Source organism: Giraffa tippelskirchi, chromosome 2 (assembly GCF_054371585.1).
Source record: "Giraffa tippelskirchi isolate mGirTip1 chromosome 2, T2T-mGirTip1v1.2.pri, whole genome shotgun sequence".
NCBI lineage: Eukaryota > Metazoa > Chordata > Mammalia > Artiodactyla > Giraffidae > Giraffa > Giraffa tippelskirchi.
The window spans coordinates 226,744,932-226,816,556 of record NC_137276.1 but is presented as its reverse complement, the minus strand read 5'-3'; the positions used below and the strand labels follow the sequence as shown (position 1 = coordinate 226,816,556).

General features: G+C 43.5%; 1 protein-coding gene and 3 long non-coding RNA genes across 12 annotated transcripts; 2 read left to right on the top strand and 2 right to left on the bottom strand.

The window, feature by feature from the left end:
* Positions 1 to 17,113: 17,113 nt before the first annotated feature.
* On the bottom strand, positions 17,114 to 22,319 carry LOC145539675 (uncharacterized). The gene is made up of 4 exons (XR_014077896.1): positions 22,258 to 22,319; positions 20,132 to 20,175; positions 19,940 to 20,026; positions 17,114 to 18,045 (listed from the first exon to the last, which is right to left on the bottom strand). It is a non-coding gene; the product is annotated as an uncharacterized LOC145539675 (long non-coding RNA).
* A 19,173-nt stretch (positions 22,320 to 41,492) lies between these two features.
* IFNAR1 (interferon alpha and beta receptor subunit 1) lies at positions 41,493 to 68,588 on the bottom strand. 9 transcript variants are annotated; one of them, XM_081572926.1, is made up of 12 exons: positions 68,367 to 68,588; positions 62,589 to 62,707; positions 61,928 to 61,934; positions 56,852 to 57,028; positions 53,847 to 54,004; positions 53,597 to 53,738; positions 51,917 to 52,037; positions 49,040 to 49,239; positions 48,773 to 48,930; positions 45,849 to 45,999; positions 45,219 to 45,364; positions 41,493 to 43,962 (listed from the first exon to the last, which is right to left on the bottom strand). In XM_081572926.1, exons 1-12 carry the CDS (start codon positions 68,434 to 68,436, stop codon positions 43,723 to 43,725), a joined length of 1,689 nt encoding a protein of 562 aa, XP_081429052.1. In that variant the 5' UTR covers positions 68,437 to 68,588; the 3' UTR covers positions 41,493 to 43,722. The 9 variants fall into 9 exon arrangements, with proteins under 9 accessions (XP_081429052.1, XP_081429049.1, XP_081429051.1 ...); XM_081572923.1 differs by lacking the exon at positions 61,928 to 61,934 and having other exon boundaries at positions 56,852 to 57,033; positions 62,587 to 62,707; XM_081572925.1 differs by lacking the exon at positions 61,928 to 61,934 and having other exon boundaries at positions 41,493 to 43,947; positions 56,852 to 57,033; positions 62,587 to 62,707.
* Positions 52,305 to 56,142, top strand: LOC145539243 (uncharacterized). The gene is made up of 2 exons (XR_014077664.1): positions 52,305 to 54,257; positions 55,054 to 56,142. It is a non-coding gene; the product is annotated as an uncharacterized LOC145539243 (long non-coding RNA).
* On the top strand, positions 57,868 to 69,933 carry LOC145539244 (uncharacterized). The gene is made up of 3 exons (XR_014077665.1): positions 57,868 to 58,006; positions 67,950 to 69,407; positions 69,860 to 69,933. It is a non-coding gene; the product is annotated as an uncharacterized LOC145539244 (long non-coding RNA).
* Positions 69,934 to 71,625: the final 1,692 nt, after the last annotated feature.

Sequence of the window (71,625 nt, the reverse complement as noted above, 5' to 3'; positions counted from 1 at the left end):
CTTAGTGCTTCCCCAGTGGCTCAGTGGTAAGGAATCAGCCTGCAATGCAGGAGACGCAGGAGAGGTGGGTTCGATCTCTGGATCAGGAAGGTCCCCTGGAGAAGGAAATGGCAACCCACTCCAGTATTCTTGCCTGGAAAATCCCACGGACAGAGGAGCCTGGCGGGCTACGTTCCATGGGGTTGCCAAAGAGTTGGACATGACTGAGCATGCATGCAGCACACATGCATGGGCCCTTAGTTTAGCGAACTTACCCTGGAACTTTAATTGATTCGGAACTTTTAAATTTAACAAATACACACAAGCTCTTTTCACTGTTTTTCCCTTTTATAATATTATTTAATCACTCTCATGAATCTATAAAATACTAAAAAATAATAAAGAAGAGAAAAAAAAATTCCCCTGTAGTCTTACAACCCAGAAATAACCACAGTTTACGTCTTGAAATGTCTAAATTCTTGAGCACCATTAAAAAGCAAGGCAGAAACATTATTTCATCATTTTTGAGAAGACTGGAGAAACCACATCAGGATGGAATAGAAAGAAATCTTTTGTTTCTTACATGCTTGTTTTTTGTGACTGTGCAAAAATCAGGCTGCTTATGGTTTTAGGAGATTATAGAGATAGTTCTGACTCTGCAAAGTTCCACCCAAGTCTTGGGCTGTGTGAACCACGTCTCCTGTGAACCACGTCTCCTGTACTGGCAGGCGGATACTTGACCACTGAGCCGCCAGGGAAGCCCTTCAAGGTATCGTTCACCCTTCAGCAGCCTTCGAACTTAAGCCTTTGTTTGGCTGACCCCTTTCGGGTATGGCCATGCAAAGTCATGGGCATTTGTGCTGCAAGCCGAGACCTGGGAGTTATCCTACATTTCATGGTGTTACATGTCTGTGAACTTCCCTTCTGTGGTGGACTCAAAATATTTTCATCATTTTTATTTTTTCTTAAAACATTTTTGTTGGCGTATAGTTGGTTTACAGTGTTGTGTTAGTTTCTGCTGTATAGCAAAGTGAATCAGTTACATAGATATTTATATCCACTTTTTTTAAGGATGCTATTCACATATAGGCCACTACAGAGTATTGAGTAGAGTTCCCTGTGCCATAGAGTAGGTCCTCATCAGTTATCTATTTTATATCTAGTAGTGTGTATGTGCCAGTCTCTCAGTTTATCTCTTCCCCTGCCTCCTTTCCCCCTTGGTAACCATAAGTTTGTTTTCTACATCTGTGACTCTATCTATTTTGTAAGTTTATTTGTACCATTTCTTTAGAGTTTATATATAAGCGATATCGTAAAAAAAGAAAGATTGTCACTGCGAGATTTCCTTTCCTTTTCCCCTTGAAACCTCGAACACCATACTTAGGTGATCTACGTAGAAAACAATCAGAACAAAGCAAGCACAAACTCACTTCGCTACATTTGTTAGTGACGGTAAGACCAGAAAGGGTCCAGGAGGTGATGCGCAGAAAGCACAAGGTTTTCAGTCCTGTCTTTCCTCCTTCCCACGCTCCTTCTTTCCTCATGCTGCTGCTGCTGCTGCTGCTGCTAAGTCTGTGCGACCCCGGAGACGGCAGCCCACCAGGCTCCCCCATCCCTGGGATTCTCCAGGCAAGAACACTGGAGTGGGTTGCCATTTCCTTCACCACTTTCCTCATGCTACTCCTTCCTTCTCTTATTCATTTAACAAACATTTATTAAGCGCCTACTCCACGCACGCCCTGTTCTGAACACAGCAAGCAAACACTCTGTGTTGGTGGAGTTTACATTTTAGCAGAGGTGACAGAGGGCACCTGGGTCAACCCCCAAACACAGCGCCTCGTGTCTCAGATGACGGGAGACCTGGGATCCAGAGGATGGTGGGTCCGACTGGACTCTGTCCCAGGTGACCTCGGGGTCTGCAGAGCAGATGCTGCAGGAATCCCTTCCCTCCCTCTGTTCCAGCACTGGCAGCCGGTCCCCAGTTGTCTGGACCCTCTGTGTGTGTGGGGAGGGGTGGGGAATCCCAGGTAGGAACTGAGGTACCCCTTAAGCTGTGCCAGAGAGGTACCACCCCACACAGCTTTTCATAGTCGCCTACTATAGCTTGAAGGGCTTCCCAGGTGGCTCAGCGATGCAGAATCCACCTGCCAGTGCAGGAGATGCAGGTTCAATCCCTGGGTCAGGATGATGCCCTGGAGGAGGATATGGCAACCCACTCCAGTATTCTTGCCTGGAGAATTCCACGGATGGAGGAGCCTGGTGGGCTACAGTCCATGGGGGTGCAAAAGAATTGGACAAGACTGAGCAACTGAACAACAACTGGAGCTTGACGGAAATACTAACTCAGGCGCTTGGGAGGTGTTCCCCAAAGGTCAGTTCAAAGGGTCTCACCATGAGCTCACATTCCCACTACCTTCGCTGACTTGGAGGAAGACCCCTTGCCTGACAGCCTTGGCTTTTCCAGGGTATGTGGTCAGAAGGTGGGGGGCCACCCTTCTCTGCTGTCATTGTCCCAGCCTAATACCCAGGGACCCAGGTACAGCCGTAAACTCCTCTGTACTGCCTCCCCTAGATGGCACGGGGGCACCTTATGCAGATGAAGCCTCAGAACCTTCCTGGTTGACATTACGCAAGACCAAGGGAAGCTCTTGTCGTTTCAGATGGACATTACACTGCCCCAGGAAGCAAACAGTCCTAAAGAACTTTGATTCCGACGAAGCCAACTAACCCTGAAGTGTTGACTTACTCAAGTTTCCATAGAGAGGAATCTGTTTACCTTTTAATTTCTCAGTAAATATTTATCAGCACTCCCTGTGGGACAGGCATTATTCCAGAGAGTTGAGAGCAGACCCTGTAGCTAAATGGAAACGTCAACATAGCCTCTGACCTGCATACTTTAATAACTGTCTACAAGAAGACGTGTCATTTAAACAGGAAGAAGACTAGCGGGCAAAACAAATTACTGAAAATATTCTGCACTTCCTGACCTAGATAAATCTCTCCATCAGCCGAAAGCATGCATCTGTTAGAAAAGTGGGCACTGCCAGGTGCTGGTTCCGCCACACCCAGAAACAGAACCATCGCATCACTTTTGCTATGTCAGTCCAATCCAGTCCATGTCCAACTTTCCAGGGCCCTAGAGTTGGGCAAGAAGTCAAAAGGAGAAGGGTGCAGCAGAGGATGAGATGGTTAGTTAGATCACCTCACTGACTCAATGGACACAAATCTGAGCAAAGGCCAGGGGGACAGTGACGGACAGGAGAGCCTGGCAGGCTACAGTCCACAGAGTCACAAAGAGTCGGACATGACTTGGGGCCTGAGCAACAACAAAAGAGTTGGACAAAGCCCAGGAAACGTGAGGAGAGGGGGCTGGCATTCAGTCTGCTGGGTACACCGGTACGTTCAGAGCGGGTGAATCCTCATCCGCTGTGCTCCCTCTGAACATCCCTAGCAAACCCGGGCATCCACATCCGGGTCCTCCCTCCCTTCTCTTGACCTTCAGGGACCCACCCCCCCACCCCCCCACATGCTCATCACCAGCGGGAAGGGAGGGCCCCTGGCTTATCTACAGACAGTCCTTTCACAAACATTTCCTACGCCCCGTCTTCACCCCAAACCACAGCAATGTCAACATCAGAGCAAACGCAAAGCAGAAGAGATCGTTCCTAGTCCATGAATTAAACTCCTCTTTAGTGCCCTTGCTGTGAAACAGTTTAGTCTTATTTCTGAGAATTAAAATGCCAGCCTTCTACTCAACCTTGTGTTTAGAAATCGCCATGATGGAAAAGGAAAGGACCCCACAGGAGACAATGGAAAGACTGAGGAGAGAGGATAAAACCCATGATAGGGGAAGGCAGCGCTAGAATGTGGTATGTGTTTTGTTGTTACTCTTGAAAAAACAACATAGATGTACTTGCTTGCCCATTATTTAGAGGGATAATAAAGTTTTTTTGTATTTAAAACACAGCACCTGTGATAAAATGTGGTTTTCCTTGAGTAACTGTCATTGGGTCCTTTCTTAAGTGTGAAGTGTATATTTTGGAAAATTTTAGATTTACAGAAAAGGTGCACAGACAGTCCAGAGGGTTTCGTATACCCCTCAGCCAGTTTTCAGTTTCTCTCTAAGTTAACATCTTAGGTTTGTCAAAACCGGGAAACCAAACTGACACGATTACTAACTGAACTTCACACTTTAGTTGGATTTCATCTGTTTTCATATTAACATCCTTTTTCTGTTCCAGGAGTCAGTTCAGGGTACCATATTACATTACACCGGATTCTTTTTGAAGTGGCAGATATAGGATTACAAAAAAGGTAGGATTAATGATATGTTTTCTTGTTGGTATTGAAATTTGGACATATTTCTTTTTGACTATGGTTTGGTTTTTGAAAAGAAAACAGGTCAAAAAGACAAACATCTGGATTTGTCCCTTACAAGCAAGCTATTTCACAGAGGGGAAACTTTATTTATTTTTATTTTTTAATATTTAGTGCCTTTCCTGGGGGCTCAGAGGGTAAAGAATCTGCCTGCAATTTGGGAGACCTGAGTTCAATCCCTGGGTTGGGATGATCCTCTGGAGAAGGATGGCAATCTGCTCCAATATTCTTGCCCAGAGAATCCTCATGGACAGAGGAGCCTGGCAGGCTACAGTCCATGGGCCCACAAGGAGTTGGATAGGACTGAGTGACTAAGCACTAAGCACAGTTTTATTTTTTAATATTTGGTTTATTTATTTATTTGGCTGTGCCAGGTCTTAGTTGGGACGTTCAAACTGTTAGTTGAGGCATGTGGGATCTAGTTCCTTGACTGGGAATCGAACCCGGGCCCCCTGCATTGGGAGTGCAGAGTCCCAGCCACTAGACCACCAGGGAAGTCCCACAGTTTTATTTTTTAATATTTAGTTTTATTTATTTATTTGGCTGTGCCAGGTCTTAGTTGGGACATTCAAACTCTTAGTTGCGGCATGTGGGATCTAGTTTGTTTACCAGGGATCGAACCTGGGCCTTCTGCATTGGGAGCTTGGAGTCTTAGCCATTGGACCACCAGGGAAGTACCTAAGGGGAGAAACTAAATTTCCTTATAATCTCAACAGCTTTACTTTAAAATTGTGCGCAATGAAGGAAGTTTGGGGGTGAGGACACTCATTATTTTGATTGTGGGGATGTTTTCACATGTGTAAAAACACATCCAGGGGCTTCCTTGGTGGCTCAGTGATAAAGAATCCTCCTGCCAATGCGGAAGACATGAGTTCGATCCTTGGTCTGAGAAGATCCCTCATGCTGTGGATCAACTAAGCCAGTGTGTCACACGACTGAGCCTGTGCTCTAGAGGAGCCGCAACGACGGAGCCCATGTGCTGTAACTGCTGAATCCTGAGCACCCTAGAATCCATGCTCTACAATGAGAGAAGCCACTGCAATAAGAAGCCCGAGGACCCCAACTAGAGAGCAGCCCCCGGTTGCTGCAACAAGACAAAAAGCCCTCACAGCAGTGAAGACCCAGCACAGCCAAAAATAAATACATTTTAAAACTTAAAAACAAAACTCATTCGAAGATACATTTCAAATGTGCACTGCTGCTGCTGCTGCTAAGTCACTTTAGTTGTGTCCAACTGTGCGACCCCATAGACGGCAGCACATCAGGCTCCCCCGTCCCTGGGATTCTTCAGGCAAGAACACTGGAGTGGGTTCCCATTTCCTTCTCCAATGCATGAAAGTGAAAAGTGAAAGTGAAATCGCTCAGTTGTGTCCAACTCTTTGTGACTCCATGGACTGCAGCCTACCAGGTTCCTCCATCCATGGGATTTTCCAGGCAAGAGTACCGGAGTGGGTTGCCATCGCCTTGTATACCAGTTATACTGCAATCAAACTGCAAATAAAGAAACAAAAAAAATTGTGTGTCATGTTTAAGATCTTAAGATAGGGTTGCAAAATGCTTTGTGAATGATTACCAAGGCATCAGATCAATATACATCTTCCAGAGGTCAAATTCTACGTTTTAGAAAACCTCAGTGAGAGGACATTTTAACTCTAAAGATATTCTACCCTTGATGTGAATTAGGAGTTTCTCCCTTGGAAATCAGACCTGGACTCATATGAAAAATTATCCCAATTTAACTCTAGTGGCTCTGATCTTTTAAGGTGTTTCCAAGACCTGGGGAAATTCCATCGTCTCTTTGGGTTTGGCAATACCAACAACCCAGTGATGTCATATGCAAACTGGGGCTCACCCTACCTGCCTGGCCAAAGGTCACTGGGACTGATAAGAAGTGACAATGTGCCAAGAAGCCGAAGCCATCTCCACTGAGAATTGGATATGTCACATTTCAGGCTCATGTTGAAGGATTTTATGTATACATGTATACAGAATAAAATACTTAGGTCATGGGAAAATACAGTAAAAATAACGTGTGTGTGTGTGTGTGTGTGTGCTTAGTCACTCCGTCATGTCCAACTCTTTGTGACCCTGTGGACTGTAGCCCACCAGACTCCTCTGTTCATGGGATTCTCCAGGCAAGAATATTGGAGTGGGTTGCCATTTCCTTCTCCAGGGCTTCTTCCTGACTCAGGCAGGGATCAAACCTGTGTATTTTATGTCTCTTGAATTGGCAAGTGGGTTTTTTACTGTCTGAGCCACCAAGGAAGCCTCAAAATACAGGTGTGCAATTCTAATACACAAATCCAAAGAGCTTTGAAGATTGCAGACTTTCATAACTCAAGACCTGAGTTAACACAAGGCTATATAGCTTTTAATTATGCCATTCAGTGTGAAAGGCATGCATTTCCCTTGAGAATGATAAATGGTATGACTATCATTGATGTAGGTATGTGTACCCTACATTACTGTAGATACTACATGGTATCACCTGCAGCAGGTCACTTTTTTTTTTTTCCTTAATTAGGTTTTCTAAAAAACTTTTTATTTTTATATTGGACTATAACCAATTAACAATATTGTGATAGTTTCAGATGAACATCCAAGGGACTCAGCCATACATAAACATGTATCCATTCTCCTCCAAACTCCCCTTCCATCCAGGCTGCCATATATCATTGAGCAGAGTTCCCAGTGCTATATATATAAAGGTTAGGTTGCATCTCTAAAACCCCAGATCACAAAACATGACTGGCCTGAGGTTTCCAGGTAAAAGGTTGTGCATCTGTGCTGGTCACCACTCCCATTGATTACACACCTGTATGTGATTTATCTTGGGCAATCTTCTCAGCCACCTTGTAAAAATGAACTTGGCTTCCCCTTCTTACTTGAGGCTCTCCATCAGAAGTCAGGGTCTAAACTGGAAACAACAGAACCCATCCTAGCTAGATCAGATGGAAAACAAGTGTCTGAAAGGGTGTTAGGAAGCAGAAACCTTGAAGAGACAGAAACCAGATCTGGGATACTTATGGTCAATGGTCTTCATATCACTTCTGGGCATTCTACTAGACACATTCTTTTCTTACAGCCTTGCAAACACCGGGCTGGTAAGCTGGGTGCTTTTTGCTCTTGTGGTAGGAAAAAAAAAAACTTGTCAGATTTGTATCTTTAACCATGAATGAAGTTGACTATCTTTTGTTTAGGAACGTTTGAGTTTCCTTTTCTACGAACTCTCTGATCACATCTTTAACCTCTGTTTGGAAAAACTCCAAAAAGGAAGCTCAAATGTTCTTAAAATTTAGTCAATCTCATACATGGTCAAAAGATACAAATCTGACAAGTTTTTTGATTTGTATTAGTGATATTAGCCCTTTCAGTCATATGTGTTCTAAATACGTCCCCCAGATCGTATTTTGTCTTTTGAATTGGTTTGTGACAATTTTTCCCATATAGAAATGAGTAATTTTTAAAATTAATAATTTTAGAACAATAAAATACTATATGCTACTGCTAAGTCACCTCAGTCGTGTCCAACTCTGTGTCACCCCACAGATGGCAGCCCAGCAGGCTCCACCGTCCCTGGGATTCTCCAGGCAAGAACACTGGAGTGGGTTGCCGTTTCCTTCTCCAGTGCATGAAAGTGAAAAGTGAAAGTGAAGTCGCTCAGTCGTGTCCGACTCTTAGCGCCCCCATGGACTGCAGCCTACCAGGCTCCTCCATCCATGGGATTTTCCAGGCAAGAGTACTGGAGTGGGGTGCCATTGCCTTCTCCAAAATACTATATAACTGGAAATAAATGAGTCAGAGCCAAACTGGCAGATATAGAATGATGTCTTGGTTGGAGCAAGTGAAAAATCTCAGGGGCAGGAGGGTGTGTATAGCACACTTCCGTTCATAGATAAAAAAGTATGGTTGTGCATGTACTGTATATCCCTGTAAAGACATACAAGAAAATACTAATGCTGGTTCAGTGAATTGTTTCTGTGTGCTTATATACCCTTTAGACAAATATTTTTTGAATTTCATGATCTGTGGATATGTTACCTTCTAAAAAAAGATCAATCAATTATTTAATGCAGTTAAATTAAAGTGATAACACCTTCCCTTTCTGCTTCTGAATTTTTTGTTTCCTTAGAAAGAAAGGGATTCTGTAGCTTAACATTGTTAGCAGATCCATTCATGTTTTCTTCTAAGACTTTCACTATTTTGTGTTTATTTAATTGTAATTCATAGTTATGTAAAGAATAAAGTTAGGATCTCAGTCCTGCTTTTCCTTTTGGCATTTTAATTGAGATACTTCTGCATATAGAAAATCATTTGGTGAGAATTGGTGTATATTAGAAGAACCAAGAGGATCTTTCTGTTTACTCAAGTCTTCTTTTGTTTTCCTCAAAATAATCCCTTATAGTTAGTTCTTGCTAAGTTTATGCCTCAGCATTTCATCTTTTGATGTGCTGTTAAAATGACTGTAGAAGAGATCTTTTCTTCAATTATGTTTGCTTGTTTTTCTAACAGAGAGTGCTTTTTAATGTTTTTGTCCTTCTGAAAGAAGGTGTAGATATTGGAAGTAATACATGTACAGCTTTTTAAAAACCGAGAGGTACTTGACATATAACATAGTGTTAGTTTTAGGTGCATAACACAATGACTTGATATATGTATTTATTATAAAATGATCACCACAAGAGGTTTAGTTAGCACTTATCACCACAACTTCTTGTTTGTGTGTATGATGAAAAACTTTAAGAGCAACTCTGTTAGTACTTTCCAAATGTACAGTGTTGTTAACTCCTAGTCACACGTTGTATATTATATCCCAGGACTTACTCATCTCTTCACTAAGTGTGGCCCTTTGGACCGCCTTTCACCCATTTTGCTCCCAACCTTACTCTCTGTCTCTGACAACCACCAGTCTCCTTTCAGTATCTAGGAGGTGGTTCCTTTGTTTTGTTTTAGATTCCATGGTGAGTAAGATTAGACAGTATTTGTCTTTCTCCATCTGACTTATCTCATGATTCATCTGACTTAGCATGATGCCCTCAAAGTTCATCTATGTTGTTGTAATTGGCAGGCTCGCCTTTTTTTATGGATGAACAATATTCCATTGCAGCCATGATATCAGTTTGATCTGGTTTTTGTTTCTCTGACAAAAATGTGCTTGTTATAGATGACTTTCGTAATTCGTTCTGTGATTAAATGTCCTGATTGTTTCTAATTCTTTTCTCACTGATTGTCTTCAGTTCCTCTCCTTCACTCTCACATCGTCTTCAGCGGGAATGACTTGGCCTCCTCTTTCACCTTCCATCACGTGCCATTCGGATGAAGCCCATGTTCTTATGTGATGTTTCCAGAGACCTAAAAACGCAGAGACCTGAATGACACTTTGGTGTTTCTAAACAGCGGTATGGCCTCAGCTGGCGGGTGGTCCAGGCATGAGGCTTCAGATAGTTGGCATTTGTGATTTTGCCCTCTTGCCCAGACCACTTGTGAACAAATAGATAGCTGCTCCTCTGTCTCCAAGCTCTGGACAGGACTTAGACTGGGTGGCTTGGCGGCCAGTTAACAGCACTGGTTATTTAATGCATCTCTCCTTAGTGCGCTGGCAGGGCCACCCCAAAGGAAAGTGGTATGTGAGCAGTAGGATTCTTTTTTTAAAAAATATTTATTTATTTGTTTGGCTGTGCCAAGTCTTAGTTGTGGCACTTGGAATCTTCGATCTTTGTTCTGGCCCGGGAGATCTTTAGTTGCAACACGTGGGATCTAGTTCCCTGACCAGGGATTGAACCCTGGCCCCTCTGCATTGGGAGTGCAAAGTCTCAGCTACTGTACCACCAGGGAAGTCTGGAGTAGTAGGATTCTGAAGAGTCTCACTCTTGCCTGGAAGGAGGTGGGCCCTGAAAAGGTGCTCAGGGCTGGAGGATGGGGGACCCCTAGGACAGACTTCACAGTTTAACTCTGGGGTCAGTTTCACCATCCAAAATGGCAGAGCAAGGACTGGAAATTCTTGAGGATTTCAGCAACTCCCCTAGGAGTCGCGGGTGAGAGATGACTCACTAAGGAGGGGACTTGCGTTTCTCAGTTGGTGGTTCCCTCAGAGGCATCCCCTCCCAACCTTTGGGGCCAGAGAATTAGGAGAGCAAGTTTCCCAGAGAGGGCACTGTGGTGCAGTGAAGGGGCCCGAACTGGTGGGTCCCCTGGGGAAGGTAGACTTTTAGGACAGGGAGTGTCTGAGCTCCTCCTTGGAGAGGAGAGAGGGGAACCATGGCCAGGAGGTGGGCCCAGACCTTTGATACTGGTGGCTGGTCCCTGCCCCACTCACCCACTTGGCAGGACCTGCCCTCCTGGGAGCACGTTCCAGTAAAGCTGGAGAAAGGTCAGATGGCAAAGGAAGGAGGCACGACGGCAGCTGAAGGGCCCTGAACACGCTTAGCTGAACAGAGTTTGGACTCTCCTGATGGCAGTATCAAATAGACCTTGGAACGTGTCATCAGTCAGCCCAGAGCTGGCGAAGAGCTAACAGGAAAAAGAACGCAGAGGAGATTTGTCTCTCCCAAGGAATGTGTTTTGCCAAGCCCACACTGCGCGGAGCCCAGGCAGTTATGCCATTGCCTTGTCATTTGTGCTAACCTGCTTCATGAAAACAGCCATCTGGTGCTGGAGTCCTGCTCCAGCTGGTCCAGGGGTTCCCTCAGGATGGACGGCGTCGGCAAAGGGAAGAGAAGACACAGTGAGACTAGGCAGGTGTGAAGCAGCGTCTGAGCTTTATTTTTCAAAGGGAGCTTTTATATCTTAAGTTGTACATAGAGGAAAATGTAAAATGTAGAGTCATGCCAAATCAGCTCAACGGGTCAGCAGTTTTTGACCCCTATTGAAACCAGGATACTTTTTGTATATCTTAATTACAAAAGTCTCATGTTGTTTACATCATCATCTGGCCTGGAGGCCTGCTAACATCTTATGACTCTTTATTGATAAGGGTTGATCGGCCAGAACACCTTTTCTAAAAGTATTTTTGTGTCAGGCACAGAACGTACCAGCTAGATTAACAATTGTCTTATTATTTTTATATTAGTGCTAAACCTTTATTTACATAAGTCTCTAACTATTATACTTTTATTATACAGGTTCAACATGTTAAGAGCAAAAACATAGCAAGTAAATATAGATCGAATAACAGTTTTACAGAATAATATTTCTTACGTTTTTCTAATAGACTTTCTCCCCCTCAAAGGGTTCTGTGCCCTTTGGGACTTTTTATGCGTTCAGGCTCTCAATGCTGTTTATTGTTAAGGAGCAGTCATGCACATTAGCTCTAAAGGCACAGGCACATTTATCAAACAAACTAAGATGCTAACAAAAGGAGTTTACATTAAAATACTCTCTTTTATGGATAATCTTATAGAGTGCTGCCATTCAGGGGGCATGTCAATTAGAGTTTTAAATCGACCTGGTTAGGAAAGGATTAGGGAAGGCCTTCTGCCTAAGTCACAGAAATTAGGGAGCAGTCTATTATAGCAAGCATCAGAAAGATAGATATCATCTTCAAGGTGAGCACCGAGGCAGCTTATCGAGATCCCTGAGGCCTGAGTTGCCTTGCTTGTCAGGTCTTCCCCTCACCCATATTTACTGTCTCCATAAATCATTGTTGTCCTTCAGAGTTCCCTCTTAAGTGTCCTTGTGATTACATTGTAACTCAAGTTTGTCTCTGGGCTGTATACCACATTCCTCAGTTTATTTCTTATCTTTCTAAATCCTGCTAGCCCCTAGTAACTTAAGCTCATCATCTCCTAAACAGGCTTTTGGCTATTAGTATCTCTAAAATACCTAGTTTCCATAAGCTATAGTAAAATATGCCAACACTACAACATACCTTAAACTTTTAGCTTCTAACTATTCTTAATTATTCCTAACCCCTAAACTCAGCAAACTTCTTTTGCCATAAACATTCCCCTTACAGGCAGGCTTCAGATAACAATGTTTCCCATGGCCTCAAGCTGCAGCCTATGTGCTCACCCTGGAGCATTCTTTGTAAAGATCCTTGAACAAATGTCAATAGTTAACGTTATGGATTATAACATTCTTTCCAGCCAACTCAACCGGAGGAAGGAAAGGACAAGTCAGAATCACAAGACCTAACGCCTTCATCCCGGGACCGTACCTGCGGGATGAGGAGAGGGGGTTGGGGCTGTGCCTCCATCTTGTCGGTAATGCCTATCGCAGCTCCCGACAATCTGGCTCACATCGCACTGTCTGCTGCTATGCGGTTGATGTGAGAAGACACTTTTACCAGTGGTTAAAGCCCTTCGGATTTTTCACTGTTGAAGACAAAGCGATATGTGGTTATTATGTTATAACCACACAGTATCAAAGGGTGCTTAGCTAAGTGTGAAAGTCATCGTAAGCACTGCAAACATCAAGAAACTCAGGAAACTATTCCTCGAAGCCTTCTGAATACATCCAGTATCGGGTAGAAATCAAATAGGTTCTTCTCAGGTCAAGATCAGGTGCTATAAAGCCCCCTCCCAGGGTGCTGAGAAATCAGACTTTGGTGAAACAGTCTCCTTTGTACATTTAAAAAAAAATTTTTTTTAGTTGAAGTGTAGTTGATTTATAATGTTGTGTTAATTTCTGCTGTACAGCAAAGTGACTCAGTGATACACATATATACGTTCTTTTTTAGATTCTTTTCCATTATGGTTTATCTCAGGAGACTAGATATAGTTCCCTGTGCTACCCAGTAGGACCTTGTTGTTTATCCAGTCTATATGCAATAGTTTGCAACTATTAATCCCAAACTCCCATCTCCCCATCTCCCCCTTGGCAACCATCAGTCTGTTCTCTATGTCTGTGAGTCTGTGTCTGTTTTGCAGGTTGGTTCATTTGTGCAATATCTTAGATTCCACATAGAAGTGATATCACATGGTATTTATCTCTTTCTTTCCGCTTACTTCACTTAGTCTGATAATCTCTAGGTCCATATGTGTTGCTGCAAAAGGCGTTATTTCTCTGTTTTATGGCTGAGTAGTATTCCATTGTATATGTGTAAAATGTACTTTCTAATGTCCCAGAGAAAAGCAACTGAGAGGTTCTTGATCATTTTCTTGAGACACAGGGGAGTTTAGAGTGGGAGAGGTGGACCTGGTTTCCTTCTGGAAGTAAATGTAAGCAAAGAACTCAAGTGACATCAAGTCAACCAATATGGAAGAACTGATTAGGCACGTGATATTTCAAAGGGTGTAAAATGATAACATAGACTGTGCCTCCAGGATCCTGCAGTCGCATAGGAGAATCAGATGGGAACACAAAGAAGGCAGAGGAGGAAGAAGGCAAAGGGGCTTCTTAGAACGAGGGGGCTGGTCACTGCTGAAGAGCGAAAAGATGGGAGAGTTTGGACCAAAGCATGGGGTGTGGTTGCCGGAGACAGCAGTGGCTTTCAGAGAGCCGCAGACAAAGAAGCCAAATTGAGAGGGACTCATCAGTGAGTGGGTGTGAGGACGCTGAGAAAAATGAAAAATGTGGTGATGGGGCACGGTGGTGAACCCAGGAAGTGGTAGGGCCCAAGGAAATTTGTGTCTTTTTTTTTTTTAAATAGAAGGAGACCTGGGGATGTTTCCAGATGGGGTGGAGGCACCAGTGGAGGAGGGATTAAAGATACAGAACACGTGACAATGATCACCAAGCCCTCTCCACCCACCGTGTGCAGACCAGCCGTGCTTCTTAACTGCTGGAACACATTCAGAGCACCAGTGTTTCATCACTTGATGAGCATTGTTTTGAGTTTTGTTTGTCTTACAACGGGAACCTATTAATATTTTATTTGTGAGGTTAGAGACAACAGCCAGAAGAGGTGTTTGCTGAGGTCTACCTTGTTTCATAGGCCAGCAAATTTGGAAAACTCAGCAGTGGCCACAGGACTGGAAAAGGTCAGTTTTCATTCCAATCCCAAAGAAAGGCAATGCCAAAGAATGCTCAAACTACCGCACAATTGCACTCATCTCACACGCTAGTAACACAATTGCACTCATCTCACACGCTAGTAAAGTAACGGTCAAAATTCTCCAAGCCAGGCTTAAACAGTATGTGAACTGTTGATGTTCCAGATGTTCAAACTAGTTTTAGAAAAGGCAGAGGAACTAGAGATCAAATTGCCAACATCCATTGGATCATTGAAAAACCAAGAGAGTTCCAGAAAAACATCTATTTCTGCTTTATTGACTATGCCAAAGCCTTTGACTGTGTGGATCACAATAAACTGTGGAAAATTCTGAAACAGATGGGAATAGCAGACCACCTGACCTGCCTCCTGAGAAACCTGTATGCTGGTCAGGAAGCAACAGTTAGAAGTGGACATGGAACAACAGAATGGTTCCAAATAGGAAAAGGAGTATGTCAAGGATGTATACTGTCACCCTGCTTATTTAACTTATATGCAGAGTACATCATGAGAAACACTGGGCTGGAAGAAACACAAGCTGGAATCAAGATTGCTGGGAAAAATATCAATAACCTCAGATATGCAGATGACACCACCCTTATGGCAGAAAGTGAAGAAAAACTAAAGGGCCTCTTGATGAAAGTGAAAGAGGAGAGTGAAAAAGTTGGCCTAAAGCTCAACATTTAGAAAACTAGGATCATAGCATCTGGTCCCATCACTTCATGGCAAATAGATGGGCAAACAATGGAAACAGTGTCAGACTTTATTTTTTTGGGCTCCAAAATCACTGCAGATGGTGACTGCAGCTGTGAAATTAAAAGACACTCCTTGGAAGAGTAAGTGAGTAAGTTGGTCTAGCTATGACCAACCTAGACAGCATATTAAAAAAGCAGAAATGTTACTTTGCCAACAAAGACTGTCTAGTCAAGGCTATGGTTTTTCCAGTAGTCATGTATGGATGTGAGAATTGGACTATAAAGAAAGCTAAGCATCGAAGAATTGATGCTTTTGATCTGCGGTATTGGAGAAGACTCTTGAGAGTCCCTTGGACTGCAAGGAGATCCAACCAGTCCATCCTAAAGGAAATCAGTCCTGAATACTCATTGGAAGGACTGATATTGAAGCTGAAACTCCAATAATTTGGTCACCTGATGTGAAGAACTGAGTCATTTGAAAAGACCCTGATGCTGGGAAAGATTGAGGGCAGGAGGAGAAGGGGATGACAGAGGATGAGATGGTTGGATGGCATCACCGACTCGATGGACATGAATTTGGGTAAACTCCAGGAGTTGGTGATGGACAGGGAAGCCTGGTGTGCTGCAGTCCATGGGGTTGCAAAGAGTTGGCCATGACTTAGGGATTAAACAACAGCCTTGCTATGTGGACAAGTCACCCCAGCCCACAGTTTGCTGATCTCTGAAATGAGGATCCTCACAGTGATTGGGCTGGTTAACCACCTGGCCCCGCCACGACCCCAGCTGATTTCCTGCTGTCCTCCCCTCAGCGTGGATGGGTGCATCTTCCTAGAGCTTAACTGCACCTCAGTCTTTAGCTGACATTGTGACTGAAATGTACCAGGCTCTGCAGGGGGACCCATGGTCCTGGCTAAGCTGGGATGGAGCGTTTCCTCGGATGAGGGACTTCCAGCTCTGAAACTGGGGTGAGGAGGTTTGCCCTATCTTGCGCTCTGCTCCATGCTTTGCAGAAGTCAAGGGTATAATCGCTCCAATTTTGGGGGACAGTCCCAACTTCTCTCACCCTGAAATGGCCTTCTCCCAAGTCATGATGGTCACATTACAGAGACATATTACAGGGCTCCCATGGACCAGGGCAGGATTTTTTCTTTTTTTTGGCTGTGTTGCTGGTGGGGTCTTAGTTCCCTGACCAGAGACTGAACCTGGGCCTTCGGCAGTGAGAGCACAGAGTCCTTACCACTGAACCACTGGGGAATTCCCGGAAGTCTGCATCTCAAAGCTAGTGAACCTCGACCAGCACTAGATTATAGGCTGGACTAACTTCTCCTTTCATAATGGAAACTGGAATTTTTTTCTGAGGTCCACTTTGGAACCAGGATGAAAGGGGGGACAGAGAGGCAAGGCAACCTCCCATGGATTATGCTGATGGTAGTGGGGGGGTGGGGAGCCTGATGGGACCCTTCAGGCTGGACAAGGATCTGGGACTTAGATGCAGTCAGTGGGGGAAATTCAGAGGTGCCTCAACCCGGGAGATGCAAATTTATAAGCGATGCCGAGGAGACTCTGAGATAGAGTGACTGGGACTCTCTACTGTTTTGCTTTGAAGTCCAGTGTTATTGGAGCCTCTCTGATGCGTGGAGGCTGGACTGAGGCTGATGGAAGAAACAACATTGGGGGCCCTGATTCACCATAAGGGCCAGGGGTCTGAAGAGGTCAGGACTCAGGCGATCTGAATGGTGGTTCCAGAGCCTAAGTCCTTTGGGAGGAGCATCCGTCTGGGTCAGCCTGTGAGGGACATGGGCCACTGGTGCATTGTGTGTCTGGGAAGTGGCTGCGTGTGAATAGAGAGTGGGCACTAACATACTCTTTGTCACAGCCCCAAAGTGGGAACAGCTCAAATATCCATCAGCTTATGAGTGGATAAACAAATTCTGGTCTATCCACGTAGGGAAAACTTTTCAGCAATTAAAAAAAAAAAAAAAGGACTTTCCTAGTGGTCCAGTGGTTAAAACTCTACACCCCCAGTACAGGGGACACACGTTTGATCCCTGGTCAGGGAAGATCCCAAGGGCTCATATATTACAACGTGTATGGGCCTTGACAACCTTGCGTTAAATGAAAGAGACTAGTCACAGGTCACATGTATGATTCTCTTCGTATGAAACGTACAAGCTAGGGAAATCCATGCACAAAGCAGAGAGGCCAGGGGATGGGAGGAAAGCAGATGGGAAGGGACGTCGTGGGGGTTCAGAAGATCAACTTGGGGTTCACACATCCCCCTGGTTTGCCCTCTAGGGCCATGCTGTTTACCCCCTGTGGTGACATCATCTCTGGTCTCTGTTTATGCTTCAAGACCAGCTCTTAGTTACTGTTGCTTCTTTATAGATTGAAGTCCTTATTTTTATTTTTTGTCTGTGCTGGGTCTTCCTTACTGGAGGCAGACTTTTTCCAGCTGCACCAAGCAGGGGCTACTCTTCATGGAAGTGTGTGGGCTTCTCACTGTTGCAGACCACAGGCCCTAGGCACGCGGGCTTCCGTAAGCGCAGCGTGCGGATTCTGTGGTCGTGGCTTGTGGGCTCTGGAGCCCGTGTCCCCTGCACGGCAAGGCAGTGTCTTCATCACTGGGCCAGCAGGAAAGCCAAGAGCAGCGCTTCGTGAGGGAGTCTCTGAGGTCTGGGGATGGTGAGGAGGGTGAGTTCAGGCAGACCCAGCCAGAGCGAGGACAACATGGCCCACGTGCTCTCAGTACCCTTAGTCTCTTTTGCTCAAATGTGGGCTTCCTGGGTCACGGAGCTGCTGGTGGCCCTGAGGTTTCAGTTTCCTGTCTCTCGCCAAGCTTCTGTTTGCCATCCTGTTGTGTGAGTTAGAGCGAGTTATCACTGGGGGCGTGGGAGGCCTAGAGGCAGCCCGGCTCAGGGTTCTGAGTTCTGCCCATGCCTTAGAGATCTCTGGGACTGTTTCAACACTGGCCACACCCAGGCTTGTCCCCCAAGTCTGAGTCAATTGAGGTGAGTGGTGGGGACCCACACCTTTGACTCTTCAGCCAGGAAAAGAACCCTTTTTCTGCAGAAAATATTACATAATATATCAAAGAGCATGCAGGCAAAAACAGAGGGGAAAAGTAAATATTACAGAGATGTCTCCAGCAGTTGATTAATACAAATTTGGTATTATTTTCTGGGGTTTTGTGATATCCAGGATATTTGATTCCTTTTTGAGATCTGTAACTTGTAATTTTATTTTCTCATTGTACACAAACATTCACTTTTGCATCTAATTTTGTTTTCTTTTTCTTAAAAACAGACTCTCAGGATTCTATGAGTTTTATGCCCCCAAACATTTGGGATCTGCCTCTTGTCTAAGGGCTTCCCTGGTGGCTCAGCTGGTAAAGAATCTGCCCGTAATGCAGGAGACCTGGGTTCGATCCCTGGATTGGGAAGATCCCCTGGAGAAGGAAAGGGCTACCCACTCCAGTATTCTTGCCTGGAGAACCCCATGGACAGAGGAGTCTGGCAGGCTACAGTCCATAGGGTTGCAAAGAGTCAGGCACAACTGAAGTGACTTAGCATGTATCTTGTGTAAAGGTTCACGTAGGTTCAAGTTCAACATTTGGGAAAGAATATTTCATACTTACAGTGAAAGTGAAACTCGCTCAGTTGTGTCTGACCATTTACAACCCCATGGACTATATAGTCCATGGAATTCTCCAGGCCAGAATACTGGAGTGGGTAGCCCTTTCCTTCTCCAGGGGATCTTCCCAACCCAGGGATCAAACCCAGGTCTCCTGCATTGCAGGCAGATTCTTTACCAGCTGAGCTACCAGGGAAGCCCTCATACTTATACATCACATCAGTTCTCCCAGGATGTTTGTGTATCTCAATTCGAGTGACCACTCAGTTCAGGCAGTGACTTGACAGCTAGATCTGTCCACTGTAAAGATCCATTTGCCACATTGCAATTACTAAGCAGTCAGTGGAGTAGTATGTTGTCACTGTGCAAATACTACAGTCCCTGACTTATCACTGAATGGTTTTAACAAACATTGATGAGCCTTTCCTGAGTCAGTTATATCACTGGGAGTTGCAATAATGCTAATTGTCTGATTCCTTCACTCATTCTGCTTTTGTTGGCTGGAATTCTTCTATGAAGAAAGCTTTCCTTCATTGATTTCACAGAAAATTTTAATGTCAACCAACTATGACTTGGAAGCACTGATATAATCTATTCATTTATAGAGGAGAAAAACTGAGGTTCATGGAAGTATAAAGATTTGCTGAAAATCACACAAGAACTAGCAATCAAAGGCTGTTTGTTTTTTTTTTTTGATACCAAAAGAAAAATCTTTCCCTTGAGAAAATTTCAGAACACCAGAGCAGTGCATCCCAAGCTGTTGTCTTTTTAGAACTCCTGTCAACACTTCCCAGAACAGGGCTTGGCTTACAAAATACAACCAGATTTTCAGAAACATTAGAAGCCTTTTTGTTTCATCCAGGAATGAAATTGGCTCTCCACTCTCTCATGGCCACTGCCCCGGCATGTGTACATGCTTGCTAACTCACTTCAGTCATGTCCAGCCCTTTGTGACCCTGTGGATTGTAGCCCACCAGGCTCCTCTGTCCATGGGGGTTTTCCAGGCAAGAATACTGGAGTGGGTTGCCATGCCCTCCTCCAGGGGATCTTCCCAACCCAGGAATCGAACCCGCGTCTCTTATGTCTCCTGCATTGACAGACGGGGTTTTTGGTTTTTTTACCACTAGCACCACTTGGGAAGCCTCATCATGCTCTGGAGGTTCTGGTTAACAATGACAAAAACTAAAAAAGAAGTGTAATTGCTAGAAATAAGAATATTAAATCACCATTATTTGCATACAGTATAATACCTTTTCTAGAATATGATGGTTATTTATTATATTAGAAATTAAGACTGGGAAAAAACAACTTCAAAATATTTACTTACCGGGACTTCCCTGGCAGTCCAGCAGTTAAGAATCTGCCTGCCAATGTGGGGGACACAGGTTCAATCACTGGTCCGGGAAGGTCGCACCTGAGGCAGAGCAACTAAGCCTACGAGTTGCAACTACTGAAGCCCCTGGGCCTAGAGCCTGTGCTTCTCAACAGCAGGAGGCACCGCAATGAGAAGTCTACATACCATGAGGAAGAGTAGCCCCTGCTCACCGCAACTGGAGGAAAACCCTTACTCGGCAACAAAGACCCAGCGCAGCCAAAAATAAATAAATAACAAAAATTACTTATCAAGTCACTCAGAAGTAGGAAAAAACCAATTACATGTGAATGCAACAAATTCTTATGAAAAATTATTATATTTTCCCAAACAAAAAGCATTTGGTAAGAATAGTGCTACTCTTTCGTAGCTTCACAGATCTCTTTAACTTCAGGCCTGGTGGACGTAGCTGGGTCCTTATGGTAGCCCTGCACACAGCAGGTCGGCTGTCACACGTAACGCAGTTGGTGGGAAATTCCACTTCACACTCATGAGGGAATGAAAGTGAAAGAGGCAAATAACCTCTTGGTTATTATTTTGAAAATACCTTTGACTTTGCCGATCTCCTGAAAGGGTTTCTGGGGCTATACTTTGAGAGCCACTGTTCTGGAACACTCAGGAGACTCAGCTCAAAGTTTTGCTAGCGTCTGTTAGCTTGCCAAAGTGACTGGATAAAAGATAAATGTTTGTTTGTTTGTTCAGTCACCAAGTCGTGTCTGACTCATTGTGACCCCATGGACTGCTGCACGCCAGGCTTCCCTGTCCCTTGCCATCTCCCGGAGTTTGCCCGAGTTCATGTCCATTGAATCAGTGATAGTGATAAATATATGAAGACAAGTCACTTTCCCATTTACCAGCATCTCTAGAATGTCCTAGGCTCCACACTGTGTGTATGTGTGTTTGTGTCTACTGTGTCCCCTTTATTTTTCCAGCAGTCATGTATGGATGTGAGAGTTGGACTATAAAGGAAGCTGAGCACCAAAGCATTGATGCTTTCAAGCTGTGGTATTGGAGAAGACTCTTGAGAATCCCTTGGACTGCAAGGAGATCCAACCAGTCCATCCTAAAGGAAATCAGTCCTGAATATTCATTGGAAGGACTGATGTTGAAGCTGAAACTCCAATACTTTGGCCACCTGATATGAAGAGCTGACTCGTTTGAAAAGACCCTGATGCTGGGAAAGATTGAAGGCGGGAGGAGAAGGGGACGACAGAGGATGAGATGGTTGGATGGCATCACCAACTCAATGGACACGAGTTTGAGTAAACTCTGGGAGTTGGTGATGGATGGGGAGGCCTGGCGTGCTACAGTCCATGGGATCTCGAAGAGTTGGACACGACTGAGCAACTGAACTGAACTGTGTCACCTTTATAGAAAATCTGGAATCTCAACAATCCATGGCTCATGCTGCTGGGAGTTGAAGTTTTCAGAGGTTCCTTTTTCGTAGTCATTGCTTCTAGGGCTCCCAGATGGGATTAAAGGGGGCAGACAGGATGGTCCCTAGCCATTTCCAGGAGACCCATGACTTCTTGTGGTTAAATCTAAAAGATGCTTGTTAGTCTCTTTATCCTAAAGCAGTGGACATTTTCAGTGTCATTCAAATTTATAACAAAAAAAGTTTTTCTTCTGTAAACAGAAAAAAAGCTTTTTTAAATTATTATTTGCTGTGCCTGTCAGAATTTTGTTCATGGTACTAATTTTCAAGTATCCCCAAGATTTTATCCTAATTATGTTGAAATACTGTGGAGTCTAGTTTTGTCTCAGCCCTGGAATTCTCTTGTTTGGATGTTTTTCTTGAAACAGAAATGCTTTTACATGACTAACAGTTCTTTTCTTATTAAACATCCATTACAGTTCAATAATTCTTTATAATTTTATAGAGTTGGGCAACCACTACCACAGTCCAAAATATTTGCTTGTTTTTGGTTGAATCTTTAAAATATCTTAAGTACAATTAGCATTAGAGAAAATATGGATGTCTACTTTAAAAAAAAAACAACCCTGAAATTTGAAAGTATTTTAAAGTAGTATTTTTTCTTTCAGTGACTATGCCTTAAACTAAGCCAACTGAACTCATTTAATGAGTCAGTCAACTATTAAATAATTTATTAAGGACTTCCTTGGTGATCCAGTGGTTAAGAATCCACTTGCCAATGCAGGGGACACAGGTTTGATCCCTGTACTGGGAAGATTCCACATACTGCCGGGCAACTGAGAAAGAGAAAGTTACGTGCCTCAATAAGAGAATCCACCACAATGAGAAGCCCACTTACCACAACTAGAGAGAAGCCAGTGAGAGAAAGCCCGCCTGCAGTAATGAAGATGCACTGCAGCCAAAAATAAATCTGAAAAAATTCATCAAGCATCACGTTGTTACCGGAAGTTACATGTGTGGTGGGTCTGCCTGCTCACTGCTCAAAAGCCAATAAACAGGCCAGGTTGGTGGAAAGGAAGGTTTGCTTTGTTTCAGATGCTGGCAATGGTGAGGGGGGAACATCTGTTCAAACGCTCACTCCCCCATCCTGACAGGCAGGAAGCGAGAGCTCTTATAGACAGAAGGGGCAGGGGCTACGTGCAGAAACAGCACAGTCGTCTCTAACAGTCATCTTTAAATTGGTCATCAGCGGTCTCGCCAGCATCTGCTTGTTTTAGGTAGAGTTAATCTTCAGTTCCAGGGTGCACTTGTTCCCATTTCTTTGTGGTCAGTTCTCAGAATTGTGGCAGCTCGTATCCTGGGCACAGTCTGGTCGTCATGCAGTTAGCTTCTCCACCTGGTGTTTTGGTATCTATAAGGCAGCTCACAGGATATGGCTCAGAATATTGTCTACAGTCATTGAGAAGGAACTAAAGGTCCTCGAGTATGCTTAATGACTATATTATTATTATTTAGTCTCCTTTGACTGTTTTTCTTTGATTCTGCAGTTCTCATTTCTCTGACCAAACTTTTTCGTTGACTCAAGTTTTCCACAGACAAAAGGCAGGCAGAGGACACGGTGGGGGCGGTGGTGTGGGGGAGGGCAAGGACTATAACGTTCTTCTGCTCTGTTGCAACTGAACGGTTCATTTTGTGTGTCAACCTAGCTCGGCTGTGGCACCCAGATATTTGGTCACTGTTCTAGATGTTTCTGTGAAAGTATTTTCTAGATGTGTCCCAGTCTTTCTTTTCTCATGAAGACAGTAGTTGTGTGAGATTAGGGCCTACCCTAATGACTTGACTTTACCTCAATTACCTCTTCAAAGGCTCTGTCTCCAAAGAGAGTCATTCTGAGCTGCTGGGTGTTACGGCTTCAACATCTAAATTCACAGGAGATGAGGAGAAACACAGTTAAGCCCATGGAAAGCTAGTCTATTTGACTAACTTCCTTTAAACTTTTAAAAATTGTTTTTCCTCTTAAGACATTCAATTGAAAATAAGAAATTCACCCAGTGTCTTTGTCAGTTTGGGCTGATACAGCACACCACCACAGACGGGTGGCTAATAGACAAAATTTACTTCTCACGGTTTTGGAGGCTGGAAGTCAGATCAGGGTGTAGGCAGGGTTGGTTTTTGGTGGAAGCCCTCTTTCGGGTTGCAGATTGGTGACTTCCTCTTTTGTCCTCACTCTGATGAGAGCACAGACGTGAAGCGAGCTCTCTGATGACCTTTACAGGGGCACCGATCCTACTCGTGAGAGCTCCACCCTCGAGACCGCATCTAATCCTAATCACCTCCCCAAAGCTCCCCCTTCTAAAAGCACTGTGGCGGGTAGGGTTTCAACAGATGAATTTTCAGGAGACATAAAGACTCCAGTCCACAACATCCAAACTGGAAAGTCAGATTTTAATTTTCAATCCTCTGAGCTCATTAAGGGTTTAACTTAACATTCTTGTCAGAGTGATGATGTCTGGAGAATGACAGCAGCCGTGGCTGCTTGCGTTTGCTCAAGTTTTCAAAGGTGTAGGGTAAAGTGAAATCTATAAAGAAGGCTGAGCTCCTCTGCCTGATTTCCCCTCTTACAAGTCACTTCAGGTTAAGTCAACGAATAGGGCTTAACACTTTCAGTTTTTCTTAACACTTAGTAATTTAGTGAATAAATCATTTATCTGTTCATTCATCATTTACCTGTAAGTGATTCTTGAGCATCTACTGGGTAGATGTGCCAAATATTTTCTAATCTCTTTTGCAGTGATCAAGATTAAAAGAAAAAAAAAAAGCACAAAAGTTCTCCCCTACTAGAACTTACATTCTAGTGGAGAGACAGAAAATATTCAAGAGATAAAAAATGATTTTTTTTTTTCCTAAAGAGAAAAAATAAGTCAGGGAAGGGGATTAAGGAGATATGTGGTATGTATGTGTGTGTGCAGGGTCAGGGGGGCACAATTTAAGGACAGTGAGCAGAACAGGCCTCTCTGAAAACATAATACTTAAGTCAAAACTTATTGAACATATGAGTCATGGAGCTAAGTATGGTAGAAGAGAAGAACTAGGTAGAGCAGTTGGCAAGTGCAAAGGCCCCGAGGCAGGGGCAGGCCTACGGTACCGGAGGAGCAGCAGAAGGCTGATGTGTCTGGAGTGGAGGGTCAAGGGGAGGTGATGTCAGAGTGCTGATGAAGTGCCCTGGAGATCACTGAAGGCTTTGAGATTTTACAGTAAGAAGGAAGCCACAGGAGGGCGTGGAGACAGTGAGCAGCGTGATTGGCTGACAATGCTGAATAGTTACCTAAAATGATGGAAAAGGGGAAAGGGCTGAAGGAGGAAGGAAGATCAGCCAGGAAGCAATGCAATCATTTTCCAGGAGATGATGGTGGCTAAGATAAGGCAGTAGTCACGGAGTGGGTGAAAGTAGTCAGATTCGAGATGTTTTAGTGGAATCTCCCAACAGATAGGATGTAAGCCAGGAGTCAAGAGCAGCACAAATTCTTTGACCTCGAAAAATGGGAGAAGGGAGTTGCTATTTATTGTGATGGGGAAGCCTGAGGGGGTGGGAAGGTTGATCTGGTTTTAAGTCAGCATCAGTATCTTTCATTTCATTACAGACAACTTCTGAAAAAAAAAGGTACTGTATCTGAGGCACACAACTCTAGAATCTTCTAGATAATCTGCAACCATGAATTGTCCAAAGAACCGTACTTGCATCACTCCTTAGCTCAGTAACTGCTTATCTCAGTAACTGCTTATCTTAGCTCATCCATGTGACATGGTGCGACTTGCCAAATTTTGTTAAGTACTGTATGACATGTTTTGTTATACCTGTGTTGTAATTAATGCTCACTCATGCTTAGCAAGCATTTCTTGGGCTTCAGGCAGAGGTTTACCCAAGCTTATCTAGTCGGTTGGTGGCAGATCTGGGACCAGTTTGCTGGACCTTGAAGCTCCTGCTCCTCTGACACACAGATTGGTGCCTAATTGCAAAACTGAATGTTGTGCCCCATCGGAAAGGAGGGCTTGATAATATTCTGAATTATCCATCCTCATGCTTGAGAACAGTGAATTCAGTGGGTTATTTGTTCTTATGGCAGTTGAGTTTTTGCTTAAGTCCCACCCTTGAAAAAAATGAGCTTCCCTGCTTTACAGGAAGTGTAACTAGATAACTGCAAGCTTAGTCAAGGGGAAATTTTTGAAATAAAAGACAGTATACATTTGAGGAAGTGGGTTAACATGCCAACAAGAGGTCAAGAGGCCTGGTCAAGAGACCAACAAAGAATCAGAGAAATCCACACTTCTCCATGATAATTGTTGAAGACTGAATGGACAATGCAGAAGCAGTAAACGTCCTGAATTTGTAAGCAGTTCGAGCTGATGATCCTTGAACACGGTAATGAAGAGACCAGCATGGTGTGGGGCGTAATACAGTACACAATCAAGGTTTATAGGGTGAATGAATGCTCTCAGCCTTTTTTTTTTTTTTCCAACTTCCTTTCCCTGAAATGACAGACAGCAATGGAACTAGGAAGACCCAGGCTTCAGTTGACTTATTTACTCTTGATGGTTATCATCATCAAATGTGAACTACAGGAAGCAGATACCAGCTGGTACAGGTCCAAGTACGGAAGAAAGCTTTTGAGTAAAACTTCAGTATAGTTTCCGAGGAAAACATATATGCAAGACAAATGTTTCATTTTGCCAAATCTTTTCTTTAAAAAAAAAATCTACACGCATCTATTATTTTCCATACAGTTATGATTTTAATAAAATCAAATGAACACTTCTCATTCTGGGTAAATATGTATTCAAATCCTGTAAGTCAGTGGTCATTTAAGATGAATTCTCCCAGTTCCTAGGCCTGCAGGTTTGTTAACCACACCACGTAGGCACAGCGAGGTGCTCTGCTCAACACATCATAAGGTAGAAAAATCAGAGCGTTGGCTGGACTGAATGCTTGTCGGGAGGCTCTGTGGAAAAAAACCCTCCTTGAAGGTTGTTCTTGTTGGCCAAATCCCATTCCTTGAGCTATAGGACGGAGGACTTGCACCTTATTTCCATGCTGAATGTCAGCCAGTGGCTACAGGCCACCTGAATTCCCAGCCATGGGGCTCCCACCCTTTAGCAGCAGTGTGTCAAATCTTAGTGCTTCAAATATCTGACTTCCTCTTCTGTGATGAACCAAAGAAAATGCTCAGCTTTTAAAGGGCTCCTAAGTCACACCCATCAGGATAATCTCCCTCTCTCAAAGTCAACTGAGTTCTATACTCTAACTTCTTAATCACGAGTGTAAAACCCATTATACTCACAGCCCTGGGGATCATGTAGGATCTTTATACCAGGGGTGGGGATCTTGGGCACCCTCTTTGAATTCTGCCACCGCACCCAGCTTCAAGGACTCAAGGTCAAAGTTGTTTCCTCTTGTAGAATCAGCTCCCCTAGATGAAGGTTAGCTTGTTGTTGTTGTCCAGTTGATCAGTCATGTCCGATTCTTTGTGACCCCATGGACTGCAGCACACCAGGCTTCCCTGTCCTTCACTATCTCCGGGAGTTTGCTCAAATTCATGTTCATTGAGAATCAGTGATGCTCTCTAACCGTCTCATTTGCTGCTGCCCTCTTCTCCTTTGCCTTCAGTCTTTCCCATCATCAGGGTCTTTTCCAATTAGTCAGCTCTTCGCATCAAGTGGCCAAAGTATTGAAGGGTCTGCTTCAGCTTCAGTTCTTCCAGTGAATATTCAGGGTTGATTTCCTTTAGGATTGACTGGTTTGATCTCCTTGCTGTCTGAGGGACTCTCAAGAACTTCTCCAGTACCACAAATTAAAAGCATCAATTCTTCGGCTCTCAGCCTTCTTTATGGTTCAGTTCACAACTGTACATGACTACTGGAAAAACCACAGCTTTGATTATACGGACCTTTGTTGCCAAAGTGATGTCTTTGCTTTTTAATATGCTGCCTAGGAGCTTTTCTTCCAAGGAGCAAGCATGTTTTAATTTCACAGCTGTAATCACCATCCACAGCGATTTTGGAGCCCAAGAGAACAAAACCCGTCACTGCTTCTACCTATTCCCCTTCTATTTGCCAAGAAGTAATGGGACTGTTTTTTGAATGTTGAGTTTTAAGCCAGCTTTTTCACTCTCCTCTTTCACCTTCACCAAGAGGCTCTTTAGTTCCTCTTTGCTTTCTGCCACTAGGGTGGTATCATTGGCATATCTGAAATTGTTGATATTTCTCCTAGCAATCTTAATTCCAGTTTGTGATTCATCCAGCCCAGGATTTTGCATGATGTACTCTGTGGAGGACAGGAAAGCCCGGCGTGCTGCAGTCCATGAGGTTGCAAAGAGTTGGACCTGACTTAATGACTAAACACCAACAACACTGCAAATAAGTTAAATACACAAGGAGACAATATACAACCTTCTTGTACTCCTTTCGCAATTTGGAACCAGTCCATTGTTCCATGTAAGATACTAACTCTTGCTTCTTGACCTGCATACAGGTTTCTCAGGAGATAGGTAAGGTGGTCTGGTATTCTCATCTCTTGAAGAATTTTCCACAATTTGTTATGATCCATACAGTCAAAGGCTGTCCCATAGTCAATGAAGCAGAAGTAGATGCTTTTCTGGAATTCTCTTGCTTTTTCAATGATCCAACAAATGTTGGTAATTTGATCTCTTGTTCCTCTGCCTTTTTAAACCTAATGTGTACATCTGAAAGTTCTTAGTTCACATACTGTTGAAGACTAACTTGAAGGATTTTGAGCATAACCTTACTAGCATGTGAAATGAGTGCAATTGTCTGGTAGTCTGAACATTCTTTGGCACTGCCCTTCTTTGGGATTGGAGTGAAAACTTACATTTTCCAGTCCTGTGGCCACTGCTGAGTTTTCCAAATTTGCTGGCATATTGAGTGCAGGACTTTAACCCTATCATCTTTCAAAATTTGAAATAGCTCAGCTGAATTCCATCACCTCCACTAGCTTTGTTTGTAGTGATGCTTCCTAAGGCTCACTTGACTTCACACTCCAGGATGTTTAGCTTAGGTGAGTGACCACACCATCGTGGTTATACAGGTCATTAAGATCTTTTTGTACAGTTCTTCTGTATATTCTTGCCACCTCTTCTTAATTTCTTCTGCTTCTATTAGGTCCATACCATTTCTCTCCTTTATTGTACCCATCCTTGCATGAAAATTTCCCTTGATATTTCCAATTTTCTAGAATAGAAAATCTTTCCCATTCTATTGCTTTTCTTGACTTTCTTGCATTGTTCGTTGAAGAAGGCCTTCTTATCTCTTCTTGCTATTCTCTGAAAGTCTGCATTCAGTTGGGTATATCTTTCCCTTTCTCCCTTGCTTTTTGATTTTCTTCTTTTCTCATCTATTTGTAAGGCCTCCTCAGACAACTGCTTTGCCTTCTTGCATTTCTTTTCCTTGGAGATGGTTTTAATCACCGCCTCCTATACAATGTTATGAACCTCCATCCATAGTTTTTCAGGCACTCTATCAGATCTAATCCCTTGAATCTATTTGTCACTTCTATTGTGTAATTGTAAGGGATTTCATTTAGATCATACCTGAATTGCCCAGTGGTTTCTCCTACTTTCCTCAATTTAAGCCTAAATTTTGCAATAAGGAGCTGATGATCTGAGCCACAGTCAGCTCCTGGTCTTGTTTTTGCTGACTGTATAGTTTCTCCATCTTCGGCTGCAAAGAACATAATCAGTCTGACTTTGGTATCGACCATTTAATGATGGCCATGTGTAGAGCTGTCTCTTATGTTGTTGGAAGAGGGTGTTTGCTATGGCCAATGTGTTCTCTTGATAAAACTCTGTTAGCTTTTGCCCCTCTTCATTTTATACTCCAAGGTCAAACTTGTCTGTTACTCCAGGTGTCTCTTGTCTTCCTACTTTTGCATTCCAGTTCCCTGTGATGAAAAGGACATTTTCTTCTGTTGTTAGTTCCAGAAGGTCTTGTAGGTCATCATAGAACCATTCAACTTTAGCTTCTTCGGCATTAGTGGTTGGGGCATAGACTTGGATTACTGTGATATTGAATGATTTGCCCCCGAAATGAACCGAGATCATTCTGTCGTTTTTGAGATCACACTGAAGTACTGCATTTCTGTATTTTTGTTGACTATGAGGGCTACTCCATTTCTTCTAAGAGATTCTTGCCCACAGTAGTAGATATAATGGTCTTCTGAATTAAATTCACCCATACCAGTCCATTTTATCTTACTGATTCTTAAAATGTTGATGTTCACTCTTGCCATTTCCTGCTTGACCATGTCCAATTTATCTTGATTCATGGACCTAACATTCCTGGTTCCTGTGCAATATTGTTTTTTACAGCATCAGACTTTACTTCCATCACCAGACACATCCACAGTTACATGTCATTTCCGCTTCATTCTTTCTGGAGTTATTAGTAATTGCCCTCTGCTCTTCCCCAGTAGCATACTGGACACCTTCTGACCTTGGGGCTTGTCTTCTGGTGTCATACCTTTTTGCCTTTTCCTACTGTTCATGGGGTTCTCACAGGAAGGATACTGGCGTGGTATACCACATGACTTCATCAGTAAACATTTCAGTCTTATTTCATCTACAAACATTTCAGCATGTCTTTGAAATACTAGAAACCATGATCTCATGATCTCATCCAAAATAAATTAATAATTCATATTATAAGAATGCAGTTAGTGCCAGTTTTTAAAAACCACAATTATCTTTATTATTTTAAAACATGCTTTTAAAAAACTGCTCTCTAGTTGTGGTGTGGGGGCTTCTCACTGTAGTGGCTTCTCCTGTTGCAGAGTCCAGGCTCTAGGGCAAGCAGGCTTCAGTAGCTCCAGCATGCGGGCTCAGCAGTTGTGGCACACAGGCTTAGTTGTGGCATGTGGGATCTTCCCAGACCAGGGATTGAACCGGTGTCCCTTGCATTGCATGGTGGATTCTTAGCCACTGGAGTATCAGGGAATCCCTCAGTTGTTAAATTGTCTCATAAATGCTGTGACTCCCTCTTCCTCTCCCCATATTTCTCTCAAGTTTGCTTGTTTAAACCAAAATTGAGAATAGATGAACTCTCCCTTTTCTGATGAACTTGATTTTTAATGAAACTAGACCATTTGTCTTGGAGACTTGCTCAGAGTCTGGAGTTTGCTAATTGCATCGGTGTGTAGGATTTTTCTTTGTCCCCCGCACTTCCTGTAGGTTGATAATTGGCTCTAAGGCTTGATCAGATCAGGATTTCTTTTTTAGGGTAGACTACTCTGTCAGGAGGTGCATCCTATGTAAATATTTTTTCTTTATCCATCCACTCATCATTGGACGTTTGGGTTGCTTCCACGTCTTAGTGGTTGTAAATAATGCTGCAATGAACATGGATGTGCTATTCTCTCTCCGAGATCATGCTTTCAGTTCTTTTGGATATATACATAGAAGTGGGATTACTGGATCATATGGTAGTTCTAATTTTTTGAGAAACATCTCTATGGTTTCCATAGCAACTGCACCATTTCACATTCCCAACATTAGTGCACAGAGTTCCAATTTCTCCACATTCTCACCAATGTTTTTCTGTTTTGTTTTGATGGCAGTCATCCTAATGGCTGTGAGGTGATATCACACTGTGGTTTTGATTTGCATTTCCCTAAGGATAGGTGGCGATGTGCATCTTTCATGTGCTTGTTTGTCATTCGTACATCTTTGTTTGAGAAGTATCTCATCCTTTGTCCATTTCTAAATCAAGTTTTTTGTTGTTGTTGTTTTTGAGTTGTAGGGGTTCCTTACATGTTCTGGACACTCACCCCTTAACAGATGCAAATTTTCTCTCTGTGGGTTGCCCTCCAATCTGTTGATTTTCTCCTTTGATATGCAGCCATTTTTGAGTTTCATGTCACCTGTGTTGTCTATTTTTGTTTTGGTTGCTTGTGCTTTTGGTGTCATATCCAAAAAATATCACTGACAAATTCAGTGTCGTAAAGCTCTTCTCTTATGTTTTCTTCTTGAAGTTTTACAGTTTTAGGTGTTACAATTAGGTCTTTAATATATTTTGAGTTAGTAGATGGTATAAGGTAAGTGTCCAACTTCATTTTTTGCTCGTGGATATAAAGTTTTCCCAATATCATTTTTTTAAAGAGGCTGTCCTTTCCCCATTGTGTGGTCTTGGAACCCTTCTCAAAGTTTATTGAAGGATCAGTTTAGTTCAGTTCAGTTGCTCAGTCATGTCTGACTCTTTGCAATCCCATGGACTGCAGCATGCCAGGCCTCCTGTCCATCACCAACTCCTGGTGTTTACTCAAACTCATGTCCACTGAGTCGGTGATGCCATCCAACCATCTCATCCTCTGTTGTCCCCTTCTCCTCCCGCCTTCAATCTTTCCCAGCATCAGGGTCTTTTCCAGTGAGTTGGTTCTTTGAATCAGGTGGCCAAAGTATTGAAGGACATGTACCATCAAAATTTTTAATGAGTTCATTTGACAAAGAAGGAAGGAGTGATAACAGACTCTGTCCCCACGTTGCACTCTATGCTCAAACTCAAAGTGGTACCACTGTGATCTGGCCTCTCCCTGGGGGTGATAGGGCAGGAGAAGCTACAGTGTTAGTTATCTGTCTTGGGTAACAGTTCTGATGGTTCTGTACCACCCCATACTCAGTAGCTTGTTCAAAAGGTGAAAGTGATGAGTCAGGGACAACTCAGCTAGGAGGGGTGCAGGGGGTGGCCAAGGCATCTCCTATCAGGTCCAACTCAGCTTGAAGCAGGGTCTACTTCTTCCCATCCGCCCTAAGGGTATTTCTACAGACGTGGGGCTTCCTTCTCAATGATTCATTTACTGCAAAGTCCTAGTTATTAAAAGGCAAAGGTGGTTGTAGTAGAGGAGGCGGTGGCTATGGATCTTTACTCAATTGCTTTATCTTGTTTAGCAGAACAACAACCAAACCATTTCTGGATCAGGTCATGGTGACCAACACAAGATTCTTACTGTTTTCTTTCCTTCCCTCATTGTTTAAGAGGGCATATTCACAAATAGAAGAACTTCAAGAAGCTCCCTGCATAACCACACTTTAACTAACTATCTTCTGAGGGTAACAACATCTAAGGATTCCCATGGAGTCCTTTAGAAAGGATTGTGCGTGTTCAGTCGCCAAGTCATGTCCAGCTCTTTGCGACTCCATGGACTCTAGCCCACCAGTTTCCTCTGTCCGTGGGATTTCCCAGGCAAGAATATTGGAGTGGATTGCCATTTCTTTCTGTAGGGATCTTCCTGACCCAGGGTTCAAACCCGAGTCTCCTGCATTAGCAGGCAGATTCTTTACCACTGAGCTACCTCTAAGGGCTAGAAAGGATTGAGGCACACCATTTAAGAAAAGTTTTAAGTCAGTGTTTTTCAGATTGCAGGTAGGTTATACTACCTCTCTTGCAGAAATTTAAGAATTTGTTTGTACTTTGGTGGTAATCTTTAAAAAAATGAATACAAGCATATTCTGAAATCATCAGAACGAAAACAGAATGTGTTTGTGTTTAGGGTCTCCTTAAGATGTACTGGGCTTCCCTGGTAGCTCAGATGGTAAAGAATCTGCCTGCCACGCAGGAGACCAGGGCTCCACCCCTGGTTTGGGAAGATTCCCTGGAGAAGGGAATGGTTACCCACTCCAGTATCCCTACCTAGAGAATTCCACGGGCAGAGGAACCTGGTGGGCTACAGTCCTCTAGATATATTGGCGCTATTTTGATAATTTCCAGATAATGGGACATAAAGAGAGACAGACTTAATATGTTCTATTCAGCCAAGTGTGAAAGTGACAGTTGCTCAGTTGTGTCCAGCTCTTAGAGACCTCATGATCTATACAGTCCATGGAATTCTCCAGGCCAGAATACTGGAGTGGGTAGCCTTTCCCTTCTCCAGTGGATCTTCCCAACCCAGGGATTGAACCCAGGTCTCCTGCATTGCAGGTGGATTCTTTACCAGCTGAGCCACAAAGGAAGCCCAAGAATACTGTAGTGGGTAGCCTATCCCTTCTCCAGCAGATCTTCCCGATTCAGGAATTGAACCGGGGTTTCCTGCATTGCAGGCAGATTCTTTACCAGCTGAGCTGGCAGGGAAGCCCCAGCCAAGCATAGTCAAATTGTATTAACCATGTATTGCATAATCAGAGAGTCATCATAGTTTGATCATAAAAAAGCAAGGGGTAAATTGGTTAATTGTAGAGTACAGGGGAGACAAACCATGCTGAACTCAGAAGAACCTTCATTCTGACCAGATTCATTCTGTCAGTGGCAATTTAACTTCATCAAAGTAACATTATTCTAAATATTGAATTAATGGTTTTGCTTCAATATTATCACTTTGTAGTTTTGACTGGGCACATGCTAAGTTGCTTCAGTCATGTCTGACTCTGTGTGACGCTATGGACTGTAGCCCACCAGGGTCTTCTGTCCATGGGATTTTCCAGGCAAGAATACTGGAGTGGGTTACCATTTCCTCCTCCAGAGGATCTTGCCAACCCAGGGATCGAACCTACATCTCTTATGTCTCCTGCATTAGCTGGTGGATTCTTTACCACTCTGCCACCTGGGAAGCCCCATGGAGTTTTGATTAGAATTCATTTATAAATTTGATTTAGTTTTGTGGTTGTATGAGAGCTACAAACTGAAGATTATATTTGGTTTTATTTATATTTTATTTTATGCATTAATTTTTTTACTTTTTGGCTGCATGGCATGAGGGATATTATTTCCCCAGCCAGCACCCCTTGCAGTGGAAGTGCAGAGTCTTAACCATTGGACCTGCCAGGGAAGACCCTATATTTGGTTTTAAATTTACACATATTTAAGGAATGTTATAATTTCAAAATTGTCAATATTGGGAGATGCCAAAGAATCCAATTATAATCCAGTTTCCCACAAAGAAAAGCTCAAATCAACATGGTTTCACTGCTGAATTTTACAAAACATTTTAAAAAATTGACACTAACTCTTCATAAGTGCTTCCAAAAAATAGAAAAAGGGAAATCTTTCCCAGCTCATTCCACGAGACCAAAACCTGATACCAAAACCAGACAATGGCAGAAGAAAAGTACAAATCAATATCCTTTATGAGTATAAATGCAAAAATCCTCAACGGAATACTAACAAACTGAATTCAGCAATATGTAAAAAGGATTATACACCATGATCAAACGAGAGTTATTTCAGAATTGCAGGTTGGTTTAACATACAAAAACCAACCAATGTGATGTGCCATCTTAATAGTATAAGGGGAGAAAAATGATCTCAGTAGAAACAGAAAACGCCTGTGACAAAAATCTAACACTTGTTCGTGATAAACACAGAAAAGAAATGAGGAATAGAAGGGAACTTCCTCAGTCTAATAAAGGACATCTACAACCCATGCCCTAGCTCCACCCCCCTGCAGCTAACATCTTAGGTAATGTCAAAGACCACAAGGTTTCTCACCAAGCTCAGGAACAGGACACTCCTTCGTTTCTATTCAACATTGTATTAGAGGTTCTAGTTGAGTCAATTAGGCAAGAAAAACAAATAAAAGGCATCTGGATTAGAAAGGAAGAAGTAAAACTGTCTCTATTTAGAGATGACATAATCTTGTATATAGAAAACTTCTAAGGAATTCACAATGAAAACACAACACCTGTATGAGATAATAAACAAATTCAGTGATATTGTAGGATATAGGGGACTCCCAGGTCGCGCAGTGGTAAAGAATTCGCTTGCCAATGCAGAAGATGCAAGAGACGTGAGTTTGATCCCTGAATTGGGAAGATCCCCTAGAGTAGGAAATGGCAACCCTTTCCAATATTCTTGCCTGGAAAATTTCATGGACAGAGGAGTGGCCATGGGGTTGCAAAGAGTCAGACATGACTCAGTGACTGAGCATGCACACACACAGAGGATACAAGATAAATACAAAACTAATTTTGTTTCCATATACTAGCAATGAATAATTTGATATTAAAATTAAAATAATTCCATTTACTTCAAAGCATCAAAAAGAATAAAACAATTAGGAATAAGTGTAACCAAAGAAGTAGAAGGCTATCATACTGAAAACTAAAATATATTGAAAGAAATTAAAAGAAAACTAAATAAACAGAAAGCTATGCATATTCATGGATTGGAAAACTTAATATTATCAATGGCACTATTCCCCTCAATTGGTCTAGAGATTCAGTTCAGTTTCTGTCAAATCTAGCTGGTTCTTTTGTAGAAATTGAAAAGCTGATCCCCAAATTTATTCTTTGTTGTTCTTTGCTTTGTAGGATATTTAGCAGCATCTCTAACCTCTACCTTGAGAGTCCTTTGACCTCTACTCTTGAGAGTCCACTGGACAGCTAGGATATCAAACCAGTCAATCCTAAAGGAAATCAATCCTAAACATTCATTGGAAGGACTGATGCTGAGGCTGAAACTCCAATACCTTGGCCACCTGATGCAAAGTGCCGACTTATTGGAAAAGACCCTGATGTTGGGAACGATTGAAGGCAGGAGAAGAAGGGGGGTGACAGAGGATGAGATGGTTGGACGGCATCACCGACTCAATGGACATGGGTATGAGTAAACTCAGGGAGGTAGGGAAGGACAGGGAGGCCTGGCGTGCTGCAGTCTATGGGGTCACAAAGCGTCAGGCACGACTTAGTGACTGAATAACAACTGGCTTCTACTTGCTTGATGCCAACTCTCATCAACTCTTGGGTAAAATGGGCTTTGGAAACTAGAGATTTGGAATTTCCCTCAGGCTTGGAAGCATTATATGCCAAGGAGGTATGGGGAGGCACCAGGAGCATCTGCTACAGTTAACCCCTATAGCACTCAGATGGGCTTCCCAGGCAGCACTAGTGGTAAAAGGATCTGCTTGGCAGAGCAGGAGACAGGAAAAACAAGGGTTCGCTCCCTGGATCGGGAAGGTCCCCTGGAGAAGGACGCGGCAACCCACTCCAGTATTTTTGCCTGAAAAATTCCATGGACAGAGGAGCCTGGTGGGTTACAGTCCATGGGGTTGCAAAGAGTTGGATATGATTGAGCACAAAAACATAGCATTCAGAACCATTTTTGTCCTACATTAACTCACTTCATGCTGTAACTGGTTCTTCCAGGTGATGGCTGGTCACGGTTAAAAAAGAATTTAAAAAATCATCATGATAGAGAGATTAGGGGGACAGCTATATTTCCTGTTTCTTAAGATGTTCTTAAGGCCATATTAGACACTCATCTTCTCCCTCTTCCACCCATTTGAGACCTTCCTCACTCTTGGTGAGCAATTTTTTTTTTTTTGCCACACCATCTTACCTGCAGAACTTCCATGACTGCGGATGGAATCTGTGCCCCCTGCAATGGAAGGGCAGGAATTGTAACCACCAGGGTTACTTTAATTTTAACTGGACCACCAGGGAAGTCCTCGGCCAGCACTTCTGATCTGGGTTGCGCACCTGGTGGGGTGACCCAGACATTTATCCCTGAGCTGTCTGTGCCCCCATAACTGTGACCTTACCAGGCTGTTATGGTAATTATCCATTCCCAGTAACGACTTGATGTGGAAGCATGAAGACATGCCCCAGGGAATTCCCTGTGTTTTGCAAACACTCCTTCTTACCTCATTATGTAGACGTAACTGTATCTCCTCATAATAATTGGAGATGAATTACTCTGGCCTACAGCACTTCCTTTTTCTGTCTTCTGGTTTATTAGCACGTTGCTTAGTTGCCAAGTTGTGTCCGACTCTTTTGAGACCGCTGGACTGTAGCCTTCCAGGCTCCTCTGTCCATGGGATTCCCCAGGAAAGAATACTGGAGTGTGTTGCCATTTCCTTCTCCAGGGGATCTTCCCAACTCAGGGATCGAACCCATGTCTCCTGCATTGCAGGTGGATTCTTTATTGCTGAGCTACCAGGGAAGCTCCTATTGGCATGCTGCTGCTGCTGCTGCTAAGTTGCTTCAGTCGTGTCCGACTCTGTGCGACCCCATAGACGGCAGCCTACCAGGCTCTGCTGTCCCTGGGATTCTCCAGGCAAGAACACTGGAGTGGGGTGCCATTTCCTTCTCCAGTGCATGAAAGGGAAAAGTCAAAGTGAAGTCGCTCAGTCGTGTTCCACTCTTAGCGACCCCATGGACTCCTACCAGGCTCGTCCGTCCAAGGGATTTTCCAGGCAAGAGTACTGGAGTGCCTATTGGCATGAGGAGCTCAGAATAATCAGGTTTTAGCCACAAAGTTAGTGGAGTCCCATATTCTTTTGCAAAACACCTCTTATCCTCCCCACCCCCCCCCCCGCCCCTCATCAGGAGATTGAGACTTATAGTCCAGCCAAACCTAAAGTGCAAATTCTTCAGGGGGACCCTGGGAGTGGTGATGACAGATGCCACTAGACAGCCACCCTTGGTTCCCAAAACTTTGGGGGTTTTACCATTCGGAATCCAGCACCCCCATCCCTCAGCATTCACCTACCAACTGGTGCCTTCATTGTGGTATTTCAGGCCATCTCAATGTTAATCAAACTGGTAACTTCTAGGTGATGTTCTATACAGCAGGATCACTGGATCCCATGATCACCGGCCCATTTGACATAAAATGGAGCCCTTGGTTTGTGGCATGTATCAGGATTCAATCAGAGAAGCAGAGCCATTGTGAGTGACATAGTGACCTAGGCATTCTTTTCTTTTTTTGGCCATGTTATGTGGCATGTGGGACCATAGTTCCCCAACCAGGGATCAAACCCATACCCCCAGCATTGTAAGTGCAGTCTTAACTGCTGGACTGCCAGGGAAGTCCCTCAGTTTTTTTTTTATAAAAATTCATAATCATCTCTTTCCATTAAGTAAAATGCCAGAGTATTCAAAGCATTGTATAGCAACAAAAAATTTTTAGTAATGTCCCATGCACTATCTGAAACACATTTATACTAAACAATTATTCACTGTTTATTATTCATTAGTATTCATTATTCACTGAAATGAAAACTCAGTTTCACTGGGTGTCCTGTATTTTTGCTAAACCTAGCAACTCTAAATGGCATACACAGCCTTCAGATACATACCACTTTCATGTTTCCTCATGATACAACGATTTAGGAACCTGTTTTGAAAATACCAGCTAGTTGTGAACCTAAATAGGGTGACTTGTCTTCCCCTAGTGGCGAATCCAGTCAAGTGGTAACTGAAGGTTGTGTTTAATCACTTTAACTACTTACTGTCAGCTGCAAAGTGTGAAAAAAAAAAAAAAAAGTCCTTGCTTTTATGGAGCTTGCCACCTAGAGAAGGGGATGTATGTTGGGAGATGCTATAAAATCTCTCCTAAGACAGGATCTCTGACAGACATGAAGGTACAGGTGGGCACAAAGGTGGCTTCCATGCATGCACACGGTAGAGGTCTTCCAGGAAGATTTCAGACTGGATGATGCCCCTTGATTCTGAAACACTCAGAATCATCTCTTTTTTTTCGGCTGCTCCACATGGCATGAGGGATCTTAGTTCCCCGACCAGGGATTGAACCTGAGCCCACAGCTGTGAAAAGCTGGAGTCCTAACCACGAGACCACCAGGGAATTCTCCATGTCTTTTTAAAAGTTAAATTCCAGAGGATTAAAGCATTATAAAATCTGGATCAGACAGTAGTACACAAAAAGGCACTTTGCTATTTTACCATACATTTAAGGACTAAATCCAGTCTTTTGGAAAAAAGGGTCCATCTTTCTAGCGGAGAGATAGGAAAATGTTTTCTTCTTATTCATTCACTTTCCCTTCTGCTCCTTCTGATGGATCTAGGAAATTTGGGGAAGTAGGACTGTGGATTGGAGAAGGAAATGGCAACCCACTCCAGTGCTCTTGCCTGGAGAATCCCAGGGATGGGGGAGCCTGGTGGGCTGCAGTCCATGGGGTCGCTAAGAGTCAGACACGACTGAGCGACTTCACTTTCCCTTTTCACTTTCATGCAATGGAGAAGGCAATGGCAACCCACTCCAGCGTTCTTGCCTGGAGAATCCCAGGGACGGCGGAGCCTGGTGGGCTGCCGTCTATGGGGTCACACAGAGTCGGACACGACTGAAGCGACTTAGCAGCAGCAGCAGCAGCAGCAGGACTGTGGATGGATTGGCAAGAGTCAGTGTGAGAAGAAATGTTTATCGAGTAACTTTTTTTTTGGCTATGCCACGCAGGATCTTTCCCAACCAAGGACTGAACCCCTGCCCCCTGCACTGGGAGCCTGGAGTTTTAACCACTGGACCACCAGGGAAGACTGATAAATGTTTAATTTATAAGTGCTACTGAGAGATGTAATTTTTCCGTTTTCTCCCTCTTCCCAAGACCTTTTTCTAAGTCAGAATACTGACTCTGCCCATTTTTTCTTTTCACGGTCTGTCGACTATGAGCTGTTGACATGAGCTACCATGCAGAAGATAGCTTTTTCTAGAACATGAGTTCTAGTGGGGACAGAATATGGTAGCAAACTGGTACTGTATATCCTTTGTATGAAAGATGTATCAATTCTTTTTGCCTTTCCTCTGAAGTGAAAAAACTGGATGTTACTGGTATTTGTCACTAGTGTTAAGTAACAGGGCGTCTCTTGTGCGTCAGAGATGAAATTATTAACATTCACTTCCCTGAACATTTTGGGAAAAAATTTGAGGACGCTTACTATAAACACATGATGAGGGTTCTCAGCTTGAATGTCAATGGTGTTTAACTTCAGATCAATTTACATGTGGGACTGGAGAGTCTCCTTCAAGAGCGTAATCCGGAGAAAAAATGTTGGTTACAGGGAATAGCATGCTTTGAGGGGGACTGATTACGACTGCAGACCCATTGGCTGAAGGCTGTGTCCCAGTCAAGTCTAAACCTGAGGTTGTGAAAAAAAAGCAAAGACTGTGTGAGAGAGCTCCACGCCCAGGGGTGGCCCCTTCAGGATAGCAACGGCGGGCGCGGGCCCGCCTGGTTCAGGAACCAGCCCCCTGTTACAAGCACCTCATGAAGGCAGCAGCTACAGCACCTGTGATGCTGAAGCTGAATCAGTTCAAGCAAAACCACCACAGAACCCAAGACTTTTGGCTTCAGTGTTTATTACAGAAACTGTTAAAATTGTTTAAAAAAAAAACAGCAGTGGGGGTTAAGACAAACTACACACGAAATAAGACGCAAACACTGACAACACTGGCTGTGTTTTCATAGAAACACTGGAAATATGGCCGTGTCCTTCTATACACCTCAATAAGACACACAAACAGAGACACCCACTGGGTTCAAATTCTAGGTTTCCGTCACTTGACAATTATTTCCTACGCACTTTTTCCACGCGAGGCTCTGCACTCTGGTAGGTGCTGGGGATACAGTGTTAAGTGTATATTCCTGAGCTCACAGAGCTTCTGGTCCCCTGGGAGGGGCAGACAGACACCAGATGAAACGAACACAAACGTGTCAGGTAGTACAAGGATTACAGGGATGGGGAGGAGGTAGGAAAAGTTTCTGTACACTTCCAAATCCTTAGGAGCAATCTGAGGCTGCTCTGAAGGTAGGTTTGGGGAAAGACGTTATACAAACTCTAACTATATATATATATAGATATATATTTTTAAAAATTTACTGATTTGACAGTGCCGGGTCTTAGCTGTGGCATGTAGGATCTAGTCTCCCTGCTGCTGCTAAGTCACTTCAGTCGTGTCTGACTCTGTGCGACCCCAGAGACAGCAGCCCATTAGGCTCCTCTGTCCCTGGGATTCTCCAGGCAAGAATACTGGAGTGGGCTGCCATTTGGATCAAACACAGGGTCCCTGCATTGGGAGCTCAGAGTCTCAGCCACTGGACCACAAAGAAGTCCCTAAATACATATTTTTGAAATAATTTTATACGCTGCAAATTTCTGGTCAAGATTTTGAAGTTCATAATTCTAGAGCAGCATTTATACTTTTCTAACTAGAACCTATTTTAAGTCTTTATGGATATACTAGTGGCATAGTAGCCAATATCATGCATGTGAACATGTATGTTTACAGATCCATGTCACTATGTATATATTAATCTATATTACATATGAATACATGATTTCTGGCTATAATGACACAAATCTTCTACATAAATGCTTAGATTATATCCAGCCTCTCCAAGAGCTATCAGTATCACAGATCTGAGGAAGTTTATTGCTGCTCTCAAGTATATAGTATTTGCAAGCAAACTCTTTTTTCAGAAAAAAATACTTACCATCTTACAAGTAAGAACATCCTGATTAAGCTAAATATGAACCATAATGAAGAATGGGATGGAACTGCGTTTTCAGGTCTGCAAGACGTGGCAAAATGGAGGAGTTTTTGTTCGAGGTCGCTCAGATGCTTGTTCATTGAAAAACCACAGGGGGTCTTAAACCCCAAAGACACACATACTCCCACATCCAGGGACCTAGTGACTTCAGCAGTGTCTTTGCATTTTAATGCCCTAGTTTTCCCTCTGCCACGTCCCACAAAGGCACTGTTCCAAGTCCAAAGCAGCCTTTTTCCTGTGGAAAATCCCAGACCCGAGTGCAGGGCAGGGCGGGGTCCTCTCGACAGTGACAAGTTCCCACGAATGGACGGGGCCTTTACCAGCAAAGGGCCAACGCTGATCTGCTTTAAACCAAATGCCTCTGGTCAGAGGATCGGAGGTGCGTTTGGGTCCCTGGAAGGATTCTGCAGCAGAGAGTGGGGGCCCCCTGACGCGTGCACTCCCCGAGGGGGCTGGATGGAGGCCCTGGGAAGCACGAGGTGCTCTGGAGAGGACGGGCAGAGTGTCACAGCCCTTCCCAGTGCGGCTGCTTTCAACCTCTTCTTCCATCCAGAAGACCCCGCAGACCACTCTAAAGGAGTCTGGCCGGACTTGACGTACTGGGTGGTGCCATCTCTCTTCCCTCTCAGTTCTGCTGCAACGACTGAAGCTGAGAACTTGGCCTCGGACAGAGGTAGCCAGAATTCCTATGCTTCCTTTCTCTGCAGGATCTCCACGAATAAGCCCAAATAGTAAAATCATTTAAACGTAAGCTATAGATGCCTTTGAGAGGTATTACATAATTTTAAAAAACTAGGTTTCCTTCCTAGTTCATTTCCTCCCACGCTTTGATGATAAATAACTTGCATTTCCTTGAGTGCATGCAGGCTAGCAGAAGCAATACCTGAATACTGCCCCATAGTGGACAGAAGCTGGCCTGCTGTTAAGAAATGACACAGATGAGCCATGAAAGCAAATGCCTGCCCTCCAGGATCTTAGTAATCAAAAGTTGACGATACACGTTGTTCTTCTTTTTCACTAAAGTCACCTGCTTCTTTCCCACTGACTCGCTATACTTCTTACTCTGTCAGTAGCATTTTCTGATCCCAAGACTTTACATACGTTGTGACTAATGTCACACACTCCCATATCTTAAGAGATAACAGTAATTTCTCTACTCAGACTGTTTCCCATTTCTCTGTAATTTTAGGGATTATGCCTTCTAGTCAGAAGCTGTTGTTCTAATGTTCTGAAACAGGAAGGCTTAATGTACATAGTAAAAGATGAGATGGTTTTAATCCTAAACCGCAGAACGGATGGGTAACTGTGACGTAGAGGCCAATGTAATTGGTATGTGTGCATGCATGGTCAGTTGCTTCAGTCATGTTCGACTCTCTGCGACCTCGTGGGCTGTAGCCCACTAGGCTCCTCCGTCTATGGGATTTTCCAGGCATGAATACTGGAGTGGGTTGCCTTGTCCTCCTCTAGGGGATCTTCCTGACCCAAGGACTGAACCCACATCTCCTGCAACTGGTACAAATGTGATTGGTATAAACGGAGAGAATTCCCCTGAAAACCTGTAAGGACCATGTTTCTGGCATCTGCAGCTGTTTTCCAGAGTAAGCTACTTTTTCAGAAAATCAAGTGATGGTGGTATTCAGGTTTTTCTTTGGACACAGTGTCCAAAGACCAAATGTTGTAAATATCTCCTGAAAAGTAGTGAACTGTAATGGTGCAAGGGAAAAGGAATGAATGAAACACAGCGAAAGCACCAGATGACAGGAACACCACAGGACAGCACAGGGGTGCTTAAGGTAACATGAGGAAGACAGAGGGTATCTTCTGGATTTAACGCCTCTCATCCAAGGCAGGTCAAATGACAGGTCTTTCAAGACTTGACACATGGCAAAGAACGCAGAAAACTTCTTGAAATTCATTTTAAATAGTGAAGTGCTTGCCTGTATTTTTAGGACCTGTGATCTGAAGACGATTTTTCTTCCCCCGACATGGGCAATCTTCTTTTGACAGTTACTGAGAACAGCAAAAAGCCCAGGCTCCCACTCTGACTCTTGCAAGACTCCCTAATGTTTTAGGGTTCATTCCTGGTTACCCACTGTCCTGTTGCAGAAACTCTTCACTTATTTTACTTCCACTGTTTTCATCTTCATTCGAATAGTTTCCTGAATCTTGACTAGTTTGGGAACTGAACTTTTTGTGACCTTCATCAATTTCATTAGTCTCTTCTATTTCAGTAATAATGCTTGCATTTTCAATTATAAAACATCTTTCCGTTTTTTCCTCAGAAGTAGAAAGGAGTAGATTCCTTAGTGGCTGTTCAGAGAAATACTAATTCAAAAGGGAAAGAACAGAAACAGATTATTTAAAAGAACAAAAAGTAGTTTTCGAGTTCCAATAAGCTTCAGTTTGTTAAATCCTCTATCTAGAAATCCTATCTTTTGACATGCATATTAAAAAGCGAGCTAAGAGCATATCCACTGCACTATTGTGTTTGGAATAAAACCACCACCAGTGAGGTCATGTACATATTAGTATTGTTTTGGGGAAATTATCCAGAGTCTCTAAGAAAGTCCACTGTGCTGTGAGGGACAGGAGGTGGAACAGCGTGGTGTTAAGGAAGGAAAGGGAGGGCACTGGGATTGGGGAAATTTTATTGTGAAATAATAAAAGTGTTGGTACCCAATCCGAAAACATCCAGAAGAAGCACAAGGGAGAAGTTAACTTTTTTCCCCAGTTCCGCTTAGAGTAATGAGCTGCTGTAACATGCTAGTCGTAAAGTTCTTTAAATAACAGCTCTGAATAGAAGAGCGTATAGAAGCGACAGTAGGAAACTCAGGGATAAGAGAGTCGAACAGCTCGTGTGTACAGAGCGCTGGCACAGTGCTGGGTCTCTCTGCTTTCCCTCCCTCGCTCCTCACAGTTCTACTGGGTGGCCCTGCTGGCGCTGCTTTAGAGCTACGGGCACTCGTGCAAGTGCTCACAACTGAGCTTTGCAAGTTCACAGCCAGTCAGTGCAAATACACTACAGCCCCTCAGTGAGTCCACCTTCTGGCCTCGAGCTCCAAAGCCTGTGAACCTGAACAAGGCAGGCAGCAGGGGAGCCACTCCAGGTGAAGATGTCACCCTGGGGCAGTGTCTACGCTCTGACGGTCATCGCTTCGTGCTTTCATTAACTATGCCAACCGCACAGACGCACAGACGTGCCAACCAAAACACCGAGGTGCTGCCAGAGGAAACGCGTGTTTCTCTATCTCGTTTTCTGTGATTTCATCCACAGAATAAAGTTTTTGCACTGGCGACAATGTTTTAACCTTTTTGGGAATATAGGTGGTAAAACAAGTGCCACAGCAGCCAAAGTGCCAGGAAAATATGAGATTAAGGACACATCCTTCTGTTCCATGTTACATTCTATTGAATGACTGCTTCTGAAGTCAGTTTTCTGAAACTCTGAAGGAAAAAACCCAGGTCAGTTTGCATTATTTTTTGAATATCACGAACACATTTATATTCTGTTGAAATCAAATATATTTCCCTTTCATTTTCAGAAAAATCCAGCTAGCTGTTGACCAAGAAAAGTAACCTACCTCGTCAACAGAGGAAGGAGGTTTACTTGATGGAAAGAACATGTAATTGAGACATCTCAAGAAGACTTTCACAACATAAATGACCACAGCAATAGAAAACAATGCAGTGCAAATTCCAGCTATAAGCCAGGTTTGGGAAGTATTTCCTAAAAACAAATAAATGGTGTTTAGCATCAATATAGGTTTTGACACACAAATACATTAAGACTGCTGACAGTTTGTGTGAAAGAAATACAGCCATGTGAAAGCAAATTTACATTCTGTTAAACAATACCAATAACATAAAAAATTCACAACTAAGGGATTTCCACATGATAATTATATCAAAGGTTATATAAAAAATAAAAGTCTCATTAAATTCTAAGAGTAATAAAAGAAATTAATTATGTGGGTATGCATAAAATATAAAGCATGCAAAAACCACTGAACTAAGTTAAGTATTAAAAATATTTTGTAAAACTAAACAGCTCAGTGTGAAGGTCTGCTTTTGATTCACATAGTTCATGAAGAAAACATTCTCTATATTTTTGTGGTAAAACACAAATATTTTACAGTTTTCAAAGAATTGGTTATTTTTTTTTATTAAATCTGGCGACATTAAAAAAGAAAGGTATAATAAAAGATCCTGACCTGGTTTTGTTTTCCCACACACAGTATCACTAAAAATGCTGCTTTTACTCCACCCGTCATCTTCAATGAGTGCTCTGGCTTTGACACAATACACAGTCAGCGGTTTCAAGTTAAGAAAGGTAAAATTGGTTCTTTCCTCTAGAACTTTTCTCTGTAAAAAAATAAGTAAATCATTGATAAAATTTAGAACCCCAAGAAATCACACAAGGAATACCTGTTTTCTGAATTCCTTAAATATTCATTCTAAGATTAGCCTCTCCCAAACATTTGGTTGGTGGATTTTAAGAAATATAAATTTATTTTGGACAACACACCATTACCAAACTCAAAAGTGAAACATGCTGCTGCCAAAAGAAGAATACCATATAGTTCTAAGACAGCTTGAAGTTATTTTATCAATACATACTGATTTGGCTGAATCACCATCGTGTTACCTCTGATTAGTGGAAGAACAAATCAAGTGTAGGGGGGTCTGGTCTCAAATTGCCTGTATCAAGATGTTACTTATAGCTATGTAGCCTTAGGCAAGTTATTTAATTTCCCTGGGCCCTATTCCCAGATCTGTAAAGTGAGGACAATTACTACTCCTATTTGTATTAGTCAGCTATTGCTATTGTTTTGTTACTGTGGTGTAACAAAACACGCCAAGTACAACAAAATAACATTGTGCAATGCTGTGTAACAAAACAGCCTGTGGCTCAAGACATATTTTTATTTTTTTAAAAGAATTAAACTTTTTATTTTGTATTGGGGTACAGCCAATTAACAGTGCTGTTGAGAGTTTCAGGTGGACAGCAATGGGACTCAGCCACACATATACATGTATACAGAACGTATTTGTTTTTATTACTCGTGAGCGGATTGTGAGTGGATTGGGTGGGGGAGCTCTCACTGAGGCCGTGGATCAGGTTCAGGTCTGCTCTACAGTCTCTCATCCACCTTGGCCCACAGATCACGTGGAGCTTGCTTTCCTCTTGGCAAATGGGAGAAGTGCAAGAGCCAAGCCAAACCACACAGGTGCACTTAAGGCCTCAGTCATACCACATCCCCTCACGTTTCACCGCCTACAGCCCAGCATCAGCAAAGCAGGAATGGATACTCCATCCCAAGTATTTGCTGAAGAGTAATTTAATCGATCCAACTGTCTGGCAGTGTTGTTTGGAAGACTGATTGAGACAATTCATGTAAAATACTTAGCCCGGCACCTGATACATAATAAGTATCCAATACATATGAGCTGTTATTATGACTGTAATTACTGATGTCTTATCCAGCATAAAACAGGATGGCAAATAAAGGTTATTGAACCTCTCTTTGTCAAGCATTGTGGTAGGTATTTCCATAAATACTAACTCCTTTTAAACCTTATAAACATCTGTTCAAAAAAAATTAAGTTGATATGACCCCCGCCACATTAGAGAAGAGGAAACGAAGTTTTAGTGGTTAAGCACCTTGCCTAAGGTTACCCAAGACGGATGGGTCATGGTGGAGAGGTCTGACAGAATGTGGTCCACCAGAGAAGGGCATGGCAAACCACTTCAGTATTCTTGCCTTGAGAACCCCATGAACAGTATGAAAAGGCAAAAAGATAGGACACTGAAAGATGAACTCCCCAGGTTGGTAGGTGACTCCGGGAGTTGGTGATGGACAGGGAGGCCTGGCGTGCTGCGATTCATGGGGTCACAAAGAGTCAGACACGACTGAGCGACTGAACTGAACTGAACTGAACTAAGGTTACACCATTTGGTGGTCTGAGACACAAATCTAGGTTTTCCAGATCTAGGGAGGACTTAGAACTAACCACAATACTCAACAGGGCTAAACTGTGCTATGGTTACAGAGTCTTCAGATAGTTAAAATGAAAGTATCCAAATCATTGGACTTTTCTTAAATTTTCAACAGAAAATGAAGTCACAAATTTCACTAACTTAACTGTACCAGATTTTTAAAGGCTGATTCCTTGATGGTAATTCCACAGGGAAATGTGATCTAGGAATAATGTGGATTATCTGACGTGCATTAGCCTGTCAGTGGTTTCTGAATTTTAGGGTCACGAAGCATGATAACAGCTAAGAGTCTTTTGTCCCCTGAGAACCAGTTTTTGTCCTCTTGGCGGTGCCCCGGTGTCTGGCACTACATGGAGGTAGTCTGGGTTGTCATGCCTGGGAGGGGTGGCTACAGGCGCCTAGTGAGGAGCGGGGAGGGTATCACTCAGTTCAGTTCAGTTCAGTCGCTCAGTTGTGTCCGACTCTTTGCAACCTCGTGAACCGCAGCACGCCAGGCCTCCCTCTCCATCACCAACTCCCTGAGTCCACCCAAAGCCATGTCCATTGAGTCGATGATGCCATCCAGCCATCTCATCCTCTGTCATCCCCTTTTCCTCCTGCCCTCAATCTTTCCCAGCAGCATCCATCCTATAATGCACAAGGCAGCTCCTGCAACTAATCGTCCAACCCAAATGGCAGTTGTGTTGAGAAACCCTGGTTCATGAATACCTGAGGATCATGATAAAAATTCCTGAGTTCTACCCTCAGAGATTCTGACCGAGTACAAATGAACTCAGGGTCTGAATTTTAGAGACTAACTGGGGGTAGGTTTCTGGTGGCCCCGTGGTTAGGACCTCGTGCTTCTACTGCAGGGCAGACGAGTTCTCTTCCCTGATCAGGGAACTAAGGTTCTGCATGCCACTTGGCGAGGCCAACCGCCCCCCAAACCAACAACAACAAACTGGGGCCCAGATGCAGCTGACTGTAACTCTTACCGAGTAAAACATGAAATGCCAGTTTCTTCCTATTGAAAATATCTGAGTTAATCATATAGTGTAGAAGTTTAAAAATTTCCCTGCCATTTTAACTTCAAGCTTTGCTTACACAAATCATAGTCATAACTCTAAGTTATAAACCTATACTACACAGTCTTTTTACCTCAGCATTTGAAGTGTTTTCCCAAAGAATTACTTCATAAATTAGCGGGTAGAGCTGATTCACAGACATGTTTTCAGACTCTTCTGAAGCACCAACACTGACAAGCAGTGAATCATCAGTAATGGATTTCATGCTGATGACTGGAGGAAATATGATAGCTAGAAAAAAAAAAATGTGTAAAGACACAAAGTTCATATTAGACTACAAAACAATCGTAAGAATTCATAATTGGAGAATCACAAAGTAAAATAAAAACTATTGGCTTACGTTCCATTCCAACATTAAATTCCTTCTCTTCAGACCAAAAAGATGTACCATTTCCATTAGATGCTTGTACACGGACATAGTAAATTCCATTTGAGAAAACAAATCGAGGAAAGACACAGCGGGTAGTTGTGACATTTTCACAGTTCAGTATTTGTTTCCATTTGGCTGAATGTTTCCCAGGAATCTTTTTAAAAAAGCCACTTTAAGACAAAAAGATGTTTTTTATTCCAAACACATTAGTTCAGTAAACTTGTACTGAGTACCCGTAATAGGCCAGACATTCTGTTAGGCGCCAAAGTTACAGAGATAAACGGTCCTCACCCTCGGGAAACTCACAGGACAGTGGAAAAAAATGTGTTCACAAACGAAAACCAAAGACCTTGCTGAAGCAGGTTATGAGGAAGGAGTGTGAAGGGCTGGCTCCTGCCGGTGCACTAAAACAACCGCTGAATTTTCAGGAATGCTACCAGCTAGCTGTTAAATGCAGCCATTGTTAAAAGTTACATAAACTTACAAATAAATATGCTGTATTAAAACCTAAAGCGATAAAAATGCAAAACTCATCTTGTCCTAATTATTTTCCCTACATTTTATCTATGCTCAATGCTATTCACATCTATTGTGTCTGAACAGTGGAATATGGTGGAGGGCTTACTGTGCCTCTTCCCAACTCCATGTCCAGTGGACAGACATGCTGCTGGGCGCTTGAAAATGGCCACAGCAGGATTAGCTGCGTTATAAAAACCGGCAAACACTATGGGTAAAGCTTTTCCCTTCTGGAAGGCCAGCTGCTAGATGTGTACCTGCATACCCATGGGTCAGGGCTCAGATACACACCAGGGTTCTGAGAGCAAGTCTGAACAATCAGAGAGGGTCTGGAGAGGTTAACGGACTGCTCAGAGACCAACAGCTCCAAGCATTTCAGTTCAAGCCCAGAATCATGGCAGCCTCCGAACTGGCTCCCTCGTCTTCAGTCCACTGCACCACACACCATGTGGCCATCTTCATGCTCCTCAAACACAGGCCTCATGTTACCCATCGCTCAACACCAGACTCCCAATGGCACTCAAATGCCTGTAGGAGAGTCTAAGGCGAAGCCTAACTTTACTCCATCTTGTTAATTCAATGCTCTCTGTTGCTGCTCTCCCAGGCTCAGTGTTCTGCTATTCTCGAAGCAGGTCTTCCCCTCTTGCAGGCAAAATTCCAAACTGGCCTCCAAGATTCCTACCCTCTGGTGCACGAGCCCGCCATCACCCCCTCCCCCTGAGTGTGGGCAGGCAGAATCCACGAACTCTTGATTAGGTTACATTACTTGGCAAAGGTGAAGGGATTTTACAAATGAAATCAAGGTCCCAAGCCAGTGGACTTTGAGTTAATCACATGAGAGCCTATCCTGGTTGGGCCTGACCTGATCAGATGAGCCTTTCAAGGAGGGTCTAGGGGCAGAGGTTGTCTCTGTTGAGGCCTCTGAGGCAGCAGGCCCCCACGCGTTCTACAGCTGCCAGAAATGGACTCTACCAACCACCATGTGAGCTTAGGAGACACCACAAGACAGCCTGGATGAGAGAGCAGTCCCGGCTGACACTCTGACCTCAGCCTTGTGAGACCCCGAGCAGAGGACCCAGCGAAGCTACACCTGCATTCCTGACCTGAAGTCACTGAGAGATAAGAAGCCGTGTTTTTTAAGCTGCTGAGTCTGTGCTAGTTCACTACAGAGCACAGGGAAATGGACACCTCCTCGTTACCCTGATCTGATTTTGTCTCTTCATATCCCGAGCTTTCCCATGTACGTGTAGCCCCAGCCTGGAATGCCTTCTCTTGTCACTGAAAAATACGTGACTCAGCAACAGTCAAGGCCTCCTTCACAAAACCTCTCCTTCCAAATGGCTTCTGCGGACTCTCCAGTCCCGCACTCACCTTTACATTTCTGACCTCTGCAACCTTTGTTATTTGTATTCCACACATGAATGCATTTATTAAACAAACTGTTGTTGCTTCAAAACTAACACTGAAGGGTGGAGAGTAATCAACTGTAGCAGTATCGACTTCCCTTCTCCCTCACTTTCTCTGTCTTTCTAGTCTCTTTCTTCTCACTCTTCCTTCCCTACCTGACCTATACTCGCTTTGGTCCCTCGATTCCTCTGCCCTCAGTACCTCTTTCTTTGCCGTCCCTTTTCCCCCCAGAGTTCACTTCACCTTCCACTTGATTATCCTCTTCTCCTCTCCCTCTCCTTTTATCCTCTCCAGTTTTCCAATCAATGTAAACTATACCCAGCCCTCTTTCACTCATGTCGTGCTGAGCTTTGCTCATGCTTGGCTGGTCTCTACTCAAGCACACAGAGCACAGCTCTCTCCAACTTCCTTCGTTTCCCACTGACCACTAAGGAGTCTGCCAAAGCCACTACAACAATCAAGACAGTTAGGAGGACTGACTTGAACTGAACTAGACCAAGCGACTGGACTGAGATCATTTCAAAGACTCATGGAAGGAGTGGGTTTTGAAGAAAAGGTCTCGGTCATGTGTCAAGTATTCCAGACTGAGGAAATAACACATGTAATTAGAATCACATCTTAAAAAAATAGAGCCAGTAAGTCCCTGGTGGCTCAGATGGTAAAGAAGCTGCCTGCAATGCAGGAGACATGGGCTCATTTCCTAGGTCGGGAAGATCCCCTGGAGAAGGGAATGGCCACCCACTCCAGTACCCTTGCCTGGAGAATTCCATGGACAGAGGAGGCTGGCGGGCTACAGTCCATGGAGTCACAAAGAATCGGGCGTGATTGAACGACTAACATTACTAAGAATACTAGATATTATAATACACCCAACACACTGGGCAAAAATAAGCTGCAAAAGGACATTTGTGGAACAGAACTTACCGGAGCCACTGAGCTTGAAAAGTCGTGTTTTCTTTTTCATATGGGTAATCCCACTTAAGAACATAGACCTGGTTGTTAGCACTGATTTGTAGATTTTCTGGTGAAGGCACTTTATGTCTCTCTAGACAATAAGGAACACACAAGAAAACACACACACTTACTCTCGTGAGATAACAGATGGCAAGAATTCTTAACAGCATGGGCAAGAAGAGAAAAGGCTTGCATCTCACCATTAGGAGGTAATAGCTAAATGAATTACGGTATGTATTCACACAAGGTAGTACTACACAGCCATTTAAAAGAACGTGATAGATCTATATGTGTTGACATAAAAAGAGAGCCTCGATATACTGGGTTAAGCAAGCAAGTTTAAAGTATATCCGACAGGACTTTATTTTTTATTTTTTTAAACTTTTTCTTTTGTACTGGGGTATAGCAGATTAACATTGCTATGATAGTTTTGGGTGAACAGTGAAGGGACTTAGAGATACGTGCACATGTATCCATTCTCCCCCAAACTCCCCTCCCGTCAAGGCTGCCACGTAACACTGAGCAGAGTTCCATGGGCTGTACAGTAGGTGCTTCTTGGTTACCCATTTTAAATACAGCAGAGTGTACACAGAACTTTATTCCTTAATTTAAAGAGAAAACATCCCAAAACTGTAAGTCTGAGTACATGCTAATATAAGCCCTGAAGAAACGTATGAAAGGTTGTACATACACTGCTGGGGATGCTTGTCTCTGGTAAACAGAATGGGGTCAGGAAGCAGGAGAGGAAATCTTTAACTTCCTTCTACACTGCTTGATTTTAAGAACAAAGCATATTAAATTTATAATTAAAATAATAAATTCAAGTTCCTACCCTTAAACCTTAATTGTTGGCAAGATGCCACAGATCAAATGTACCAGGATGCTTTCATAATTTAACATTTCACCTATAAACGTATGCTTTTTGGAATACTAACTGCTCTTCTAGTGACTATCTCCCCTTCTTATGGATTCTGAACAAGTAAAAACAATTTCTGTCATTAGAAAATACTTGGACTTTTACACAGAATTTTCATTACTGTTTACTTGAGACAAAAATCCCAAATAACATTGTTGCTTGTGTAAATGCTGTTAAAATGTTTTTGAAAAAAAAAGTATTTCTTTTTAATTGGAGGATAATAGCTTTACAATATTGCTTTGGATTCTGCCATACATCAACATGAGAATGTTTTTGTTTTGATGTCTACTAAACCAACACAAAAAATTCAGCAACTATGGGAAAAACGGCAAAATTAAAAGGTTGCCAATTAATTAATAGATTGCAAGGAGAGCAAATCAGTCAATCCTAAAGGAAATCAGCCTTGAATATTCATTGGAAGGACTGTTGCTGAAGCTGAAGCTCCAACACTTTGGCCACCTGATGCAAAGAGCTGACTCACTGGAAAAGACCCTGATGCTGGGAAAGATTGAAGGCAAAAGGTGAAGAGGGCAGCAGAGGATGAGACGGTTAGACAGTGTCACCAACTCAATGGACGTGAATTTGAGCAAACTTAGGGAGGTAGTGGAGGACAGAGGACCTTGGTGGGCTACAGTCCATGTGGTCGCAAAGAGTCAGACACAACTTAGCAAATGAACAACAACAAACAATTTATATATACAGTTACTGAACTGAAAGCAAAACTTCCTTCTTACCTGTGGTATTTATACAATACACTGGACTATAGCAACCAACTTTATTCTGGAAACGCAGTTCTGCTCTAACTTTTAAACAATAAGTAATCTCTGGTGACAGTTTATAAATTTTATCTTCGGGATAAACAGTTTTAGTTCTTTCCTATAATTTAAAAAAAGAGAAGTCTGTTCTTTAAAAAAAAAGTCAAATTTTACAATTAATTCATGTCATTCTTCTCTCACATCAAACAAAGATAAAAATAATGCTTACTTCTAGACTTGAAGAGTTTTTCCAGATAACGACGCTATACCTAAAGCTTGAACGATCCGTAACCCACATGATACTATCTTTTGTTCCAGGGGGAGAGATGCTCAGTATTATTGCCTTATCTTCAGCTTCTAAATGCACATCTGGGGGACCAATCTGAGCTGTAAAAATCAAAACATTTACTATGTAAGTTCACTAATACAAGTCAAAATATTCATACAATAAATAATTGTAAGCACTTAAATATGTGCCTGGCATCTAAAAAAGGAGAAGATCCCTCATGGAGCTTACACTTTAGTGGAAAATGTGGCCAAAAATCCCAAATAAACAAATATATATAATGTTATAATGTCATGCAGTACTCTTGCCTGGAAAATCCCATGGACAGAGGCCTGGTAGGCTGCAGTTCATGGGGTTGCTAAGAGTCGGACACGACTGAGAGTCCTTGCTTTCACTTTTCACTTTCATGCATTGGAGAAGGAAATGGCAACCCACTCCAGTGTTCTTGCCTGGTGAATCCCAGGGACGGGGAAGCCTGGTGGGCTGCCCCACCAGGGGGTCGCACAGAGTCGGACACGACTGAAGCAACTTACCAGCAGCAGCAGGATAATGTCATGTATGCTGTAAGAAGAAACGAAGCAATATAAAGGGGCAGAGGAGGGCAGCAACGACTGTTTTAGGTGACTCAGCAAGGAGAAGGCTCCCTGAGATGCTTGAACTGAGGCCTGAAGGAGGTGGTCTAAACGAGGTGAGGTCAAGCATGGCAGGCTGAGAGGGTATCAGGGCGGAGCCCCCAAGATGGGAACGTGCTCACCATTTTCAAGAGACACTAGGGGGCGCTCGAGTGCCTGGCTGGTAGAAAATGAGATCTGAGAGGCAGCTACTGCTGTTGCTGCTAAGTCGCTTCAGTCGTGTCCGACTCTGTGCGACCCCATAGACCAGCCCACCGAGCTCCGCCGTCCCTGGGATTCTCCAGGCAAGAACACTGGAGTGGGTTGCCATTTCCTTCTCCACTGCATGAAAGTGAAAAGTGAAAGTGAAGTCACTCAGTCGTGTCCGACTCTTAGCGACCCCATGGACTGCAGCACACCAGGCTCCTCCATCCATGGGATTTTCCAGGTAAGAGTACCCGAGTGGGGTGCCATTGCCTTCTCCGGAGAGGCAGCTATATGCTGGGGAACAGGAAGAACTCGTAGTCTGGGTCTGTAAGGTCGCCAAGACTTGATTTACATTTGGGAAAGACCACCCCGGATAGAGAGTCAGGAAGCAGGGAAGCTCCTGCAGCAGTTTGAGGGGCAGATGAGAGTGGCTGGGGACGGCTGATAGCCAGGTTGGAAGTGAGAAGCGATCTGATCGCTGGGAATCTGTTGATGGACAGGATGGAGGATGAGAAGAGAGGTATCAAAGGTGATTCCAGGGTTCCTGGCCTGAGCAAAAATAGGTGACATCATTAACAGAGATGGAAAAAACTGCAAGAAGAGCGGTCTGGAGAGGGGAAAGCTAGAACTCTGGCCATTTTAAATTTAAGATGAGGGACTTCCCTGGCGGTCCTGTGGTTGACAATCCGCCTTCCAAAGCAGGGGACATGGGTTTGATCCCTGGTTCGGGAAGATTCTAGACCCCTTGGAGCAACTAAGCGCATGTGCCGCAACTAGTGAAGCCTGAGCATCTAGAGCCTGTGCAACAAGAGAAGCCACCGCAATGAGAAGCCCAAGCACCGCAACTGAACAGTAGCCCCCACTTGCCCATGAGGAGCAACGAAGATCCAGCACGGCCAACTATAAATAAATAAAAATTTGAACAGAGATTTTTGAGATGACTTTCGGACCTCTAAGTGGGGATGCTGACTAGAGAGCTGGTGACGCAGCTCTCTAAGGTAAGGGAAGGACGGGGTTGGGACGTAAACTGAGGAGTTGAGAGCTCGGAGGGTATTGAAAGCCATACGATTCCTGGCAGAGGCTGCGTTGAGGGAAGAGGTTCAATGGAGGAGCCCTGCAGACTGAGGTCCACTGCCGTCCAACATATTAAGGTCTAGGGGACAAGAAGAAACTGGCAAAGGAGCAACCAAGGAGCAGGAGGAGAGCCTGGAAAGTGCAGTGCCCTCGAGAACAGAGAGGGAAGGGTTTCATGTGGAAGGGAGAGACACTCTCGCTGACGTCACAGAGGAACTGGGAATCCACTCAGCACTGTCGAGGTCATGGTCACCACGGCAAGAGTGGTTTTAGTGTAGTGATGGGGAACAAAGCTCCCAACGGGGAGGGCTGGAGAGGGAGTGGGAGGGAAAGTGCACAGAGAGGGGGTACGGATCATCCTTGTGTGAGTTATGGGATAGGGTTATGGTTCTTGAACTTTTGGTCTTGGGATCCCTGACACTCTTAAGAGAAATTGAGGGTCCTGAAGAGCTCTTGTTCACATGGGCTGTGTCTTTGAATGTTCAGCATATCAGACGTTAAAATGGATAAAAATGTAAAATATCTATCAATTCATTGAAAAACAGTAATGATGAAACCTATTGCATGATAATAAATGACTGTATTTCCCAAAACAAACAAGCCAAAAAACTTAGTGAGAAGAGTGGTGTTCATCTCACATTTTCTTCAAATCTCTCTAATGTTTGGCCTAATGAAGAAGACAGCTATGTCTCACACCTACTTCTTCATCACCAGTCAGTCACCATCTCACATCAAACAGCCTCTAGAAAACTCCAGGGTACACCCACAACAGAATGAAGATGATAAAGGCAAGTAAGTCTTAGAACTATTAGGAAAATGGTTTTGACTTGATAGATCTCTTGGAGACCACACTCTGAGAACCACCACTAGAAGGAAAGCAGGAAAATGAAGTCACAGCAGGAAGGAGACACCAATTTAAGGGAATCTTTGTTCTTTTTGTTTTGTTTTAAAGATGGGAGATTTTATATTTTGCAAATGAATGGGCTTGGGAAGTGAGCTGTGCTGGTAATACTTAATAAAGAATTCAATGCAATTCAGCTGGCAACTTCTTCTTACCTTTTAGAAATGGTACAAATGGCTCAACCTCATACCATGTAGAAGTGTTGTTTCCTTCTTCTGCTCTTATGCGCAATTCAATTTTTTCAAAAACATTTTTAAGCTCGACTGAAGAAAAGTTGCATTTGGTACCAGTAACATGTTGACATCCAGGCAATTTTTTCCACTTATCCGTCCCTAGTCTTCAAGATAAAAAAGCAAATGAATGAATGAACATTGTAAATACAAGAGTGACAAACATGTTTTCTACCGACATTAACATTATAAGGCTAGTGTGTGTGTTAGTCTCTCAGTCGTGTCTGACTCTTTCAATCCCATGGACTGTAGCCCACCAGGCTCCTCTGTCTGTGGGATTCCCCAGGCAAGAATAAGGGAGTGGGTTGCCATTTCCTCCTCCAAGATATCTTCCTGACCCAGGGATGGAACCTATGTCTACTGTGTCTCCTGCATTGGCAGGCAGATTCTTTACCATCGGAGCCACTAGGGAAGCCTCTAAGCTAGGGTGGGTAGTTATTTCTTCTACTTGAGTTAATGTTTTGACAATATTTTTGTGTGTAACATTCTACTACTCTTTTTCATTGCATATACAACCAAGTTATTATTTATACAGTGGAATCATTCTAACATACAGTTAACTCAATAAAGTTCTGTAATTCTGTGGGTGGTTGCATTAGGATTTCAAAGAAGCAGAGAAAGAACCCCTAAGACGAAAGAGGACTTAGTGTTGGCTTTGTTAAAAACAGTTGTGTCACTTTCGGCCAACTGCTTTCTATTCTGGATCCTCTCTTCCTTACTGAAAATTTGGAAACTGGATTTGATTCCCTTTTGATCTCCTCCTAGGATGAGATTTACTAGCCCTAAGCAAGACCTCAGAATCAATATGGTTTGAAAACTTCCTCTGCCCTCCTCAAAACCAAACATCCCTTCTGCATACTGATCTCTGTAATTCCTTCTATTACATCACCAGAAACAAAGAACTTAACATGTTAATATAAGCTAACAAACTTCTCCATGTGGACTCAGTCCATCAGGAAGCAAGCTTAAGTGACTGATACTAGGCTTTTTTTTAAAGCACATGAAGCAATCAAGTTGACACAGGGTGCCTAAAACAAAAAGGCCATGCTGCCACAAACAGGAGAGGAGGCTGAAGTGAAGGTGAGCAACAGAAAACAAATACTAGATTTCAAAATTTTTGCCTATGGAAAGACCTGTCTGCCTCATATCAAACAGGGAAACTAACCTCTGAGAAGACATTTTTGTTAAGCCTAATTCATAGTTCTAGCATTAGCTCATTTTTATATATTATAGACCTCATTTAAAGATGCTAAAGTGTCTTTAATAAAGATATAAAGGATGGATTTCCCTGGTGGTCCAGTGGTTAGGAGGCTGCCTGCCAGTGGAGGGGACATGGATTCGATCCCTAGTCTGGGAAGGTTCCAAGGCAACTGGGCCTATGCACAACTACTGAAGACCTCGCACCTAGAACCTGTGCTCTGCAAAAAGAATAGCTCCAACTGGGCGCAACTAGAGAAAACCTGTGGACAGCGACAAAGACCCAGTGCAGCCAAAAATAAATAAAAATTGTTTACAAAGCTAATAGAAACAGGAGGGGTATCTAAATAATTTTTGTGCTAACTCCAACTCAAGTCTACCTTATTTTTCAAAAAAAGAAACATTTTTTAAAAGGTGCCAATAATAAATACTACCATATGGGGACACTTCATTCCTGGTGAGTCTGCCCTTCTAACTTTACCTACTTGAACTCTGAGAGTAGACTTGGCATTAATAACACCTTAATTAATTAATTAATTTTTAATGCTCACAACCTTTTATTAAATTATCAAAAATAACTCACAAGTCACAGCACAACAGTGGAGTACACAAAAATGCTATGGCATTTCTACAGTTCTGTTCAGAAAGATAACTCGTCTGGATAGAAATCCTTCATGAAGCTTTTGGAAATCATGACTGGCAGCCCGATTGTCAGTTGTTTGCATATGTGGCATACATGCTATTCCCTCACTAAGGACATCCTTTGCCTAGAAACATTGGTTTCCTGAGACAAGTCTGGATTTAGTCAGAAAAATCACAGCGGTAATAAATGCTCCCAAACAGAATGACCCGCGTCAAGCAGTTGTGACCTCCCTTTCACAAGCAGTAATAACACCTTAATTTACAAGCAAATCTTCCTGAGAAATTCCTCCATATCAGAATCTATTTTAAAAACTTCAGATTTTAAACATCTAAACCAAAATTCAGTCCTCCCCCATGTCATTTATTAGAAAATACAGTTCTAGAGAAATCAGGAGATATAAGGACGTCTGGGAAGCGGGAATGGTGCCCAGACTTCTTTCAATCGGGGCACAGAGGGTCGAAAAAAATGAGCTCCAGGCAAAAAGCTAGTAACTGTTACCTGGACAGCTCTTATTATAAGCAGAAAACCTTGTAAAAAGTTTGTAACTAAGCCTTGATATGATTTCAACCCACCCTCACTCCACGTCTGTCTTTCCTGCTCAGGAGACATAGCTACTCGCTCTATTATAATTGCTTTTGCACATAAGGGAGCTATTGCAGCTTCTTTTACATTTTCTTAAAAAAAGAAAAGTTATCATATACAGTACTTAGATCAGAGTAGAAATATAATTTGAAAATAAATATGCAACCAATAGAAAATTCATTTCACGAAACCAGTGTCATAATAAAACCTCATGCCATCTTTGTCTCTTCTCTTCACTAAAGTCATCCCAACTACTGAGGAAACTGTTTGGCATAAAAGGCAATCAGTATTTGTTGAATGAAAACTCCACGCAGCGTAACATCATAATACCTTTTATAATTAAAAAAGCTTTTTAGAACTTTTGGCTGTGCCAGCTCTCTGTTGCTGCATGCGGGCTGTCTCTAGCTGTGGAGAACTGGGGCTAGCTTCCCTCCAGTGGCGGAGCACGGGCTTCTCACTGCCGGGGCTTCTCCTGTGGGACGCAGGCCCTGGTCCGTGGGCTCTAGCAGCTGCGGTTCTCGGGCTCTAGACTCAGGCTCAGCTGCTTCACAGCACGAGGAATCTTTCCAGACCAGGGATCAAACCAGTGTCCCCTGCGTTGCAGGAGGACTCTTACTAACCACTGGACCGCCGGGGAAGCCCCGTCATGGTACATTTTAGCTGTGAGTCACAAACACTGAGGGCTTCCCAGGTGGCTCAGCAGTAAAGAATCTGCCCACAATGCGGGAGATGTGGATTCGAACCTGGGGTTGGGAAGATCCCTTGGAGAAGGAAATGGCAACCTACTCCAGTATTCTTGCCCGGAGAATCCCATGTATAGAGAAGCCTGGCGGGCTACAGAGTTGGACATGACAGAGCAACTAAATAATAACACAAACACTGATGTCTTAGGTAGTGTGTATTCTACAGGCACTGGCATCCCGGTAGCTTCTACATGTGTCTGTGCGTCATTTATCACCAGTGATGTGTCTTAGGTTCTAAAAGATACTCTACTGAAAAATGTGTCTGCTGCTGATATTAACCTCACTTTTGTTGATCACATACTCTGTACCACTGTCCTGTGCACTTTATACACAATTAGCAACACTTGCAACAGGCTTCTGTGTTAGATGCTTCATCATTGGGGTGTTCCAGACCAGTCTGCCTGGCACTGTCCTGGTTTAAACTTGTTGTTGCAGCTTATCTAAAATCAAGTGCTTCTGTTCACTCTCAGAAGTATCTTGGTTTGAACGATAAATTACATGTGATATATTAGTTTTTTTATCTTTACTTCACAGATAAGGAAACTGTGATAGAGTAAGTAGCAGAGGATGGACTAAAACCCAAGCAGAAAAGACCCTGATGCTGGGAAAGACTGAGGGCAGGAGAAGTGGGTGACAGAGGATGAGATGGTTGCATGGCATCACTGACTCTATGGACATGAGTTTGAGTAAACTCTGGGAGATGGCGAAGGATAGGGAAGCCTGGCGTGCTACAGTTCATGGGGTTGCAAAAAGTTAGACTTGACTGAGAGACTCAACAACAAGCCTGGCTCAAGCCCATACTACACTATACCATACTAACTGCTGAACTGGCTCTCCAAACTTGTAACCTGGCATATTCTTACAAGGCAAGTGCTTATAAAACTAGCAGAACAGAATAGAGACAGAACAGACAAAGAACACACTGACACAGTACACCGGACCAAAGTCAGAATGAAGAGTAAGAGATTACCATGAACTGGAGAATTAATAAAAGCAATAGAATGTGTGAAGGAACAAGAACATGAGACCACTGTCTATGGCTCTGCTCTTTTAATACAAGGGCCCTTTTAAATAAAGGAATATTAAATAGTCTCTATTATGCCTAAAAAAGTTGTTTAATAAGAACTAAGGCAAAGAACTGAATTGGTAGCAAAACTCAAAGTTCGATTTAAAGAAAATCTCTAAAGATGAAAAATTTTACATGATCAGTTCTGAGGAAACAATATATAGTGTGTGTATACACATATACCCTTGAACAACATGGGTCTGAACTGTGTGAGCCCACTTACACGCAGATTTCTTTCAGTAAATACACACTTTACAGTACTATAAGATCTAGGGGTGGGTGAATCCACGGATGCAGATATGAAGGGTGTACTGTGAAGTTATACTCAAGATTTCTGACTGCAGCCAGCAGGGGCAGCGGGCAGGAGCAACAGGATAGGCACCCCTGTTTCCGCCATTGTTCAAGGGTCAATTGTATACATACACACACACACACACACACACACACACACACACAAACAGCTTCACAATCAACTAGAGAACAACTGGGGCTTCCCAGGTGGCTCAGCGGTAAAGAATCTGTCTGCCTATGCAGGAGACACAAGGGATGCAGGCTCAATTCCTGGGTCAAGAAGATCCTCTGGAGAAGGAAATGGCAACCCACTCCAGTCGTCTCACCTAGAAAAATCCCATGGAGAGAGGAGCCTGGCGGGCTACAGGCCGTGGAGTTGCAAAGAGTCGGACCGGGCTGAGCGACTGAGCACGCACACATGCAGAGAAGAGCAGGGCTGTGGGTGGAGTGGCGGAACCCTGCTTCTAGAGACCCTACACCCGGTTTCTTCATGCCTGACTCCCTGCCTGCTCTTGGGACAGGGGTCACGGTGAGCAGACAGGGTCTTAGGACCCAAAACAAAGTGCTGGACTTCCTCTTTCCTTTGGTAATCCTTTCTTCCGCCAACTCCCAGTCTGCCTATCCTCTTGGCAATCCTTAGGTGGAAAGTTAGCCCCAGGGAGGAGGCAGGAACTCCACAAACACTGTGGAAGTGCAGGGCCCAGTACACTGATACTCAGCCAGGGTATCTAGAACTAAGACTCTGCATGATGGAGAAAAGAGGAAAACCTGACCACACAAGACCTCGTGGCTGATTCCAAGACAGTGGCTAGGCTTTCAGGGGCATTCTCCCATATTCTGAGGCTATGCTCTAGGTCAGACCCTAATTTCTGTTTAAAGAAGCTGGAGCATCCCGAACAGAGAAGGTATGGCTAGCCCAATCCCCCAAATCTCCTGCTTAAAACCCGAAGATGAAGTCTGAACTCCTACTCTTAGACTAAGTCTCTAATTGTAGAAAAGAAGTTATACTTATTATGCGAAACTGCCATATGTTTTCTTTAAAAAAAGAGGAAATACCAAATGTTTCCCAAATTTGAAAATTTATGATGTAAAAATGATAAAAAGTATTCAGCAGATCCCTGAGTATAGAGTAACGTACACTTGATAATCTGCTGAAAAAGTCACATTCCTGACAGACTCACTGCTGCTGTTCCACTTCAGGAAAAAATTGTCATCAATGATGTGGATCTCGACATCTTCAGGCTTCAGATTTGCTTCCGCTGTCAAGATAATAAGACAGAAGACAGTTACACAGACATACTATACAGTTACACGTATATACATGCTATAGATATTTTAAAAAATATCATTCTTTCCTTGACATTACTGACTGGAGAGTGAATACATTTAACTATAACAAAATTAAGTAGATAAAAAAATCTAAAAAAACCTACTGCTTGTTCTCAGCATGGGAAGGCTGCTAATTACATCTATCTCTGCATTCAAGAGAACTGGAAAATGGTTGAGGTTTTTAAAATCTATAAAAAGCAAATATTATATGTCAATTATATCTCCATAAAGGTGGAAAAAACGAACTGTAAAAAGGTAATTGTCTTTTAACTGGGAAAAAAAGTCTGTATAAAAATAGTATTTTTCTTTTGTCTTAGAAGTGATACTGACGTAAAGGATGTGGGCGCGACTGTTTAACAGCCTCAACTTGGTTTTTCTCACATGCTGTGTTCAGACAGGGATATACTCTGACACAGAACTGAACAGATATGGTTTCAGAACTGACACCTATTTATAGAAGCCAAACATTCACATACAAAACTGATAAGAGATATGAAAGTTTATTCTGTAGCCAAGTCCTACAGGACCCTGAAAAGGTCTTGACTGCTCAACATATCAAGTCTGAGCCCTTCTGTTTATTTTACAGACTTCCATCTAGAGACCTATTTCATTTCCTATACTGTTAAAAAAAAATTTGAAGTACAGTTGATTTACCATATTGTGTTAGTTTCAGGTGTATAGCAAAGTGATTTGGTGATATGTACATATTTATACTTCTAATACAAATCTTCCACCAGTTGGATGCTCTCTCTCTCTTCTGATTCTTCCTTTCTGCCCCCCCACCCAAATAGCTTTTCTCTTCCTGACCACCCAAACCCTCCAAGACCCAACTCAAGCTTGCCCTCCAAGGGAAAACCTTCCTCAAATACTGCAGCCAATGCCAACATTGCTCTCTTTTCACACTCTGCACCATGAATCTGCACCACTCAATTTTACACTGAAGCAGATGTAGTCAGCACGGTACTGACATCTAGTAGGCTCTCAAAACTTGATGTGTTAAGGTGAAGATGTCTTTTAAAAAATTGCTTCCTTATGTTAAACACAACCTCCAACCAGAATGCAAGTTCCTTAAGGTAGGGTCTATATAGCTTCAAACTTAATCAGCATTTCTCAGTATCCTCAGACTAATGCCGAGTTCACAAGAGCTTTTTCCACATCACAGAAGACTGATCTTTCACTATGATAAATTGGAATTTTTAAAAGATCAGCTTTTAAGTTTATTCTTTTTCCTATAATATTTCTGCCACAGGACAAGGATGCTATCTCCTTACAGACTTTCTGCTACAGAGGTGGATAACCAACAAAGATCTATTGTATAGCACACGGAAGACTGCTCAATGTTACGAGGCAGCCTGGATGGTGGGGGGGCGGTTTAGGGAAGAACGGGAATATGTACGGCTGAATGCCTTCACTGTTCACCTGAAACTATCGCAACATTGTTAATCAGCTATACCCCAATATAAAATGTTTCTGGCATTAAAAAACATGAAAATAAATATATACATAAAGAAATACATTATTCCTGTAGTCAGTATAGATGTGAGAGTTGGACTATAAAGAAAGCTGAGCACCGAAGAATTGATGCTTTTGAAATGTGTTGGATAAGACTCTTGAGAGTCCCTTGGACTGCAAGGAGATCTAACCAGTCCATCCTAAAGGAAATCAGTCCTGAATATCCACTGGAAGGACTGATGCTGAAGCTGAAACTCCAATACTTTCGCCACCTGAAGTGAAGAACTGACTCAATGGAAAAGACCCTGATGCTGGGAAAGACTAAACATGGGAGAAGAAGGGGATGATAGAGATGAGATGGTTGGATGGCATCACTGACTCAATGGGCTTGAGTTTGAGCAAACTCCGTGAGTTGGTGATGGACAGGGAGGCCTGGCGTGCTGCAGTCCATGGGGTCGCAAAGAGTTGGATACGACTGAGCGACTGAACTGAACTGAACTGAAAAAGAGAACTTTAAAAAAATGGATTGCTGCCTCTATTTTCCAGTTAGAGACATTATGGTATGGAGTCAGAGAGATGCCTGAGAAAACCTTTTCTGAATTTTTTTTTAATTTAAGGAGGTATTTATTTAGTCTCCCCACCCTCAACTACCTATTTTACATTTGTATTCTCCGAGACTTCATTACCAAATAGAATTACTTCCCTTTATCCCACTCTAAACTTAATTCCCATGCCAAGCTGTTGGAATTTTAGATTCTATGCAGCCAAAAGAGAGCGACTGGGTTTATGGGGTTAATAAAAGGTTTGATGGCATTTTTAGTCTTCAGCCCAGAATACTCTAATTCTAGTAGTTCTTGGCCTTGAGAGAGGATAAGGAAATCTGTTACCGAGGGTACAGCCAGGCATTTCCTTAGGGATGATATCTTTCTGTTCTAATGGAAGGAGACCCTGGAGTTACAGGCATCTTGGCTTTTACGAGACCAACAAATGTCCATGGAATTCTCCAGGCGAGAATATTGGAGTGGGTAGCCATTCCCTTCTCCAGGGGATCTTCCCAACCCAAGAATCGAACTGGGGTCTCCTGCACTGCAGGCAGATTCTTTACCAGCTGAGCTACCAGGCATGGACAGGGACTTGGAAATAGTTATTAAATAAGATTTTAGAGTTCATAGATTTTGTTCTACTGGACTTCCCTGGTGGCTCAGACAGTAAAGTATTAGCAATAGCCCTTCAATAATAGTTTTCAACCTTTAGCATGTAAAATATATTAATGGGTACCTGTATGCGTATGTGCTCAGTTGCTTCAGTCGTGTTTGACTCTTTGTGACCCCATGTAGCCCGCTAGGCTCCTCTGTCCGTGGAATTTCCTAGGCAAGAATACTGGAGTGGGTTGCCATGCCCTGCTCCAGGGGATCTTTCTGACCCAGGGATCAAACTCGAGTCTCCTGAGTTTCCCGAACTGCAGGTGGATTCTTTATGTACTGAGCTACCAGGGAAGCCCTAAATGGGTATGTAATCCAGTACTTTTTATACAATTGGTTGTTTCCAGCTCTTCAGATTCACATTGATGACTAGAAACAGTTTACTGTATTTTCAAGTCTGACATAAACCCAAACACATAACATCTATACAAATATAAATTTCCTACCATGTTTTGGACAGTTTTCTTAGACTAGGATCTCAGAGCGGCATTTACTACGTTTGAAAGTACAAATATTTTGATTACTTTGAAACACAGAGCAATAATATGATCTCAGGTCAGGGTTAACGTTACATTTAGTTTTGAACATTACTCTTCCTTTGTGAAAAAAGTAGATTAGTTAATTGAAAGAGAACTAAATCCTTAACATACAGGTGGATAATCAAGAACTGAATTGTGTGGTACTCAGAAAACAGCTAGCCGTAAACCCCAGGGCTTTGGGGCCAGATTTTCAGGGTCTGATTTCCCCCTAAAGCACAGGCTATCTATATGGCCTCAGCCTGCTCCTCTATGAGGATAATGGTGCTCAGCTTTATTCTGAAAGCTAAATGAGTTTGTACCTTTAAAGCACTTAAAGAGTAGTGTCTGATACGTAGTTAAGAGAGCAAAAAATGCCAGTTGTGTATGAAGTTTATTTTAGCTCTCCTCTAATATAGATTAAAATTACGATCTTAAAGAACAGCTTCCTGGAATGTTAATTTTACATGAAAATTCTGGGGAAATTCTTTTGATACGAAAGCAAACATGAGTTAATGCAAAATTTTCATGAACAAAAGACTCCAAAGAAATGATCAGGGGTTACACCAGGACCCTAGTACCCATATATTATATACTATATTTGTGGGACAGTCTGAGAAATAGGTGTGAAACATAATAAAGGAAACCTCATTTAAAACGAAGTCAAGAGGCCAGAAGCCAGAGCCCTCATGTATGTTCACTCACCAGCAATTCCAGACCCCAAAAGGAAAAATTCTCCTCTCCCAGCAACCAGTGCAGACAATGCGAAAAGTAGCTCCACCTAGTAGCACCACCTCGAACTCTCACCTTCAATCAATGGAATTTCTTTTAAAATAACCCCACCCAACTTCCTTCTTTTGCTCTATAAAGTAATGTTCTCCTTTTCTTGTTGGACTTGGCTATGGTTTTTGCTGTAGCTTGTTGTTGTTTTAGTCACTAAGTCGTATCTGACCCTAGTGATTAGATGGTCTGTAGCCCACCAGGCTCGTCTGTCCATGGGATTTCCCAGGCAAGAACACTGGAGAGCGTTGCCATTTCCTTCTCCAGGGGATCTTCTCGACCCAGGGATCAAACTCATGTCTCCTACACTGGCAAGTGGATTCTTTACCAGTGAGCCATCTGGGAAGCCCTTGCTATAACCTTGCTTGCCCTAAATTGCAATTCCTCTGCTATTCTGGAAGAAACCCATTGTTGGTAAAAACAATATATTTTTAGGACAAGATAGGATACCATGTATCCCAGAAAATCAGGGTATGATTTTCAAAGCAAATAAGTATTTAAGCCACTAGGCTTATTAGGTGTCACTAGTGGTAAAGAACCTACCTGCCAATGTAGGTAAAGGTACCGAGTTGGGAAGATCCCCTGGAGGAGGGCATGGCAACCCATTCCAGTATTCTTGCCTGGAGAAACCCAGAGACAGAGGAGGCTGGTGGGCTACAGTCCATGGGGTTGCAAAGAGTCGAACAGGACTGAAGTAACTTAGCAAGCATGCAGGTGGCCTCATTAACTCCTGGATTTCTGCTCTGTTGCAAGGCCCTGTTTGTCTTTGGTATCTCTTCTCGCTACAAAGTCATTCTTTTAACAGCTGATATTTCCCCCATGTATCCCCCCCTAGATTAAGAAAGGTGGCAAATTAGCTTGGTTGCTCCCAGCCTTCCTATTTGGCCGTATTTTTATTATTATTCTTAGACTGATCGAATCCTGAGGGCAGAGAAATCCTTGCACATCTTACACGGCATTTACCCGTGGGATCAAGAACTGTCTACTGAATGGAGGAAACCAGCAGCACAGCTCTAAGCCTTTTTTTTATTATAAAACGGTCCAGTGGAGCTGCCTGGAGGAAACAAACTGGTCACCAAAGCTGTGCACACCCAGCCCTGCGGGGGTGGAGGGTGGGGGCAGGCAGCAGGCACAGGGAGGTGGGGATGGAGACGAGGGCGCCCCGGGGCAAGCGGCTGGGGAAGAATTTCGAATATCACTTTCTCTTATTTCATTTTTGGAAGGACCGTTGCTGAAACTGCAATCCTTTGGCCACCTGATAAGAAGAACCGACTCCTTGGAAAAGACCCTGAGGCTGGGAAAGATTGAAGGCGGGAGGAGAAGGGGACGACAGAGGATGAGATGGTTGGATGGCATCACTGACTCGATGGACAAGAGTTTGAGTCAACTCCGGGAGCTGGAGAAGGCCAGGGAGGCCTGGCGTGCTGCGGTCCACGGGGTCGCAGAGAGTCGAAGACGACTGAGCGACTGAAACTGAAGTTTGATTTTTGAGTCCGTTTCAATGAGGCGCTGCGACCGCGAACAACCAGAGGTCTCCCACCGAGGACGTCTGTCCCTCCAGCCCCATCCCCAGGGTCGAAGTTTCCCGCGCCGCCGCCGTGCAGCTGACGAGGCAGCGCCGGGACCCCTCTCTCTCTCACCTGAGGCGGCGGGCAGCACCCACCGCCCAGCAACCAGCATCAGGGTCGTCGCGCCCAGGAGTGCGAACATCGTCGGTGGGCCGCCGGCAGCCCTCCAGTCACATCCTCCGGCCACCCACCACAGCCCCCGGCACCGCGCGGCGGCGTGACGGAGACTGAGGCACCCAGGCCGCCCCGCCAAGGCCAGCGCCCCACGTTCGCCGCGTCCCCTCTTGCCGCTCTGGCCCCGCCCCCTCCGCGTCGGTCCTTCCCTCCGCCCTCCGACTCCCGCGCACGCGCCGTGCCTTCATGACGCGTGTCCCTGTCTGCGCAAGCGCGCGGGACAGCGGCGGGTGGAGGGGAGTCGAGGGCCGGGGCGGCCCTGCCTCCGCCGCCCTCCTCCTGGTTCCCGGCAGTGACTGCTCACTAAGCCGTGCAACTTCGGGTTCCGGGTAGACCGCGCCTCACTGGAGGCCTTGACCCCTGGCGGGGACGCGGAGGTCGCCAGTGCGCCTGCGCACACCTCGAGGCCCGCTGTCCGCCTTTCCTGTTAGTGGCAGCGCGAGGGCGCGCTGGGGCGCTCTCGGCCCTGGGGGCGGGACGGGGGGGTGGGGCTGAGGGCTATGTCGCGGACTGGGGAGCCTCGGGGAGCGGTGTCGGGGAGGCTAAGGGAGGAAAGAATGAAGACGCTCCGAGCGGGTGAAGCCATTTCCTTTGTGCAGAGCTTCCCTGGTGGCCCAGACGGGAAAGCGTCTGCCTGCAATGCGGGAGACCTGGGTTGGACCCCCAGGTCGGGAAGATCCTCTGACGAAGGGAACGGCTACCCATTCCCCTACTTTACTTGGAAAATTCCATAGATGGAGGGGCCTGTTAACGATGGTACAGTCCATGGGGTCGCAAAGAGTCGGTCACGACTGAGCGACTTCACTTTCTCTTTCTGTGAGCCAAGGCTTGTTGATGTTTAGTTGCTAAGTCGTGTCCAACTCTTCAGCTACCCCATGGTCTGTAGCCCACCAGGCTCCTTCCTCTGTCCATGGGATTTCCCAAGCGAGAATTACTGCAGTGGTTTGCCGTCTGGGTGGGTGTGTCCAGAATTAAGCCTAGGCACGTAGAGAGCTGACTCATTTGTAAAGACCCTGATGCTGCGAAAGATTGAAGGCAGGAGGAGAAGGGGATGACAGAAGATAAGATGGTTGGATGGCATCACCGACTCAATGGACATGAGTTTGAGTAAACTCCGGGAGTTGGTGATGGACAGGGAGGCCTGGCGTGCTGCAGTCCATGGGGTCACAAAGAGTCAGACACGATTGAGCGACTGACTGAACTCAACTCACGTAGGGAGCTCGTTTTTTGGTGGGCGACCTGGATGCGAACGTGGTTACCTACTGGTGAGGATCCTGACGACGGCCTTGGGATGCTGTCTGGAACAGAGGTCTGTAAGCTCTTTTGGTTGTCTGCCCTTCTGGTTCAGTCCATAAGTCGTTTCTGGCCTTTTGCGACCCCGTGGACTGCAGCACGCCATATTTTTGAGTCCACCATCCAAGATTAAATACCTTAATAATAAATTATGCACATTATAAAAATAAAAGGGAAAATATAAAGGATGAGTGATGAAATAAGCAGTCAAAGACGTAGCTGTTAATTATAACAAACAATTTAATTATCAACTGTAAGGTAAAATGAGTTTTTGTAAAGAACTACTCTTGAGTGTGGCCTTGTAAACAACTGAGGTATAATTTAGAGGGCCTTCCCTAGTAACTCAGAGTTAGGAGACCGCCAGCAATGCAGGACCCCTGGGTTCAAGCCGAGTGTCGAGAGGATACCCAGGAGAAGGGAATGGCTACCACTCCAGTATTCTTGCCTGGGAAGTCCCATGGACAGAGGAGCATGTTGGGCTCTAGTCCTTGGGATTGCAAAGAGCCAGACACAACTGAGTGACTAACACATAATTTAAGTACCATGAAATTCACTCATTCCAAGTGCACAGTGATTTTTAGTAAATCTGTCTGGTTGTTAGGCCTAATTTCTAAAAACATATTAGTACTTTGTGATTCACAAATTTTTAGGTTTTGATTCTGAGTATGTCAGTGTTTTGCTTCAGTGAGGTCACAGATGGAAAAATACCCGGTGAGAGTATGTGGATCTAAATGGAAGAAGGAAGTTCTTGGTTGCACTTATTAATCATACTCTCATTAAAATCCTTGACAATGACTCTTTGATACAGTTTTCGTTAAAATTTTTATTTGCTGCTGTTCAAAAGTTGTTTTTACAAACTAGTTGGAATAGAACAATGGGCCTAAAACATCTCATGAACTGAAATATTTCACTTGAAGTCTTTTAAAATATGTTAAAAAATTTCCCTCCACTTTGATGGACAGCTAAAGGTTTTTATAAAGCTATAAAGAAAGCTGAGCACTGAAGAATTGATGCTTTTGAACTGGGGTGTTGGAGAAGACTCTTGAGAGTCCCTTGGACTGCAAGGAGATCCAACCAGTCCATCCTAAAGGAGATCAGTCCTGGGTGTTCATTGGAAGGACTGATGCTGAAGCTGAACTCCAATACTTTGACCAGTTGATGTGAAGAAATGACTCCTTGGAAAAGACCCTGTTGCTAGGAAAGATTGAAGGCGGGAGGAGAAGGGGACAACAGAGGATGAGATTGTTGGATGGCATCAGCGACTCAAGGACGTGAGTTTGAGCGAGCTTCGGGAGTTGTGATGGACAGGGAAGGCTGGTGTGCTGCAGTCCATGGGGTTGCAAAGTCGGACACAACTGAGTGACTGAACTGATAGAGGTTTTTTAGATGCACATAGAATTTGACAATGAGAATCATATTCAAATGGAAATATTTCCAAATACATTTTTAAATGCAAGAATTACATTTAGTGAATACCTATAGAGTTTCTTTTGATTTTCATTTTTATACAATAAAAACAATTTTAGGGGATTTAGTGCTTTGTTTTTCAGTATTGCCACATGACATGCTAATGTTTTCCACTTGTTAAAGAAAGGTCAATCAGTGTATTTTATAAAACCACATTTCACCTTTAAGTTGACAGTATTTGCATGGCACAGAAGACTTTCATGGTCTTTCCCATCTTAATACAATAACTGTAAAGTTTGAATTGTATTTTAACAAAATTGAATTAAAAAACATGACCACAGGCATGACGTCCTGTATTACTTTGTGCACTTCATTTTCAACTTCAGTTCAGTTCAGTCGTGTCTGACTCTTTGCAACCCCATGGTTTGCGGCATGCCAGGCCTCCCTGTCCATCACC

Coding starts and splice junctions, on each gene's coding strand:
- IFNAR1 (XM_081572923.1), bottom strand. CDS start 68,436: ATGTTCGCACTCCTGGGCGCGACGACCCTGATGCTGGTTGCTGGGCGG. Junction 57,034..62,586: donor TTTTCAGCAGATTATCAAGT/GTACGTTACTCT, acceptor TTTATCTTGAAG/ACTAGGGACGGATAAGTGGA. Junction 45,365..45,848: donor GTGTGGGAAAACAAAACCAG/GTCAGGATCTTT, acceptor ATTTGTTTTTAG/GAAATACTTCCCAAACCTGG.